Raw genomic sequence first — 60,948 nt, 5'->3', positions numbered from 1 at the left:
TGCTAGACCCAGGCTTGTGAGTTCAATGGGGGTGGGGGGCATTCAAGGCACTGGGGTAAAAATCTGTCTGGGCATTGGTCCTGCTTTGAGCAGGGAGTTGGACTAGATGACCTCCTGAGGTCCCTGCCAACCCTGCTAGTCTATGAATCTGCCTCACATGCTACGCCCCATAGCAGCCGCCCGTTCTCCCAGCCGCCGGTAACACTCTGCCCCGTGCCGGGGAGCGGGCGGCTCGCGGGAAGCCTGCAGCAGGTCCTGGGGGAAATGCTAGTCAGCCTTGACCAAGGCCTCTCGCCGCAAGCAGGTCATGGGCGGAGCACACAGCACCCCCCACCGGAAGTACTTGGAGCGTAAATCTAACCCCCCCCACTAAGCGCCGGAAGTCCACATGCCCGGCTCTGACGTCACCACAGAGCCGTCAGGCCCCGTTGTCATGGTGATGGAATCAACCCGCGACGGCTGCGGGTGGGCGGCGGCGCGCGCGTTGTGAAAAATGTTCCGTCGGCGACTCGCAGGGGGTGGAATGTGACCGTTGGTGGGGGACGGGACGCGGCGCCAACCGCCGTGAGGCCGGGCCGATGCCGGGTGGCAAATCCTCCAAGGAAAAGAAGCGGCGCCGCTCCCGTTCCAGCGGCCTAGACGGGGGCTCGGGCGCGGGAAGCACCGAGGGGAAGCGGCGAAGTACCGAGTCCAGCTACAGCCTCTCGGAGGTAACGTTCCGCAGCGTGGCTGGGGGCTGGGGCCTGGCTGGGCAAGCGGAAGCGGTGGTGCTCCCGAGGGGGGAGGCGGGGCCGGTGGTGCTGAGCCGGGCCGGCTAGGCGGGTGCTTGGTCTGGTTCATGGAGCCGGAGACCAGAAGGGCCCGGTGGGATCAACTAGTCTGACTCCTTGCGTGACACGGGCGGCGGGGCTGGCCGCCTGACTCCTGCGTGGGCTAGAGCAGAGCGCCCACTCGACGGGACATTGCCAAGGAAGGCTCCTCCTGTCCTTCAGCCCAACCCACGCGGCATGAAAACGTCTCCCCTACGGGACTCTGCTAAAGCCCGACCCACGGCAACAAGGGGAAATGGCCCGTCTCAGGAAAGCAACTGAGCAAGAGCTGGGCTTGGACTAACCCCTCCACCCCGCATGGATCTGCTCCCGCTTTCCTCTGCACTGCCCAAGTCAGCCCCATAGCGAGGGTAGCATTGCTCCCACTGCCTTTGGGGTGGCCCTACCTTGCCAGCTCCTCTTGGAGTGCTGAATCTGTGGCAGCTACATTAGTCCGTTCCCTTTAGTGCACCTGCAGGCAGTTCCTTATTAAAGCCACTGTGAAGTGCTGGATTCAAAAAGAACATGACTACTTGGAGTCAGGAAAAATAACACCTGCCTCAAGCTCAGAAGCGTTTTACACACAACACGAAAATAGAAGGAAACAGAGACAAATGTAGGGTAGAGAAAAGGCAAACAGAAACCTGTTGAAGGAATAAAGTGCAGAAACCGTGTGGTGCTAATCTGAGTGTTGGTGAGCTGCATAACTTTTCCCATGGGAAATTGGTGGGGGACAAATTTTAGAGGTGACCAAAATGTGTATAGTAGTATCTACAGTTTTGCATTCTAGGAAAGCAGTTTCATGCTTACTAGCTAATTTTTAATGTTTGATGGTAAGGAGGGCTATATGAAAAGAAATTTCTGAGGGAATCTCTAAGCCTTTCCAGTACCCCATCCCCCTGCCCAATACATGTTCTTGTCATAACATTTACTCCATCCTTTCTTTAAAAAAAAACAAAAAACTTGGCCCTCAAAATCCCATGCACAAGCTGTTGTCTTTCAGCAAGACATTTGTCATTAGCAGTAGCCTTACAAAGGCTAAGGCCATGGCTACACTGGCGCTTTACAGCGCTGCAGCTTTCTCGCTCAGGGGTGTGAAAAAACGCTTGTTACAAGTTACAGCGCTGTAAAGTGCCAGTGTAAACATTGCCCCAGCGTGGCTCCCAGCGCTGTAAGCTAATCCCCACGGGGAGGTGGAGTAAGTGCAGTGCTGGGAGAGCTCTCTCCCAGCGCTGGCGCCACGACCACACTTGCACTTCAGAGCGCTCTCGCGACAGCGCTGTACGGCTGCAAGTGTAGCCATACCCTAATTGTGATTAACTACATCAGACTTGTAAAAGTAGCAAAGAGTCCAGACTAACACAGATCCATACTAACACGACTACCCCTCTGATACTTTACGTCAGACTTATTTTTTGTGCTGCCAAACATATCTCCCTTTGTTTTCCATTAATTTCAGGGAATACAGCCGTCCAGTTATAGCCATGTGGGCAAAGTTTTATTGTTTTTTTTCCCCAAATATATTATTCAGATTATGTGGCAAAGTAGCTCTTTGCTTTATGGTATTTCAGACTGCTAGGATGAGCCAAAATAACCATCTCTTTTAGAGGGATATTGATGTTTGGCCTATACATATGAAGAGCATTCATGTAACTTTCACAATCTTACAATATAAAGCGCTTAAAGATTCGTAACATTCCAGAAATACAAGATGTTCATTTGTAACATTCTTTAACATTTTATAGTAAGAACTATATTATTGAGGCAGACACTGTTGTAAAATCTTTCCTCCTTTCTTTACTTACTAAAGAGACAATTTCCATTAATTTTATTTTTCCAAGCGTTTTAATATCTTTTAATTTTAGGAAATAAAATGTACTGTGCCATCTGCAGAAAAAGAGGAGTTAGCTGAAGAGCACAGCGACATAGAAGAAGGTGGACTAGACCTCAGTGTGTCACTAAAACCAGTTAGTTTCTACATTGCAGACAAAAAAGAAATGCTTCATCAGTGCTTCTGTGTCATAGGGGAGAAGAAATTGCAGAAAATGCTGCCTGATGTTTTGAAGGTATTGAAATATACTTAACTCTTCAGTACATGCAGGGCTGAACAGCTCTGTTTGCCTGAGGTCAGTCCAGTGGATTTCCAACATGTATATTACAGCAACCTGCATACCTTTTGCGCAACAGTTATATGAAATTTTAAATTTAATAATTTTCCACGGGGGTGCAGTCCTCTGTTTTTATTTTTTTGGACTTTTATGCAGAGTCTTCACAAAGTTTAGACATGAAACTTGTCATTTAAAGATCCTGTGCAATATTTTTAAGATGGATGGGCATATTAACTCCAATAAATTAAATTAGTCAAATGCACTAATTTTATTCTGTTCCACTAAATTCCTCCTAGAATTCCAATTTGATGTGGTATTCACTTTGTCTTAAACTATTGCATAGTATTTCTATGCATTGTTAAGACATTGCTGTACTTCAAATTTTTTAAGTATTGATACCATGCTCATCACTGTGGTATATAGAAATGACAGCATTTCATAGTTGGATTGAAGAGCTGCTTTGTGTATAGACTTCTCAAAATTGAGCTGACTGATAATGAGACTTGATTTTTATATTTCTAAAACTATTTAACTATTTTCCTCTTTCTCTGTAATATGATATTAAGCTCTTCTATGGTATGGAAAGAAAACAAACAGTAATAGAGCATAATTTTGTTATACCACAGCTGTTACAGTAAGACCTGACTCTTAATTTATTATTAGAACATTCTATTAGAATGAATGCCTGGTTTATGTCATCTGCTTGAGCTCTAGTCCTCTAGCTCGCAAGTGAAAATGAATTTGGAATGTTCACCTGGAGGAATGTTATTCCTGTTTAAACTAAATAAAATAAAAACATACAATTTAATGAGACTAGCAGCCTCTGCTGAAGAAATCCTTAGAATTGAAATGTCTGTTGTCCTGTAGGGTTAGATTAGTCAAGGGTTTGATAGTACGTTTCCTTTAAAAAACAATATTATTATTCTGGGAGTGTGCATCTTCTAATGTGACCTAAAAAGGTTAAAGGAACAGCTTTCCAATCTGAAGTATTGAGCAAGATTAAGGTAATGAGTTTGAAACAAAAGGATAAGCAGACACACAAACACATACCTCGTGTCATCCTTGCAGGGCTGTTTGTTGCCACAGGGACTGAAGTACAGTAACAAAACTGTATGTAAGCCTGTGCTTCGCCTGCAGTTCTAATAATCTGTGATTGAAAATAATGATTATTCTAAAGGGACTTTTATCCTTATCAGGAAATATGGTAGCTAGCATTCAGAAACACAAAAGAGCTAGAAATTCCATACACTTCAGTAATATGGACTAAATGCTTCATTTATCTACCCAAGAAGAGTGTTAAAAAGAAGAGGATACAGGTAAAATGTACTTAACTCACTTTTCAGATCCTTGTCATCCTATCTTGCTTACATAACTTGATGCCCCTGAGTCACTGGCAACAGGAATTGAACCCAGGACCTCTGAGCATAAGACTTTACTGCCTGAGCTAGAAGGTGCAGCTCTATTGGCAGTAATTTAAACTTCTTTGTGGTTCAGGTACTAGTTAGGGACAGAGCCTGTGGAGTAAGCATCGTTTATGCTCAAGGCTCATATTACCAGCTTCTCCATAATGACTCAGTAGCTTGCACTTTGTTCAGACGTCACAGCCACCATAGAATCTGCAGGAGAATTAAGTAACAGATACTTAATATTGTGTAGTTTTTCAGAAATTGTATCTTTATATTTTGTCAGTTTTTATTTTTTTATTGTTGTTAAATACTTAACTTTGAACACACACGCGCGCGCGCCAAGCTGTCATATTGCTCCTTTGTAGTTATCTGATGGCTGTGACATCTCAGGAAGGTGCATCACAGCAGAAAAGGAGCTGCTGTCTGAGCTGGATGTTGCATGAACTGTAGGAGAGGAACTGAAACTTTGAGTGATGTACATAATCCCTGCTAGTTTGGTTAATGAGAATGTGCAGCAGGTAGAGCTGAAATGGCTGGAACATGAATGTTATATTTGCAGTTCGTCTTCCAAAGGTGGTTGTCTGTATCAGAGAGGACAGAGAAGATCATCTGGTCTCAGCAAGAATTCAAAAGTCCTTCGAGGTGGGACAAAGAGAGAAAGTATTGTTTTTTTCAGATTTGATTCATCTGCATCTCTCAATGATTTCAGATTCTTTCCCTCTAAAGACAACAATTATTTAATTTTTGATAGGAGTGGAGGGTTGATTGTGGTTTGCATATATGCTTCTCGGATATGTGGATTATGAATGTGGATTTTTTGTTTTAATTTATTGCTTTGGTCTTCTTAGAATTGTTCCATGGAGGAAATCAAAAGGCTTTGCCTGGATCAGTTAGAACTTCTATCTGAGAAAAAACTCCTGAAGATTCTTGAAGGTAAGAACTATTTTCTCCTATGGTAAATTCTACAGATTTTGATCTTTAATAGTACAACAGTGCCCAGTTAAAGGAATCTACATTAAAGATAGGTCTTTTCTGTATATCAAACCACTGCAACCTCAGAAATTTCTTAAAATAAATAACTTGAAAGGAATAAACGTCTAGTACTTTAAAAAGTAAAAATTATCTGGCTAAATATATTTTTCTACATACTTAAACCAAAATATATGTAATAAGACAATAGCTCTTAAGTTAATACCTGGTGATAGAAAAATGTGGTTATCCAATGTCATCTGCTGTGATATATCTAGAGTTGCTCAAAAACTATGTTTAAACAATTTTTTGATGGAAAATAGGGTTTTTGACAAAACAAAATTTTCATGCAAAATGTCTTTCTGTGGAAAACTGCTTTTTGTGGGGGGGGGAAAAAATGTCCCCAAAGTGTAATGTTTTGACACTTTCAGATTGACATGTTTTTCTTTTGTGTTGATTTCACATTAAAGTGCCACCTCCTGAGCCCCTGTGATTTTCCTGTATGGACATAGTTTAAAGTTGAACTGATCCAACACAAAGTATTTAATTTTGATTTTTCTCAATAGAAATATTTCACCCTAAAGTTTTCAGTTATCAGACTTTCAAAAAAAGTATAATTTTTCCATGGAAATTTTTTAAAGACAAATGGATTTTTTTTTTTTAATTTTAATCTAAATTTTCTACAGGAAAACATCCCTTTTTCTGGCCAGCTCTACACTGTTGTTCTACTAAAGCAAAATTCATAGGGTTAGAATGAGAACCTTCTCTCAGCCCATAGCAAAGGGCAGTATGTTGCTGTCCCAGGAACAGACCAGGAAGGGAATTGACTATTAATAGCCACACTTCTTTCCTTTGATCCTCATGTGCTACAGAGGGAAATAATTTGCTATTGTCATGTATGAGTAGCAGATTACATATGCTGTTGTACCAGCTCAGCTGTGCTGACTGATGCATTGAGATAGAGTCATAGTTCTACCTAATCCCCCACCCAGTGCATGAAGGTATGTAGCAGTCCCATGTAGGCTATTCTGTCCCCTGCTGTGACACTCGTATGTAGCCTGGGCTGGGAAGTAATGTGGTATCATATTTTCTTGTGCAAGCCACAGTTTAGTGTGTTGTAATTGAGTTTCATATGGGTATGCTGCATGACAGGCCCCAGGGTTGATGTGTAGCTGCTCTGTGGCTGCATTCAAACCCATGAGCTGAAATAGAGTCTGCAGCCTCTTTTGCACTCCCTACTAGGGGACTCTCAGCTACTAGATCCATGTATTCACAGATAATACTTAGCTCAGACAGTGGTACCTTCTCTGGTCTGTCTGCCAAATTCCCTTCAATATTGGCTTGTTTATTGCTAACTTTTCTGTGCCAATGTTGAACTCCCCTTTGATTGCAGGAAATACAGAGGTCCTCTAGGTAGAACACCCACTCATAACCCCTCTTGTGTAGCTCACTGTGGGGCTTACGTGATGCAGAGAACCTTGAATTGATTCTCTGCCTTTCATTGCCCTTTAGACTTAGTACAGTAACAAAGCTGGAATTGCCCCTAACCAACTGGATTTTCATATATGTTAATGGATAATCAAAGGATAGTTCAAACTAGTCTCAGCCTGTGGGCAGCAGCAGTTTCAGAAATTGCTTTTTTTTTTTTTTTTTTGGGTAAATGTAATTTTAGAACACCTTCAACTGAAAAAACTACACTGTTGACTTTGGGTAAAATTAAGTTTTGCAGATAACTCCAAGCAGGTAGGAAGCAACATTTGGCTGTAATCTCATATGCTGAAATTTTATACATCAAGGTGAGACTGGTGCTGACTCTGATACTGATGAAGATGCAGACCGTGGTGGAAATAAGAGCGGAGTTGAATCGATCAGTCAGTGAGTAAAAAACAAACAAACCAAAAAACCTTGAAAGAGGTTTTGCTTTCCTCTACCTCGGTTCACAGTAGCACCAAAGGCCCCAATACCCTCTCAGACCCTTACTCAAATAGCTAATCCAGTTGAAGCCAATATGAGTGATATTGTTAGGGTCCAACTCTGCAAACCCATACTAACACTTTATCTGCACTGAAAACAAAGTTGTATTGTAAATCCTTTGACAGATCCTCACAATTGTTAGCCCCTCACTTTCCATTAAATAATTTCCTTTCCATAAATGAGTCCTACCAAAACCAAACCATTGCATTGTTCATTTAATAAAAAGAAAATTTAGCCTTAGTGTGACACTAAAACAGTATATACCTTACTGAATGATGATCATGGTGTGCCAAAATTCTACCAGTTAACTAAGAAATTAACTACAGAGATCTTGCAGGGGAATTGCATGAGCATTTAGCCCTGATTCTGCAATCTTATTCACACAGATGGACCCTTGAACCCATGCACAGCCTTACTGTGGCACTGTTCAGTCATCAAAGTCCACCTGCACTGGTCTAATTGTGGAATTGGGGCTAAAAAGAATAGATTAGAATAGAAATACGTTTCCTCCTTTTTGCAGAAGTTGTATGAGACTCGTTATCAGACTACTTAGTGTTTGTTATAAGAGCTTAGTGGGGTTTTTTGTATGCTTTGTGCTGCTTTGTATATTTAAGATACTATTATAAAGAATTCTGATTTAGGGGAATATTTTCATCTATGCATGTGTTGCAGTTAAGTATTAATGGGTATTAATGTTATGTGTGCAAAAGTAAAACCAGGAAAATATATCACTTTCATCCTATATGAATTCTGAAGCCCTTTACAAACTGTGAGCCTGATCCTGAGGTGCTGATTACACTTTGTGATGTGCTGAGTGCCTCCTACTTTTATGGGAGTCAGTGAGCTAAGCACTTAGTAGCATCAGGTCCTAGATATGTCAGCTGTCTTTGTCCCTTCATCCATCATTGGAAATCTAGCTAACAGCCAGTGAAATCTTCATTAGGATGAAGAGGGAATCCTGTTGGCCAAGGATAATGAGGGATTATCTTATGCTTATAAAAAGTGCTATAAGATTTTAATGGCTGCGGGGAGATGTGATGGGACCCCTGTTTTTAAGGTTTGAGCTAACAGACTGAGTTCTGTACACCTCACTATCTCAGAAAAATAAGGGCTGAATCAGTTCTGTTAGGATTCAGGATTGTAGTTCTATAGCTTAAAGGTGTTTCAAAACTAGTGTTCGAAGCAGGTGGTCATGACTTCCAGCCAAAATAAATTGAATAAAAATTGTATTTATATGCAAATAAAATAGTGACTTGAGGGGAAAAAACTAAGAGGAAAATTGTGTCATCACTTAGTGAATAAAACAGTAAAAATAAAAATATGAAGGGGGGAAAAAGATTTTTATCATTTTTAACTAGTATAAGTCTGAAGAGATTGCAAAATCCATTTGCTCGTAGAGCATAGGAAGCTTTCTCGGGGGGAATACCCCTGTTAACCGTTGCAGAATCTAAACTCCAAATTTAAAAGAAAGGGATTCTTCAGCCCTTATGGTTGTGAAGATAACCTTCCAGACTTGAGCCAAATATAAATCAGATCACCATAGTGCAGTCTTCTGAAGGCTGAAGACACTGGCCAATTTTTATTATGCAGTAGTTTGACAAAACGATGAGAGAGAGAACGCAAGAATATTTGAGCAGAGTCTTGTCAGTTTTCACTGTGGAGACGCAGAACCCTGTGGGGAGCCGTGAAACTGACAAGAATCTTGCTAGTTTCAACTCTGGTCTGACAGACAAAGCTATGAGTAGCAGCAGCAACACTGTAATAAGTTCCTGAGGAAGAGGGTCAAAAACAGAAGCTGGGTATGCAGTGTCGAGTAGCAGATACCTCTGGCTTCTAGGGATGTAAATACCATTTAAAATGTTTAAACGGTTAACCAATTAAGCCGCGATGGTCTATCCCACTGGTTGGTGAGGCCCAGGGCTTGGCGGTGGGGCTTGCTGCGGTGGGGCATCTGGGCTGGCAGGGGTTAACGATCTGTTCCATAGCTTCAGAGCTGTGTGCAGTGTCTTAATATGCAAATATTAAATCTTTAATATACTATTTACAACACTGTTTGCTTCTTTGCTGCTATTCTACAACACAGCACCATTAAGCCATAGGATTTGGGATGTTCCAAGGTTTTTGCTAAATTAGGTACAGTTAATTGAGGGAGCCAGTCAACTAGTATTTGTCTATAAAGCTGGCTAGCTGTTTCTTCCTTGTACTGAGGTTGTGAAGTGAGTTCTTCAGCTGCTTGTCAGTCCTCCACTTTGCTTTCCTATTTTCCTTCAGCAGGTACGGATTCCCCAGTTTAGTCCTGTAATAGGTTCTGGGGAATTGGGTAAGAATACTTTTTTCCTGGGCATCTGGAGGCTGCAGAGGACCCAGGTGGTGTTCTCACAACATCTTGTAGAAGCCTGGAGGCCTTCCAAACAACGTTCTTCCTGAATTACCTTCTCTGAGTGTGCCCAGAGTAGGTGTGTCAAGCTGTTCCTTGAAGTATCACTATGTGCTGATACATGGGGGAGGTGGACAATGTAGTGGATACCACTAACTAATAATCATATATATTCTATGTGTAATGCAGTCAAGTTATCTTTGCTGTGAGAACTGTAATTGTGTGGTTTTTTCATTGCTGTGTGGAAATATTCAGAGTAACAGGTTTCCCTTTAATCAGTAACTGCTTATAGGCTTTTGGTCACTTTACTCTCATGGATGCAGTTTTCCTTTGGTTTTGTTTTGGAAGCTTAACAGTTTGAAGATTTTTTGTTTTAACATATTTTGCTTCCAGATACAGAACTGCACCCAGACACATTATCCTCAGCTGGTCTTTATCCCCCTAGGTAGGATGCTGAACTATACCATTTGGGACACAAGTACTGCTAGTCACATCAGATCTGAGCAGTACTATTAGCACCTGTTCTCTGTTCGCTGGTATTCTATTCAGGTTCTTATACTGCACCCATCATCATGGCATCAGAGCTCCTTCCTGTAGTGCTGTCATAACTATAAAGGGGAGGGAACAGCCCTCCTGTGTACAATACTGTAAAATCCCTCATGGCTAGAGACACCTAAATCCTTTTACCTATAAAGGGCTAAGAAGCTCAGGGAACCTGGCTGACACCTGACCCAAAGGACCAATAAGGGGACAAGATACTCTCAAATCTTGGTGGGGGGAAGGCTTTTGTTTGTGCTCTTTGTTTTGGAGGTTGTTCGCTCTTGGGACTAAGAGGGACCAGACATCAATCTAGGCTCTCCAAATCTTTCTGAACCAGTCTCTCATATTTCAAACTTGTAAGTAACAGCCAGGCAAGGCGTGTTAGTTTTATCTTTGTTTTCTCAACTTGTAAATGTTCCTTTTTGCTGAGAGGATTTTACCTCTGTTGCTGGTAACTTTGAACCTAAAGCGAGAGGGGTTTCTCTGGGCTCTAGGAATGTGGATTACCCTGTAAAGTTATTTCCATCCTGATTTAGAGATGATTTTTACCTTTCTTTTCTTTAATTAAAAGCCGTCTTTTTAAGAACCTAATGATTTTTCCTTGTTTTAAGATCCAAGGGGATTGGATCTGGACTCACCAGGAATTGGTGGGGGAAAGGAGGGAGGATGGTTAAATTCTCCTTGTTTTAAGATCCAAGGGATTTGGATCAGTGTTCACCAGGGACTTGGTGGAGGAGTCTCTCAAGGCTACCCTGGGTGGGGAAGGTTTTGGGGGGAAAGAGTTTTCCAGGTAACTCAGAAATCTGGATGGTGGCAGCAAGACCAGATCTAAGCTAGCAGTTAAGTTTAGAGGTGTTCATGCAGGTCCCCACATCTGTACCCTAAAGTTCAGAGTGGGGAAGGAACCTTGACAAGTGCGTTAAACATCGTGTCTAAGATTTGTCACGTGGTTCTTCCTTTCATGTGGATTTATATTTCTTTTGGATTTTTATCTTTTTTTTTTTTCTTCTTTTCTAATGGATGTGTTGCCTTATGTTGATGTTTTAGAGATCACCCAGACTAGTAAGAAGTTGTCATCTGCTCTGTAATCTTCAGGTGCCATAACACTGTACTGTTATGGCTCAGATCTCTGACACGAGGTGCCTACCCACGAGAACAAGGTCTCAACTTCCCCTAGCCTACTTACTCCTTGCAGGGTGATATCAACAGAGCTTCCTGTCCTGAGTCTCCCCAAATCCATCCTCCCTGAGTTCTTAACTAACGGACACTTGGACTGTTCCCCCTAGTTTGTCACCCCCAAAGGTGTGAAACCAGCCCCCGGATACCAACTTACTTTGGCTCTCCACACTGGTTGCACAACAGAGACTTACTTGGAGTAAAAATAAACAAGAGGTTTATTTAATAGAAAAAACACAGATTCAAAGATGAAATAGAAAGGGAAAGCAAACATGTACAAGTTATGCAAAAAACAACCACAGGCTCAACCTCAGTCTTTACACTTCTGTATTAGATAAAATCCCTTTTCTGATACAAGTTACTTATTGCCTTTTGAACAGCTTCCTAGCATAGCTCGTAACTGTAGGGGGGAATCCAGCATTTCATAGACAGCTTCCCACTTAATATTCCCCCCTACCTCCTGCCAATGAGGTGCACTGCTACATTTTGTACAAGTTGGAGTTTCCCGTAAACTGATTGCTTCGTCCTTGTCCGGGTAGATTCCATTGCTGTAGGCCAGTGGGCAGGTCAGTGAAGTCAGGTGATAGTCTGTCAGAATGGGATGTAGTTTTCTAGCCAGCCTTCAATGGTAGAATATATTTTTTGCAGATGTTGGAGTGTGACAACATAGAGTTGCAGAGAAGTCCAAGAGCATTTGTAAACTCAGGACTGACTTGACCAATTATGGGTATGTGTCTTCAACCGGAGGAGAATGCACTGTGACATAATCTTGAATTGTTTTCTTCTGTCAGTCAGCATAACCTCCCTCTTGCTTTGGTTTAGGTTCAACCAGCTGTTCATCCCTGAGCTGATCTCTGCCAATACTGACCTAACTTGATAGCAATGGTGGTGATGTGTTGCTAAATTGTATAGTTAGATGACTGCCTACACTTTGGTTCCTTATGAAATTTATTCAAGAGGCCAAATAACCGATATCAGTCTGGTTTATTGCTGTAAGCCAATAATATAGTACAGGAAAAGGGTTCTATACGATACCAGTGTCTGGAAAGCTGTCTCGTGCAACAATGTTACATTCGTATTACGAGAAGATGTGATCCCAAAATTACAGCTTTATTTACATGTCACTAAAATCCAATCCATTACTTTGTCCCAGTTCCTTAACTTGTTGTTCTGTTTTTTCCTTATGTTGGTTTTGGATACTAGCATTCCACGTACTGGTCTGTGAAGTTACTTCTCTGGTTTGTATTAAGACATAGAGTGAATGTATCTTGATTTCAACAAGTTTCCTATCTGCTTATGTCAAATGCTTACCTCAGCAAATGCAAGGAGTTTTGGGAACTTAGAATATTAAACAGAGTTATGGTATTGGTCAGTTTAGGCTATATCATTGTTACAGTATTTGTGTTTAACGTTGTTGGTGCTTAATGCATACTTATCTGTATGTGTATGATACGGATAATACATACATTGATATGCTGGCTAGCCTGCATATGTATATATGTTAGTCAACCATTTTCTTATATTGTGAAGGACGGATAGAGCTGTATGTCATCTGCATGTTGTTGGCATTTGAGCCCATGGTGTCTTGCCAGCAGAATGGATTTAATTTAAATCATGATTTAAATCACTAGTCAGGAAGACTCGATTTAATCATGAATTTCTACATAAAAGTGCATTCTTGTTGTGTGTTATAACCTTAATACATATTCTTCACAACTCAGAGATAGATGTAGGTTTCATTTTTATAAGGTACACACTATACATTTTTAAAGTGATTTATTTTGAAAACTTTTCAGATTAGTTTTCCAGCTGTATCAGAAAATGATTGATTGTTTGGTTATTTCATTTACCAAAGTAATTGAAGCAGATAGTTTACCTCCCAATGACTTAATAAATAGCTCCAATTCAACAGGTTAATCATTAATATTTGGAGGGTTTTCTTGCCATGCTGTATTAGGAGGAGAACATCACCAGACCGACACATAAATTGTTTTATTTAACTAAAACAACAACGTTATGTATTCTGGAATTTTTTCTTCAACAGCAAACGTATAATATTTTAACAAAACAAGCATATGAATTTTTTAATTTAGTTAAACATTCAAGTTTTTTAAAATCAGGTTTGTTTTTGTTAACATTGTTTTTAACTAAAATAGTTAAATGAAATATTTAAAAAACAAAAAATAAATAGACTGTCAGCCAGGTCAACTTGAGAAACTTAAAATATTGGCTTCTGCAGCTAACTCAGTCATCTTCACCTTCATTCTCCTGTTTATGAATAATCTGGAACAGAAAAGCAAGCTTTTCTGCTTTTTCAGGTCTGAAACAATTTCTGAATTTGGAATGAATTAGTCCAAAGGAAGAAAATATTCTTTCTACACCGACAGAAGAAGCTACTGCTGTTAAAAGTGAGATTATCACTTCAACAGTCTCTGAATCCAGGTGCTTAAGTGACTTCCACCAGTTCACTGGTGTGACTTCCTTTAAAATATCACCAGCAAACATATTTCTTGAACAGCTCACTCTTAGCTCTGAAGTTTCTTATAGTTGGCATTATGGAGGGATGATTGCTGGATGTCCATGTCATAGCCAACTCCTCTTTTTCAGCAGTTAAAGTTTGACCCTGGTACTGAGTATTGAGAATATTTGTAAGAAAATGAGCTGGGGATAGTGCTTGTCCCATTCGTTTTTTTAATGCTTGTAATTTAACTCTGTTATTGCATATTTCTCTTTAAGATCTCACTCAGTTCCTTCCAAATTTCAACAGCATAACCAATAAAACAGCTATTTCCCTGCATTTTGTTCAAGGCTACAGAAATAGGCTTCAGGGTACTCAGCATGTGTTCAACATTTCTCCTAAGTCCAATGTTGAGAACTTTGGCTGTGACAGTGCCATCTATTTTCTCATGATTTTGTTCACAAACTGTCATCAGATTAGGCCTGTTCTGCATATAGTGCTCAAAACAGTCCACTACTGAGTTCCATCGCACGTCTTGTCTTCCTCTCACTTTTTTCAGAGCAGCTGCTGCAAAGTGGTGGTTACAGAAGTATTTTGCAATTTCAACATTAGCCTTTATTTCTGGAACACTGAAGTCTTTAGCGAGGAAGTGCATTAAATGAGCTCTGCAATCATACATTATTAGCTTGGGACTCTTCTAAATTTCTTCTCATCTTGGATACATTTGCAGCATTGTCTGTGACCAAGCTGCGTACTAAATGTTTGAATTTTTTTTCAGTTTGTTATAGCCTTTACTGCTACTTCTTGTTAGTATTCTGCTGTGTGCGCATTTCCTGATGTATGTTTTTTCTGTAAGGAAAATATTGCCTTCTTCTGTTGTCATACAGGATCATTGTGGATATTGCTCCACCCATCAACATGCAGGTTAGCAGTTTCACCCTCTAGACCTTTTGCACACTACTCAATTTCTCTTTCATACACTTTATGCAGCAGTTTGCTTGCGACATCTGTTCTGCGGGTTGGACTGTCTCCTGGTCTTAATGACTGAACCATGTTAGTGAAGTGTGGGTTCTCAATCCTACAGAAAGGAGAGTTTGTTGCATAAACAAACGGGGAAACTTTTCATCAATTACCTGTTTTTGTAATCGTCTGGTTCTTATCACAAATGTATCTGTTTTTTTCTGGATTATGGAAGTTTTTTTTCCTTTTTGCTATAGGTGATATACTGTGGCTATGTGACATACATGATGTGACTGAAACACTATCATTGGCAGATAACTCTGAAACTATAGAAAATCGTGGTGATCTTGAGATGGATAGTCTTCAGAATCCTATATGTTGAGAATGGATTCGCCGAAACAAAATAAGTCAATGCAGTTATTTAATTATTATTACCATACTGCTCATTTAGTATTACTCATTGCATTCACTGACAGTACTACTTTAAAGGTGAAATTGTAAAAGGAAGATCTGCCTATTTCAGCTATTTATTTTTTTATCACGGCTGCATCTAAATGATAGTACCATAGAGTAACAACTATATTTTTTGCTCAAACATGAGAGTTCAATAATAGTCCAGAAGGAAGACAGTAAGTCCTTAAGAAGTATGAAATAAAAAAGTTTACCCACCTGAAGATCCTGCATGTTCAGACATGTTTCTTTCATCATCTTCAGTGCAGCTTCCTCCTGAGAAGGAACACTTCTCATGATGTTGTTTCATTTGGGCAACCAGGCCTGGCATTTTTTTGTTGCATTGTTGTTGCTTGCATGCCTGTCTTAACCACAGGTAGAGGAACTTAATTAAAATATTGCCAAACTGGATCTCTTCTACGGCCTGCTGCCATTATAGGTTTTCCCTTCTAGTGAGAGAATGGTATGGTAGGTCTCAAATCAATGAAGGCTACACTCAGACCTCGAGTTCTGGAATATGCACCTCAAACAGTTTCACTTTTGTTTCTACTGCCTGTCCCTCCCTTCTCACATTTATCTTCAGACTTCTCCTTGTCCAGATCTATTCTGCCCCCAACTTTTTGAAACTTTGCACTTTTAGAGAGAGGTAAGGGATTGATTCTGTGTTCACAAATTTGCAGGAGGACAATAGGGTCGAGGTCTGTTATTTCTCACCTCTATATATTTATTTATTTAAAAACATTTTTTTGCTGTTAACAAGCATGTTATCTCTGGAGACACAAATGCAAAGTCTGAGAACTGCAAAACTAAGCATCTCTGATGGTATCTTCTAAGCTGAGCACTGAGTCCCATTGGATAGATGGAAAGATTAACCTAAATAATCTGTACAGAAGCCCCTGGGACTCCATAAGGTTGGGTCCCTAATCCATGAACTATTGGAACTCATATACAAAACTTTTCTTAAACATTACATGAATATTTTGTCTCATACTATAGAATTAGAATTTATAATTCTTATTTCATGGTGAGATATCTTTGAGCTATAATGTATCTTAATTAAAACTATCTTCAGATAGGCTGTTTTCCCTCAAAAAGCATTTTATCAAAAATATTAAATTTAAATAAAAATATCCAATTTTTGTTTATATAAAATTGGATTTTTTTATTTAAATTAAATTTTTTTGATAAAATGCTTTTTGAGGGAAAAAAACATATAGATCATTGATTTCTATCCACCCTGCTTGCCAGTGCTTCTAGTGTTTATATGTAAATATTGAATAAAACAGGAGAAAAAAAAGATCTTTGTGAGACTTGGCAAGTGAGGGTGTCTGGTGGTACAGGTGCAGTTTTCCATCACTGTCCTTTGGGTGTGTCCTTAAAGGAAGGACTCAAACTATTTTAGTATATTTCCCCAGGATTTCTGCCACCTCTGTTATGTGTGACAACTGCATTTCATGATCAGCTGTGTCAAATTCTACCCAAAGGTCCAGAAGAAAGGATGCATGTCTGTCCTCCATCAATTGACAGGAGGATATCTACCATCTGCATCACCAATGCCATTCCTGTTCTCTGTCTTGGTCTGAGTCCAGTTGTATGTAGTCTAGTGTATTGGCTTCACATCTGTATCATGCTTGGCTTTAGATGCTAGAAACAATTATTGCACTGGACACACATCATTACTTACATCTAATTTTTGAAGTGATTGGGGAAGAGGGAAAAGCATATGCAGGTGGCAAGAGGACAAATAAGAAGAATGTGCGGGTGAGGAGGAAGTTGTATATGACAGAGGAAGGGAAAAGAAGATACAAAATAAAAGGATTTAGACCAAGAAAATACTCACCAGATACAGCAGCTCTTGTCAATCAGATAAGTACTACCTCCAGATAAAAACCATATCAGTTCTTGAGTAGGCTTGAGCTTCTGATCTAAGGAAGGGAAAACTGGGGAATAATCCGTTTGGTTTGGTTTGGTTTGGTTTTTGTTTAAATGGACTTCTATTTCTAGTTACTGGTAGGACATTGTGTGAAGTTTTCATTAGAAAGTTAACAGCAATCTCCGATCTTTAGATGGACCCTTTTATTAGTTCATTTCCTTTCTGTTCTCCCAGCATGGATGGTGGAAGTGCCTGATCTGGTTGTCCAGCACAATTCTTTAATGAATTGTGGATAGTAGGCACTATCTCTGATATGCTATACTTTTATAATTTTCTTTGAGACTCAGTACGTTGGTGTCAGACACCCATCCCTGATCCTACGTAGGATATTTAACCAGCTTTCATGCCAATCAGATTCTGTAGAATCTAAAGTGGTCACTTAAAAAAAATTATAGTACTTACGGTTGCAAAGAAAGAAAACTTGCCGAATGGAAATCAAGTGTAACTGATGCAGTGTTGTCTTCCACAGTTCACAGACTTTCTGAAATAACATGGGTTGTTGAGTTTAATGATGGCATTTTAGGGCCGATTATTCAAATAAGGTTGTTGTACAATTGTTCACCTAGCTTGCATAGTTTCTACATTTGTGTGCACAAATCAGGGAGAGTATAGTGCTTACTCCCCCCCCCCCCCCCCAATGTGATGCAGCCTACAACAGTAACTTTACTATCTAAAAATTTGGTTGCTACCTAAGGGCCTTGTTCAACCCTGGACATTGATATAAATCTCCCATTGTTATTTGAGGAGGATCTATTGTAGTCTGGTATAGGACCCTCTATCTTTGTGATCATACTAAGAAAAAAATTGTTCCTCTTCACACAATTTGACCCCTCAAACTTTATGAAATAGATTATTTTTAAAAAGTTTCTCTAGTATAGTGTATTAAATTAACTTATAATTCCAAGACAAGTTGTAAACTAGAAAACATTGTAATTTGTTAAGCAGTTCAAGAATTTTCAGAAACACAGGACTTGAAGCAGATTTGTTTGTGAACATAGGTAACATATTACATTACTTACAGCTTTTATATCCTTTGTTTCTTTTTACTGTGTAGTATATAGAACACAAGAAAACAAGGCTTTTGATATGTTAGTCTGACACTCGTAAGTTGTTTTGCATTTGTCCAAATTTATTGAGGCACATCTTGTCATTCTGTTTCATGTTATGCCCTTTCTAATGTAAAATGTAAAAAAAAGTATCTTGGACTTTCTATTAAAAGAAAATGTCAGCCATAGGGATTTTGATAAATTTATAAAAATTTGCTCCTTAATCAGAAACAGTTGCGTGTTGCTATTTTTAAAAATGAGCGTTGTCTCTTTTATACAAGTAGCTCTCTTGTTTAAACAAATTTGTGAATTTTGGTTGCAGTGTTTAATACTGTAATAATAATTTTTGAAACCTAAAGCACTATCGGTTTTGATTACAACTTTGTAATACTAGTTGGCCCCCATGAATTTTTGATTATCTGAATATAGGACCAGATCGTGCAAATAATCCTGAGCATAGTGCATAATGCTGGTAGGGACTATACCTAGTATTTCCAGCACTGATGTTTAATATGTTGATTTTTATTAGTAATTCACAAACCACTGTGATAATGCAGAAGACTTGTTCACTGCAATTAACTGCAATTAAGTTTTCCATGCAAGAAAATACAGTTCCTCAAAACTTAGGCCCTGCCTTTTTTTTAAGGGCGTCACCCCGTCCTTTGATTTTATATTCACAAACCACATGCACAACTGCACCAAAAATCCACAGATGTCTAATAGCCTGTTTCCAACTGTTAATCACAGAGACTAGTGATTGAAGGGCATTGAATTACAGGCTCAGTTAATTGCAGGTACAAAATCATGCCTGCAAAATGAGTCTGCTTCTCAAAATCAGGCTCTGACTTTTCTCAATATGTACCAAGGAGACTCTATTGCAGTGGTTCTCATTCTTTTTGGGCACTGAGAGCCCATCAGTCAGGTTGCAATGCACGCAACTGAGCCAAGCCAGAGCTGCAGGAGCTCTGAGGGGGTGAGTGCAGGGTAATCTCTGCGCGGGTGCACACAGTCACACACACCCTGGGCTTCCTGAACCCTTCCCCTGTCACACACACCTTGGGCCTCCCATGCGACCCTTTGACATATTTTGTAGGCTGAATTTTGGGCCTTGAAACCTTGGCCTAGTAAGTCAGATCAGTCTGGAGTCCAGTTCTGTAACATAACTAGTGCTTATTATTTATTTCATCTGTCATCATCCTCTGGGGCGGGGGGGGACCACCTTCTCTGATACTTCTTCCAAGAGGAATATCTGGATGACGTGTATGTATTAATTTTTGTTCTGTAAAACTTGATTCTCTTATGTGAAACAGAGAAGAAAATCTGAAATACCTGTTTGAGCCTTGCCAAGGAAAGATGGGTGTGAGAAGTCCTTTACTACCTTAGAAGGAAGCCTGTAAATTGAAACTCAGGGCTCGTTTACACTGGCAATTTATAGTGTTGTAACTTTCTGACTCAGGGATGTGAAAAAAACAGCCCTCTGAGCGCAGCAAGTTTCAGCGCTGTGTAGACAGTGCGCTAGCACTGGGAGCCACGCCCCTCATGGAGGTGGATTTTTTTTTTTTTTTAAGAGCGCTGGGAGAGCTCTCCCCCCAGCGCTCTGCCGCGACCATACAAGCTACGCTAAAGCGCTGCTGTGGCAGCACTTTAGTGTTGCCAGTGTAGACTAGCCCTAATTCTTGTAAATTTACCTTCCTTATCATTGCAGAGGAAGGAGATGAGCAGCCTAAAAGAATTAGGCCAGGGTTTTCAACCTCTTTTCATTGCAGACCCCTAAAAAAATTTAAATTAAGGTGTGGACCAATTTGGAAATTTTAGACAGTCTGCAGACCCTCAGGGATCCATGGACCACAAGTTGAAAACCACTGAATTAGGTAAGCTTCCCTTTGCAGCTACTGTCAACAGCAAGCAGCAAAAGAGAGAAGGTGTTATTATGGTGGTAGAGGGTCCTGGAATAGAACACCATCAAAACAAGAATGGCAAGGAGACCCAAGGGAAAAATGGAAGTAGAGGAGCTAATGTACCCAAATTGAAAGGGTGAGGAAGGAATCAGCTGAAAAAGAAGGGCAGGAGAGCGCTGTGGCTGACTTTGAAGATTAGCACTGACTCTGACTCCCTGATTCTGACTGTTCTCTTTCCTAACAGCCAAGAGGCACGGGGAACTGCAGACTTTAGCAGCTGCTTGTTAGCCATGATTGATATGGAAAATGAGGATATGAGACCTTCAGCCTCCAAGGCATTGCCTTAGTGTTAAATCCAGCACATCTCCTGTTCCCCACACCTGGGGGATATACTGAGGTTTGCCCCACTTTTGTATCTGCTTTTGGCTGCTGGGTGTCTGCTGTTTTACACCGGTGTACGGGAGCGGTGCCAGGCTTTTTGGCACCCTAGGCGGGGGTCCTTCCGCGCTCCTGGTCCATGGCGGCAGTTCTCCAGGGGGGGTCCTTCCGCGGCTCCGGGTCTTCGGGGCACTTTGGTGGTGGGTCCTGGAGTGAGTGAAGGACCCGCCGCAGAATTGCTGCCGAAGACCCAGAGCACGGAAGGACCCTCCGCCATCAAATTGCCGCCGAGGGTGGCAAAATGCCGCCCCCCCCCCATATCCTAGCGCTCTAGGTGACCGCCTAGGTCACCTAAATGGAAGCGCTGGCCCTGCTGGTATAAATGAAGAGTGACTGAATTTGGCCCACAGTCCTTATGCATTTGAATTCTTTTTATTAATATTAAGAAAATAAACCAAGTATAGACTGCTCTGCCACTGTGTGGCCACAAGATGGTGCATGCCACCTACTTATTAAAATCCAGCCGGTGAAGTTTCATCAGCAATCCAGTCAAACCCCACATATTATGATAAAATAAAATGTGGTGTAAAAGATTGCCTTTGGGGACACCCCCCCCCCCCTTTTTTTTTTGTTTGACAGCAGGTGGTCTTTACAGGAGGGATGCTTTCTTTCCTTCCTTCCTACAGCAGTTGATATGGTCTAAATATCAGGGACACATTCTGCAGCAGGTTTTGCTACATAATTTCCAGTTGACAGAAAAGTCTTTATTTTTGGTTAGGTAAAAAGAAATGTAGCTATTTCTACTACTTATACTTAAAGCAAATAAAGGGTTGCTGTGAGGTTGCTGCCAAAGGGGTGATTCTGATTCTTGAATGATATTTTGGCTTTAAGACTCAGGGCAGCTGAAGCTTTATTACTGCAGAGGTGACACTGCTTGGCGTCTTTCCCCTGGAAACTATTTGATTGTGTCAGAGCTGATCCTGCTGCTTGCCAAGGAGCAACATTGCCATCAGCAATGGAAACAGCCAGTTACTCCCTCTCCTTGGCAGCAGGGAAGAGGGCAAGTTTTTGGGCTGTGTTTAAACTTCCCCCTCCTCGCCACCAGAGGCTGGGGCAGGCAGAAAGGAAAGTCTGAGAACCTGCTTCACATGTTTAAAATATCACATTAAAAGCAAATTAATTTTCTCTTAGAATTTCTGGTTTTGGAGAGAGCATCTAAGAGCTAATACAGCCTGAAATGCCTGACCTTCCAGAAACAAGCAAAAGTCATTCTGTGGGGAAACATTTGGGTGGTTCCTAGGACGAGGGAAGCTCACATAAACAAGCTCCCTGTTCAGCATAGCTCTTTCCCCACTTGAGCTCTTTTCTTTCTTATCTCTACCCGCTCTGCCATCCTTCTGCTGGAAATGGAGAGCCCAACAGAACTGAAACCTTGGTATTTGGAATAAGATGTCACCCGCTTCAGCAGGTTGGAGAGAAAGGAAGGAAATGCATGATCCTCACCCAGTCTCTTGCAAAAGATACAGGTTAAGTCAAAGTGGGCGTGTGCTGTCAAGGCAAACATTCACTTTTTTGAGTAACTATTGCTTCTCTGTGTGCAAATGCCCAGTCACCTTCCTAAGCATTTGCTTGCATGGTTGTGATAACTATATGCATGTTTTTGTTTGCAAACTTGTGAGAAATGGAAGGCCAATCAGAATTGATTACAATGTTTTCTACTAGTGAGGAAAGTAGCCATCAAAATAGGTGTACCCTCTTTTGCACCTGTGTAGAAAATTTGGGCTGGTTAGAAACACTGTACAAAATGAAGAGATTCCCTCCCATTTGTTTTATTAGCCTGACATTCTAAACAGAAATGCATCTGTGATTATTTAATAAAAAACAAATCTGCAGCCACCTTATTAAGAAAAAACTTGTATAAGGCCATAGTTGAAAAGTAACTAAGTCTTGAGTATTGAAACTGTGAAATTAGAATATGGTAAGATCTATGATAATACTATCTCTCTTTTTTTTATGGTCCGATTTAATACTTACGAGCAGGTTGGTTGCTTTGATTACATGTTAATATAATACATACTACACAAACTTTAGACAGGAAAACAGCTGAGGTATGAAATTGGGTAGATGAATATAAAATAATTTTACTGCCAAAATGCTCATTAAACTCAACAAATGGATTCTCTTATGATTTCAGGATCTTGCTGTAAGCAGTGTCTGCCCTTTTCAGGCGCATCTAACAATCTCTCATTTATACTTCCCTGCTTTGTATAAATAATGTCATCTGAAAATTGTAGGGAGATAGGCCACAAATGTGTTCCCATGGTTCTTCGGCTATTTTTTGTTTGCTGCTGTGCAACATGAAGTAATTCCAGGCTTGACACCTTAGAGCAGGAGGGTGTAGGAATCTTAGAATTAAAAAAAGGTGACTCTTCTAAGGTAGGGAAAATAGATATTGAACCCAGGTCAGTAGTCTGGCTGAATTTGCTTTTTAAAAGCAATTCTTCAGTGGTAACATTAGTTTCTGGTGAGGGTCAAAATAGCTACTTAATTCTAAAAATAAACAGCAAATATCCCTTGAATGCAACTGAAACTAGATCTTTGAAATTCCTGCCTGTGACAATTTATGCTGCATTTTGCAAATAAGCAACTCATATTGGGAAGATACTGCCAATTATGATTATTCATTTGTAGGACTAATGCAATGAGGTAATTAACTTTGATCTTGTTTGTCACTGAGGAAAGCAGAAAAATACCATAGCATTGTAAAGTGCTTAAAATAGTTATAGAGTATATGTAAACTCTTGTTGGCCCCTTTCATACAGAACCTGCATTATTCAGGCTATCAACAAATACTACATGCTCATGTAAAGGAAATGTTTCTTTGAAACAGTCCTCTTCACTTTATATAATAAAGTTTGCAAATTAAAATGTGTTCTTGTTTGTTTCCAGACAAGACAACAATGTAGATTCTACTTCTTCTCTGAGGGAAGATAGCAAACTGGAAGGTCTGGAGTCAAAACAAGGTATGTATTAGAGAAAGCTGAGGTCTTGCATTCTTGATAGTGATCAGTTTCAATAGTCAGTGACTGTCAGCTTGGATACTTGAACTGGTAGTAATAACAGTGAAGCATCCTCAGTGGAATCAAGTGCTCCCAGAGATCTGTGCCACCTAGACAGTATAGAAATGAAAAAATGATTAATCACTTGTTTTAACAACAAAACAAAAAAACAAAATCCAAAACATGGGCCTAATTTTCAGAAGTGCTGAGCAATCAAAATTCCCATTGATGCTCCAGTAGGAGCAGAATGTTCTTTTGAATAACATGGGGGTATTTGTTGCCTTCATGCTGAAATATTGACATTCAAAAGTCCTCCTCACTCTTCATTTTTGCACTGTACCCATAGTGATCTGAAGTGGCAGAAGAGAGTTTGGTGGGTTTTGTGTATATTTAGACCCTGCTAGTGCTGGATCAGTAGACCAGGATCTTCTTAAGATCCTCCTGCTTCTTCCCTGGGCTCCGTAGGAAAAATTAAATTAAAAGGTTTTGGGGAAGTGTATTTTTATCATGAAGTTGATGCTATCTTTTCACTTTGCCCGTCAAATCCGTTCAGTATGATAACCATTTGCAGCAGCAAGAGATTAGGTAAATCTATTGTATAAGCAACTAGCCATTCATTGCTCTTCCTAATTCCTCCAGAACTTCAAGTCCTAATAACATAATACTAACTGTCCTGAAGTAGACTGTAGGTCCATTGTTAACTAGTGGGGTAAACTGACAAAGCAATTTTCAGCAGAAGCAAATCTTCAGATCCATAAATTAAAACAAGTAGCTATAAGCAAAAAACAAACCTTTTAAAAACTAACCCAAATCCTGCCTCAGCGTGGGGTCCATGCAGTTCTCAGTATCACACTCTGTGTGGAGTCCTGCCTTCCTATAGGCATTCTTCTTGCTCCCAGCAGATATTGTTAAAGCCTCTTCACTGAGCCCAGGTCCAACGGAAGAAGAAAAGATGGCAGTAGAGTTTTACTTTCAAAATAAGCAGCCACCCGATTTCTCCAAGGCTGTGTGGCTGGTTCAGAGGATCTGCAATCCTGGTTCCCATCCCTCTCCTGTCCCTCTGAGTTCTGCAGGACTGGAGCTCTTTGTTGCTAGGGAAGCACTACTGCAGCTCCGCAGAAGCACAGTTAATAACTCAGCTGTGGAAGAAGGGAGTACAGTAGAGGGGAAGCAAGACTGCAGGCCCTCCCACTCTTCTGCTTCTCACTTCTGGCCATCTAGCTGAAGAGGAACTTTGATCATTTCTCTCTCTTGGGATGTAAATCATTCTAAATACTGATCACCTTCCTTTGGATTCTTTCAAATTCCTTTTTCTTAATGCTGGTGTGATCATAGTTGGCATTCCACCACTTGACATAATCCCTTTACAACTTGCTGCCAAAGATCTTTCTTTGCTGAATTCAGTTTATTTCACTTAAAGTCAATGTTGCTGTTGCTGAAAGTGCTACTCACTTTGCAGGTTCAAACATGTATGTAGGAAAGGTCTGTATTGTGCATATCTCTTTAAAGGCAGTGATTATTTGGGGCCTTATCTAAAAGAAAGCTGCTTCTGTACTTCAAGTGCAAACTGAGCAATACTCTTGATATCCCAAATTTTGAGAGTAGAAATACAAACAAGCTAGCATTTGGTGTGATCGCGCCAATATGGCAGCTTTTGGTGATCAGGTGGGGACAGATGAGCCTTCTTTTTTTTGTAGCCTCCAGGAAAGACAGGTACAGAATCAGCTTTTCATTATCACTATGGAATCATTCATTATAGAATCATTCTGGTGATTCTAGGATCTCTGTTTTTTTAGGACAGACAGAAATGCCCTGGGTTAAGCATTCATGTACTGCTGTGATGGGCACTGGATAAAATACTAAGACAGATAGTGATGTACTTTTGATTCCCTATTGTATGTTGGAAGCTGCTTTTAACCTGCATCAGCTTCTCTTTTAGCATGGCTGTTTCATGAACACTGTGTAACAACTGCCAGTATTATTTTATATATGATACTAGAATTAAAGCTGCTTCTATCTCAGCCTGTTTATTTTCATTGGGACGTACTCTACATAGTAATGTCAGAAATAAGTTTAAAATCAGTAAATGCTGCAGATTCTCATGAACTGTGTTCCTCTTACGAGGAGCCAATATTATTTGCTTCCTGCAACTTTTTATTTCACAATTCTGAGTCCTATCTCAACTGCTTTGCAAATGGTTTATTTTTTTGAAGTAGCTAGTGAGGGGATTTAAATAGAGGGAGGAGGCAGGAATGTCATAAAAGCCGCACAATTGTTAGGAGCAGGATGCCATGACTTTGTGAGAAACGCTTTAAATATTGCTTGTTGCACTATATGGAGTGACCTCGGAGTTGACAGATTTCCTGCAGACCTCTTCCACTCTTTCTGTGCTATCTCAGGGAATTGATGACTGCTGCAGGTGATTGCTTCATTGTCCTTTTTTATGACTTTATCAACCACAGTATCATGATGGCTTTGGGCAATGACAGCAGCGCTTCTCAAGATGTTAGCTTTAAAGAGCTTTTGAGAATATGGGCATAAATTGTAAAATATAAGTTAGTAATCATTCTTCTTCCATGCTGGAGCCTATGATGCTACAGGAAAAAAAAGGTAGAAAACAAAGCAGGCTAAGTAGAAGTGAGTAAAATATGGTTAAAAAAGGAATTAAGTGTGCTGAAATGAATTTCACAACTGTAGCTGAAGGAATAAGTACAAGCTATCTAAATGAAAAAGATAATGAGAAAAATGCCATCTGAGACTTTTATTACTGTGTAAAATTACAACAGCAAAAGGGGGAAATGAAGCTCATCGGCTAATTAAACAACATTTGTAGGCCAGTGGTTGTGTGATTACTGTGTATTGTGCTGCCATGGAGACTCCTAATTCTCGATAGAACCCAGGACAGCCTGGACCTTTGAAGGCTGGGCAGCTCCCTATTCTATACAGATAGTGGGACAGGAATGAATGACTCAATTTGTTAGTAGTGTTCAGGTTTTTCCATCCCCTCCATACGATCAGTTCCAAAGTGAAGATTGGCAGTAAGACGGAGCGTGCTCAGAGTTGAACTTTGAACTAGGCTCCTCAGATAGTTTGTTTTCTTGCCCCATGGAAATGCAGTCATGCTACGTAAACATGGACTTGTGCTTCGTAGCAAGACAGAAGAATTTCCATTCCTTAATCTTAATGATTCCCATTCCTTGTGGTCTTTCTGGGAAGTTAGTTTGTAAGATTTTGTTCACAGTCCACTTATCCCTTTCTGTAGGCAGGAAGCGGATGAGTGAAACTTGCATCTTTGCATCTAAGGTAAAAATGCAGTTTTTGAGATTGCTGTGAAGGCATTTTAGAGACAGGGCAAACTACTTCAAACACATTGGGAGGGATAGCTCAGTGGTTGGAGCATTGGTCTGCTAAACCCAGCGTTGTGAGTTCAATCCTTGAGGGGGCCATTTAGGGATCTGGGGCAAAAGTCTGGGCATTGGTCCTGCTTTGAGCAGGGGGTTGGACTAGATGACCTCCTGAAGTCCCTTCCAATTCTATGATCATAACATCACTTCTGTGGTGTTGAAGACTTTAGTAGGGGGACTGATGGGCCTTATATATCAGTGCTTACTGCAAACTCCTCCATGTGATGTTGAGGATTAGAAGAGGATACATTTTCATAGAGTTAAACTGTTTTAAGTAATATAACCAGATTTTACTCCAAAAAAAGTCAGAATTCACCTAATAAGTGCCACAGATCAGAAATCCTATATATCAACGCAGTCAACAATGCTAATCTCTAGAAGCGAGAGTTTATAGGGATTTGACCAATTTTCCCAAACCTGACTAAATTTATGATGATCTTGATCTTGGAAACGTGTGCTGTGTATGCTTTATAGATCGTATGCTGTTTCCTATGTGTTAGTATGTGCTTGCATCCATGTTCAGTAGTTGATGTTACAAATCTGGAATTGTACATGTTGAGTAGCTAAGGCCTCGATTCAGGAAAGCATCCCTATTTTGGACAGCATTTAAGTCCCAAATAGGGACTTGTGTGCTTTCTTAAATCTGGACCAAAATTCCAGAATTGAGGATGTGTATGATTCTTTTGAACTCTTTTTATACCAGCACTCAGATTTAAGTTTTTATTTAGGATAAATAAAACCCAGGCTGTCTTAAATATGCCTCTTGTGTTTATAAAACAATTTAAGGAAACTTATTGTTGACTAGGTATTTGGATGAAACACCATTCCTCCTCCTCTTATTTTTTTTAAGCAAGGAAAGTGCATTTATTATATATTTTTCTTGGTGTTCAATATTGATTTTTCACCCCCTCAGGATAAGTTATGTCATGGAAGCCAAGAAAAATGTTTTTTCTAAAGATTTTCCTTCCATGCTCATCAGAAAACATGCGCACACACCAAAAAGCATTTCTTCTGAGAGTTTCATAGAAGGAATAGAGTTTTCTAATGCGTTCTTTTTCACTTAAAAGGAAAAATTGATCTCTGGCAAAATTTGTTGCTTAAACTTATTTTGGAACCAGACATTTTAATTTCAGTTGTCCATATCCTACCTGTTAATCTTCACATAGAATTTTCATCGAATGAAAGGAATTCTGTGCAAAGTTCAAGGGGAATATGGCCTATTACGGATATGGAGAGTTTTTTTCAGTTCTTCTTCCTGTTTTCCAGAAATGCCTCTCACCCATGTAACTGCATTCTGGTGATATGCTCTACAACCAAAGGCACCAAAATATGAACAAGCATCTCTAAAGACAGACTTCTAAAATTTCAAAGATGCATACTGTGCTGTTGTTTGAAGAGGAAGGGAGAATGGTTCATGTTGGGACTAAAACATGCTCACAAGGGAATTGTCATTAGTATTTAGAATGATTAGCAAAATCCTTTCTGTAAGTTTTGCAACAATAAAATATTAAATGTGAGCATCTTGGGGAAAATCTCAGAGATACAAAGACAATTAGTTAAAGGCATCAAACCCTGGCTCCCTGCTGTATTAGACTTCATTATCAATGTATTCTTTATAACCTGAGCTTTAGTAAAACTCAAATTGCCCGGTGTCCAAGAACAGCAATTCACAGAGGAAGTACTGCATTGGTTTCCAGTATATCAGCGGCTTTGTTGTTGATGAGCAATACTGGCAGATCAATAATGTTTCCCAGCCTTGGAGATTTGAGATTTAGGAGCTAAAAGAACAGATGGAGAAAACTAGTAATTCTTAAGTCATCCACGGAAAGGAAATATCTTTAAAGCAGTTGGCAAAAGGCTAATTTTAAAAAGGGAAGTTTTAAAAAAGGAAAATTACTAAGCATTGTTATCCTATCTAGATGTTTATATCCTAATGCTGATATGCTCTAAAACTATCATTTTGTTTTGTCATTATGCAGTACAGGACCTTACTGTGTATGAATGTACCTTTCGCCTTATATCTTCAGTACACAGTGAAGTCATTTGTATTTTTAAAATGCAATTATTTAAATCTATAATTTCATTTTTTAAGACTCTTTCTGAATTAATAGCCTTAACTATTCTATAATGACCCTACCAGGAGCCACTATTAAACCCTTGGAATCAGCAATTTTGCCATTTTGTTTCAATAAATAAAAATATTTATTTTAAGCAATAAGCAATATTATCAGAGTGTATCCAAAGAAAAACTATGCCCAAGCCCCAAGTAGTTGCAGAGGCAAGGTGTCAAGAGTGAGAGGATCTCTCTTTACAGTGAAGTTGTGAGTATTGGTGATGGAGGTTTTGCTAGTTTTACTTACTTTACTGCTTTTTCTAATTAAACTCTTCCTAATAAACCCCTGCTGTTAATCAAAAATAAAAACCATCAGCAGCATTTGTCTTATAATTGTACTGAGCTGACCCAAATCCATCTGAAATACTTTACTAAAAGACTTAGATAATTGTAATGTATGACTTTTTCCCCCATCTTCATTGGCTTTGGTATTTTTCCTTTATGGTAATTTATACAGTAATCAAAGTATTTTTAAACTGCATTTTGAGAATTAAATTTACTTCTGCAATAATAAACTATTCCCCACATCAACTTTGATTTTGTAATGCAGAAGCTTCATTGTAATATAAAACCTTATGAGATATTTTCCTAATTAAAAACGTCATGTAACTCCATATGATGGAATAAATTTTTCAGGCACTGCTGTTTTGGTATATTGCATGTTTTTTCTAAATTGGAATAAAAATTGCATTAAAACTTGTCTAAATTAGATCAGTCTTAAAAGCTGGGGGAGGGAAAAGAAGAGGAAATACTTGTCTGTAATTTATAGATGGTTTTTGTCATATTCTGAATCTGAAGAGAAACATTTTTATGCAGAGGCAGGTTTTTTTTAAGATGAAAAGGAAATTTTTGTTAGGCTCCCTGCACTGCATGATTATTTGTTACATTTGTGTTACAGGCAAGGGAGAAGATAGTGATGTCCTCAGCATAAATGCAGATGCATATGATAGTGACATAGAAGGCCCATGCAATGAAGAGGAGAGTCCAGATGTGCCAGAAAGTGCTGTCAGAAGTGGAGCTGGTCAGATAGATGACCTTGAGAAGGACATTGAGAAAAGCGTGAATGAGATACTGGGGTTGGCAGAATCCAGCCCAAAGGAGTCTAAAGCAGCAAACTTGGCTGTTGCTCCATCAGAAGATGTTCAGCCATCAGCACAGCAGCTGGAGCTCCTGGAACTTGAGATGAGGGCCAGGGCTATTAAGGCTCTGATGAAGGCTGGTGATGTAAAAAAATAGCCCTAAGCTTGCTTCATTTTAATATTTTTTATTTTTGAAGGGTGTGATGTCTGTTCTCTTCAATGCTAAATTGCATTTGGATTGGGCATGACATTCCTCATTCAAACCCTTTTGCGTATCCTGACCTGTGGCTTAAATTGTTGATAGTTGGTTTTCATTGCCTTTGGCATGCTGCTTCTGTGACTTATACAAATGGATTGGTTTGACACTGCACTAGATCAGTGTCTCTTTTTGCTGGGTTATCACTTGACATGAATCGGGAAGAAGTCACAGATCTATGCCAGGATCCTGGGTGCCTTTAATAAAGGTTAAACTAACACTGTAGGTTCTTCATAATTCCTGTAGTTAGCAATTAAACTGCTAATTTATGTGGTTTTTTTTTCCTCCTGAACTTGTTAGCAATTTAAGTAACTTGATTTCCATGTGCTTCTTAAAAAGGTACTATTCTGAAGAGGTCTTCTGTAGCGTGACAGTGCTCATATCTGCTTGCAACACTCTGATATGATTTGAGATGTTTATTTCTCATTTGGCCCCAGCTTTTAGGAATATAAATGAACTAGTTAAAATTGAATGACAATTTACTTTGGGAGATTAACAGCATGCTTAATTTTTAGAGAGCTAAAATTGCTAAGGAGAATTTTTTTCAGTAAGCAATCTAAGTTAATTATTGTTAGAGAAAATAATTCCAGTGACAAACTATGCTAGTAGGTGTTTTTATACTGCTGGTCATTTTATTTGGCTAGTCTTATCCCACAGTTATTTTATCATGTACATCTCAGCTGAAAACAGGAAAATGAATGCTTTGTTTCTCTTATTGTGAGATTTTGTTAATTCAGCCCATCATCTTGTAAGATTGGATAATGCAGCGAATCAGAAACTTAAAAAATTTCTGATTTTGAGCTCCAGTTTTTGATATTTAACTGATTTAATCTTTTCAGCTCCCCTGTAAATAGCTTTCTAGAAAGACGGTGTAATTTATTTTTATGCATTTTTGTAAGGGTTCAAAAATCATAAACTCATTCTTCATTTTAAGGATATTTCTTTAGAAATAATTGTTTTATACAACTTGTTTTCTTATAATTTGGTAACTGCAACAAATTAATTTTGATTGTTTAGAAGTGGTGCTATTTTTATAATTGAAAGTATATTTAAAAGAAACTTTTGATTTTGTCACATCTCAGGTGTGAGTCTAATTCTTGTTAAATCTTGTTAAATAAAATAAATGGTTCATTACCTGTTGCTATATTGAATTTTCTGTTTGCTTCTTATACAAATAAGCAAATGAGATGTTTATTAAACAGTAAGACAACAAACTAGTAACTCCTATATGCTGTATTTGAAATGTTTTCCATTATTTACATCTGCAGGCCTTGTTTTAGTGATCCACAATGCCCAAAATGCTCTTACAAGACTCGAAAGAGCTTCTCTTAGTTGATAAATATGTGGGCATTGACTTTAGTAGCAGGTTCTTTTTGTGTGGTCTTAAAGATGAAGCAGGATTGATTTTGTTGTTGTTTAAAATAGTACCAACCTACTGCAGCAATAAATTTGCTTGTAAAATAAGGACATTATTAAATGCAGTTGAGCGGATTCTTATGGTGAGTACTCTTCAAAGGGCAGAAGAGGCCTGAGTGAATTGCGTCTGGTTTAGTCACTGTATTGATGATCCTAACTTTTCTCTACTATATGTAGCAGTTGGAAGATGTTCATCAGAATGCATGTGTGAGGAAGAATGGACCTAGCCAATTAGTTACTACCCAGAATCCTGCTTACCAAGTCAGGCTCTAGTGCTGTAATTTTATCTTATTTTGGGGGGAATTTGGGATTTCTTTGCAGATGAGGAAAAGGAATAGGGCAGAAGGACAGCAGGTGAGACCTAGATCTGCCTGGGAGCTTGCTAGACTGTCAAGTCACAGGAGAGTGAGATTGTTTCACTATAAAATCTGTTTGTTTCTCTATTGCTGTAAATGTGTAATTCCCACAATTAAGGCATTTAATACCTCATTTATGCCCCTTTACATGGCAGTTGTGCATCTCACCTGTAGGGATATTCTCTTAAGTTACACTAGTGCAGCCACATATACCTTGCAAGATTACACCAGTATAACTGACAGGAGAACTTGATCCTTAGTGTTTGCTCCTGTTGCTATTCTGTTTCTGGTTTGCATTTGCCAACTCTTCCTGCTATTCTCCATAGTATTGACAAAAGCCCAGAAAATATAAACAATAAAACATCTTATTCTTTAAACTGGAGAAAAATGAACGGTAATATATCAGTGGTTAATCGCTTGTGGTCTGTGTTGATCACATGACCGTTCATTCTTTTGATGAGATTGATAGCTGCACCCCATCAGCTTGTGTGCTGACAAACGTTTATGGATTCACAGCCTCCCTTACCTGCTGGCACTCCTCAACCACATCCTCACCCCAGAAAGAGTGGCTCCTTCCATGCCACAACTCCCATGGCTTCCAGGATACGCTTATTTCACAGAGCAAACTGCTGAGTAAGGCATACCTCAGAGGAGCTCTGCAAAGTCAAAATGTAAATTGACTTAAGCTCAGAAATGCATGCTGAAGGTAGTCAGTTATGATCTGACTGGTTAGAGCATTCAGTCCATGAGGTTCAACTTTCCACACACAATCCATGATATCAGTGATGTATTCTGAGTTATTAAAAAACCAGGAAGTGCTGCCAGGAGTAGTTCCAGGGATGACTCCTTCTTTAATGGTAAATTAAAATACTGCTTTACTCAGTTTTCCCACTGTCTGGTTAATGAAGGCATTAAAGCACTGATTTCTGAGCTCAACTGCATTTTCATATTGGCTTTTCAGGTCACCTTTAAGGCTTCAGTTTATGGTGTATTGATATTTTAATTTCAAAGATGGTTATTTCAAGGTCTATAGCAAGCAATCCCATAGTCTGAACTTTTGTTTAATGTACAACAGAGAAAAAGGTTTACTATGCATGTGATAAAGAAGGTAAATAATTGAACTTGAAATGAAAAAGAAGAGGAAGGGTTCCAGGAAAATTAAAAAAAGATGTTTACAAAGAAATAATTGCCTGATTGTTTTTGTGTATTATAAAAGAGACCACATGTGATTGATTACTCAGGGGCTAATTCATTTTTTGGATACTGAGCTGTTGCTGCTATGGTTTAGGGATATATATCAGCCGCATTACACAGGCTTCTGCATTGATTCATCCTCTCTTTATTCACTGTGCAATTAAACTATTCAGTGTATTTTAAATGCGTACTAGACCATATTTTATTTCACTTTTAAATGTCTCTGTGTTTTTTCTCTTTAAAAATAATTTTAGTATTTCACATTGGAGGCTATGGCAATTGGTTTGGAAAATACAGTTCTGAATTATTTATGGAATAGTCTTAAAATAATTTTACATTGTTCTTTTGATTAGCAAGTTGGAAGCCTTAGCTGATTCAGGATTAAAAAAAAAAAAATCATAGCCTAGTAGGATGGAAGCTTGGACATTGGTCAGTATTAAGGGAAAGACCCTGCTTCAACTTTCTGAGGACCAGAGAAATAGTTTATTAAAATAAATCTTTGCTGTCCTAAGAGTTCCTTTTTTCTCTCTGCTGGCAAGACTGTATTTGTAGTATATAAATAAAAAGGTGCAAGTCCCCAGAGAGTCAAAAGTACCAATTATTCCTGGTGAGAGTCTTTAATGTATTTTTTATGGTGACTTGATAGAGGGAACAATAATTAGACTTCAGAATGTCATTTTTAAGAGAAAAATTATAGGCCTTTCCACTGAACAATTCAGATTTGTTTGTAGCTTTCTTTTTATTATAGTATTTGCTCTTGCAAGGAAATGTTTTGCCTAAAATGCTGCGAAACGATAGTCTTGGATAATTTGTTTGAATACATCTGTGCTAAGATATTTTCTCTTTCACTGTTTAAAATAATAATTATTATTAATCACAATGTGTTAAAGGTTTGATGACTAACATCAGTTTACTTCATTGAATTTAGAAAAGCAGCACACGCACACAAAAAGCAGGTCACCCACATAGATGACTTGGTTAAAATGCTTTCATTGTAATGTGGTGGTGGTGATTAAAGGCCATATTAAGCACTGTGCTCCAAATCATGCCAAACTGGCGAACCAGGACACTCTTTCTATAGGGGGGAGGCCCCTTTGACTGTGGGTGCCCTGCCTGCATTTCAAGAGAGTACAACTCCTATGAACAGCAGCAGCAAGGGAAGCCTACAGTTCTTCACTGCTGTCATCGGGCAGCTCGTCACTCAGGCTACGTCTTCACTACCCGCCATATCGGCGGGTAGCAATCGATTGCTCGGGGATCAATATATCGCGTCTCATCTAGACGCAATAAATCGATCCCCGAACGTGCTTATATCGATTCCGGAACTCCACCAGCCCGAACGGAGTTGCGGAATCAACAGGGGGAGCCGCGGACATCGATCCCATGCTGTGAGGACGGTGAGTAATTCGATCTTAGATACTTCGACTTCAGCTACGTTATTCACGTAGCTAAAGTTAGTTGTGTATCTAAGATCGATTTTCCCCCGTAGTGTAGACCACCCCTCAGCTAATTAGGTCTGAAATTATTCAGGACTATAAAGATCATGTATGCCCATTATTGCTAAGCACAGCTCAAACTACAAAGGTTCTCATCTGAACTAATTTTTATTTCATACTCACACCACAGGGGTAAGAATCTTAAGGTTTTAAAAAACAAAGCTGTTTTTCTTCTTTAAAAAATAGTGGCTTTTGCACACAGAACTTAATAGCAAACATAATATTTTATAAGCACTACTAAGCTTTACAAGCATTGCTTTTGCTTTATAAGATCACTGACATAGGTAAGCATTGTGTCCATTTTATGGATGTAAAATAATTGCAGGTGAGAGTTTTGCAACAGATAATTTGGTAGGGGGAGAGATGAACTGGTTAAGTCATCGATGCAGAAACGTGAAGAAAAGGAACGTGAGTTTAGGAGCACAGATACCAAATTAAACACTGATTATGAAGTCGTGTAGTTTAGTCATGGTAATATAACCTTCATGTTTATTGCTAAGTCAATCTGCAATATGTGGAGAAAAAAAGTTTATTATGGTTACCTTATTTACAGCCAAATTTAAATGTTAAAATACTGCAATTTTTGTGTCAAGTCTCATGTTTTATGGCCCTTTCTTGCTATTAATATTAAAATATGTAAACAGGATACATAAAAGGTGAAGAAAAATCTGAAGCCTGTAAAAAGGTTTTTGTTGCATACCAGTTAATCAAACTGACTCTAGTCAGAGGGGGAAAGAACCAAAGAGCATAACTGTAAATATTGCATGGTTATTAAACTGTAGAGGACAAGTAATCATCTCTGTTAAAAAATGCATGTTCATATGGTAGACCGTCCCTTTTTTAAATGCACGGTAAGAGTCTCTCCCTTTCCATAGGATCTGCCTGGACTATTGTCAAAATTTAAAGTTGAATTTTTGCTTTTTGCATCTGGTGGCCCTGCAAAGTTGCTCTTGGTAACTATTTTAGCTTGTAAAAGTTTCTATTTCTACAAAATTGCAGTTCCCTCTATTTTGTGGCTCCATGCAGCCTAATTTTATTCATGATGTGTGGGTGAATTTGAGCTATGAGAAGAAAGGACTAGTAAAAAAGGCTAAACTCTGCTCTGCTAAAGTGATGTAAATCATCCACTTTTATATAGTTACTCTGAATTTAAACTTAAATTTGCCCCTTTGTGGGTTTAACACTTTAACTACTGGAGTCCAGAGTTCCTTATTTATTTGTATTACAGTTAGATTAGCGCAGGCCCCAGTTGAGATTAACGCCCATTGTGCTATGCACTGTACAAGTATGGTAAAACCTGGCCTACAGTTTTTGTACCAGATTTAACTATTTAGGTTACAGGTATGTTTTTAAACCAAAATAGTTAAATCGGCACAACTCCCAGTGTGGAGGTAGTTACATTACTATAAAGATGCCTTGCACCAACATAATTTATTCTCTTAAATTTACAGGAATAAGGTACACTGGTACAAGCATTTTTATAGCAGGAGAATTGCATCCACACTAGGGGTCTGTATTGCTTTAACTATACCAGTTTCAAACAACTATAGTTAAAGCAATACAAAAACTGTACAGAAGTCCTAGGACTATCTCTGCCCTAAAAAAACTTCTAATCTAGATTGACAGAAAGAGAGACAGGAAATAGCATTATACTCACCTAACAGATAGAGAACTGAGACACAGAGAGGTTAAGTGACTTGCCCAAGATCACACATGAAATGTGTAGCAGATCTGGGAACAGAACCCAGGTCTCTTGAGACCCCATGGCTCTTAGCCCCAGGATGATCCTTGTAGTGTCAGTATAGTTAGATTGCGGTGTTACTAAAATGGGAGCTCCTAAATCTCCCTCTTTGTTAAGGAGATACAGCAGCCAGCCTCACTAAAGTACAGGCAAGTTCATTTGATAAAATATCTGTTAATATATTTTCCATGCCTTGAGGCAATATCTATGCAGAAGTGCATAGAACCTGGACTGGACATAGCAATGAAAAAATTAATTGGAGGACACAACCTGCCAGAGCTGAGGCATGGACTAGATAAGTCCTTTCCAGCTTCAATTTCTGTAAAACCTTTTTACATGTTCCAAGGACCCAACTAGCTCTATTCAAGGATCAACTTTCAGCCTACCACCTTGTATAACAGCATAGCCATTGTTCCTTCTAAAGGAAGTGATTTGTTAAAGGAATTAATCTTCATACCAAATTGAAATATGGTAGAACTGTTTAATACTGTAAATGACTAGTTAAAATGTTCAGCATTAGATTCTTGGGGACTTAAATTTGTGTGGTTTTTTTGCTTCCTTTCAAAGTACAGCAGAACTGCAATAGTTCCTTCTTTGGCTTATCTGCAAGTTTGATAATTCTTTAAAAAAGCAGCAGCATCCCACTACTACTTAGAGATTGAGTAAGTATTACAGAGAGGTCTCATGTCTAAGACTTTGTTGTTTTAAGAATATTTTACTGACATGCTGTCATATTATCCATAATGAAATTGTCAAAATAAATTAACAAAGCACATGTGAGGCCGTGACCGTGGTTTTTCATCTCTTACTTTCTAATTTGTAAACCTGGGGCTGTTCATGCCATATGATCCATGTGGAAAGACACTGTGTGGCTACGCAGTGGTAACAGGGATCCACTTACAAGGATCAGACTGCAGGGCTGGTGCCCTAAATGGATGCATCCTGTCCTTGGGGCTGATTAGCCAGAGTGTTAAAATCACTGTGCATCTGGGAAAACCAACTTGCTAGTTCATTATAGATTTCATTAAATAACGGAGTCCTCAATATTAAATGAATTAGCAGAATACATTTTCAGTACGCCAGTTTGAAAATGCACATCTGCTTTGCTATAGCCATAGATTAGCATTATTTTCTGATGGCAGTCGAACCCAGAAACAAGGAGGAAAGCAGTGAGCTGCTTGGCCGGCAGCTCCACCTCCCTTCCCATTTGCCGCAGAGGAAGATAATATCACTACTGTTCATTAAATAGCAGCAGGCCAAAGAGAATGAACTTAGTGAAGTGAGATCTATGGTGGATGAAAAACTGCAGGCCTCATAAAGCTGTTTGGGGTATAATATATGCATACCATTGAAAGCTGTAATCAGTCCCAAGAATCAGTGGGCAGTGTTTGACACAGTGGAGGTGTAAACCTGATCAGAAATGTAATTTAGAATAGCAAGCCCTTTTATGTTAGGGACGGCACTTGGGGGGAGAGATGAAGGAGAATCACTATTCTCCGAATACCAACTCTTCTATAGGCCTCCAAGATTTGCATTTAGCATGAAGAAGGATTTTCAGGTTAATTGTGCAAGTAAGGCAAACAGTGAATCCCTTCATCGGGAACATAAATTCCAAGGTCTGCTGTTGTCATATTTAAACAAATGTGGCATATGCAAGAATAAATGAACTAATGAAACATACTCATTTGGGTATGTGATATATACACACACAGAGGGAGAAGCTTACCTCTCTCCCTCATTTTAGATGTAACATGCACCCTTGTATAAAAGTGAGGGTTTTTCATTCCCCATGCCATTATACACAAAAGAGGAGATGTTTTACTAGAACAGTTTGGTCTTTGCAGCTTTCTGTATTTGTATTGATAAAGTGTTGCAATCAACACTTTGTCTCGCTTCCTCATTTTAATTTTTTTCTGTCAGTGAATCTCAGTGGGGTACTCTAAACTGTATTTTTATAAATGTCCTCTTTCCTTGCAAACTTTTATCTTCAGCTAGTGAAAAAGATTAATAATCCCCTTACCTTTGCTGCAAAAGGTTTAATAAACAATGCTTAATTAAAACAAGAGAAGCACAATAAACCCAGAGGGTTTTGCATTAGCGGTGCAGATTCATGTCATTTTTCTTGTTTGTTTTGTGTTTTTAAAAATGGGGTTGGGGGAAGGACTTGGAGAGAACTTCAGGTTTTTATATTTAATTGAACTAACAGCATGTGCTGACAAGTAATAAATAACAGTGGCATGGAGTGACTAAATAAATTGGTTTCCTCAAGCAATGATTCATTCTCTGTCTTTCATTGCCATCAGGTTAAGAGACAGCTTCTTTTTGTCACCCTACAGGAGAAATATTTGATAGTGTAACCATCCTATTTCCATTCCAGCCTGGGCAGCCCCTTAAATGCATTGAATTAATATAAATAAAAATAGAGCAGTTAAACTTGTGTTGCTCGTTGACTTATAAGTCCCTAAAGAAAGAGTTGCCAAGAAAGCATCTTGCAGTGATTCAGCTCAGTTTGTAGGAGTGAAATGCAGGATGCTGACTTTTGCAGAAGAAGCCAAAGTAGTATTGAATAATGAAAAATGTCCTTTATCTTTATAGGTTCCTGCTAAGCACACATTTAAGAACACTATCAATAGGTCCTGGTCCTGCAAATACTTTTTGGTAGTAGACCCATATCCACTTCTGGCTCTGCAGAAAAATCTTGCAGTGTCGCAATGTTTTGAGTGCAGTGAGCATTGTCAGATGTAGATTTTTTTGATACTGTGATTCTAGATGGGGCATTATTGCTACTGAGCTTGGCAAATGTTGATTTTTTTTTTTAAATTAAAACATTCCAATAATTACCTCTTCTATATAATCAAATAGCAGGATGACTAAGTCACTTAGGAGGAAGAGAGCTAAGGTGAACTTTTCTATGCTAGTGCGACTTCCAGCTGCACATGAAACCGATCACATCACTGAATGTATATTAGATAGATCTGCTCATCATCATCATTGCTATTCTTCTGGTTTCAAACTTGATTCAGGATCCAGTTCAAGGGTTTGGAGCTAATTTTTAAGCACTTTAAATGGGTCAGAGCCTGGCTAGTTGAGAGACCACTCCATCATCAAGGACAAACTGGGACAGCTGCTTGCCTTCTGTTGTGGAACTCATTATCAGAAGGGACCATAAGGAGCCCGAGCCTGACCATTTGCAGAGCCCAATACAAGGCATCTCTTTGCATAAGCCTTCCCTCCATACTGAGATGACCTGATATCACTTCTCACTGACATCACTTTGATTTATGTAAGTAACTGCAGCTGAACTCAAGGAATCTGAACTTAAAGTCCCTGCTGAACATAGAACAACTTGTTATGTATTTAGTGGCCAATTAACCACTGTGATGGACATTTAAAAAGGGCTAGAAGGCTGTCTCCAACTTTTTCATACCAGGGACTACATTGTATTACAGGTTGAATTGGTGGATCCCTTCCTTTCCCATTTGTCATTGTCAGAACTCCTCCTTAACCATTCACCATCCTAACATCTCTGTGGCAGTGTCTTACATGGGAATGTCATATTAGCCAATCAGTTCTCTTTGGGCTACCATTGGTCCACAGATCACTGTTGTGGAACCACTGGATACACACCAAAGCCTTGCTGCTTTTAAAGGTGAAGGGAAGGTGACTTGTCACTGGTGCCAAGCCTCAGCAGGTTCTGTCTATCCAGATACTTACATGGCTCTGGTCACTGTAGTATCTGAGTGCTGGAATGTTTTGCAAATGTATCTGAGGTTCACTGATATTTTGGGAACACCCAGTCAAACAGCAGCTTTGTTACAAGGTAAGTCATGTGAACAGGGTTATAAAATGGCCTATCCTTTTCAGTAGCCTCTCCTTTGTAAACTTAAATAAAAGAGGGTTTGTCCATCTGACATTACTCTGGCTTTTGTAACAGGACTACTCAATGCAGCAAAAATAAGTTTCTTCACAGGATTGGAGGCTAGGAACTTAAGCTCAGATCCACAAAGGTATTTAGGTTCTTATCTTCCCTGGAAATCAGACATCTAAACATCTTTGTGAATCTGGGCCTGATTGATGTATATAACTGTGTCCCTAAGAGGAGAGGGAACCAAGGGACTCCCATTGATTAAACGAGAAGTAAGGGAGGGGTCGAGAAGGTCTCCATCCCATGATACCCTGCCGAACCCAGTTAACCTTATAAAGCAATGGACTTAAATTGCAGCAAGGGCAGCTTACCCTGGATATCAGGAAAAACTTCCCAGCTGTCAGGGTGGTTAAGCACTGGAATAAATTGCCTAGGGAGGTTGTGTAATCTCCATCACTGGGGATTTTTAAGAGCAGGTTGGACGAACACCTGTCAGGGCTGGTCTAGATAATACTTAGTCCTGCCATGAGGCAGGGGACTGGACTAGATGACCTCTCAGGGTCCTTTTCTGTCATACGATTTTATGATCACTCGACTGCACTGCTCACATGTAAATTTACTCTGCAGTAGAAACAGAGTGTACCCTTCTTCAAGTCTGATTGGGCAAAGGATAGTCCTAGAAAAAGCCAATTATTCTACTAAAGATGATGATAGCCAATGCAGATGAGTGTGGGAGTATTTGAATGATGATAGGCAATGCAGCTACTATAAATGAGACAAGTTAGTGGTTGACTTGATTCTAGCTTATACCTCTGTCTACCAGAACCATATACAATATTCAAACTGCATAGTGCTATTTATTCTTTGTATTAGATGAAAGCCCATATTGTCATATGGGGCTAATTTGTTAAGTGTAAAAAAGTTGAAAATAGCTGAGAACTTTAAAAATTGGACAGTGACAGACCACAAATCCCAGTGATGATTGAACCTGGGGATATTCTAAACAAAAAGCTCCCAAACATGCTTATAGCTCTTTCTTTCCATCACTTTACACTGCCTCAACAGCCATTCTAGGCTTCAGAGTGACAGTCCTGGAATTTTATATAGATGACACACTGCAAAGAATTCCTTTGGGACAGTCCCCACAATCGTTTGTATTGTGTTCCTATAATTATCCTTCCTATGCCCTCTTTGCCTTTGCTGTACTACTTTAACAGTAAATATTGACTCTATCAAGGCTGTTACTGCCATCTCACCCAGAACTTAGTTTTTCCAGCTGGCTGACACTGACTCTTAAAGTGCAGTTCTACTCTGGCAAATGCCTGTTTAAAAAAATGGCACCTCGACCTCATTACTCAATAGAGCAGTTGTCTGTGTGTGTTCACAATTAGATATGCTGACTTGTCTACACACACACACACACCCCATACTTATTTAATGATAGTAGGGCTACATCTACAGGAGTGTTGTACTGGTGTAAGAATACCAGTACAGTATACTGGCAAAATGCTCCTAGTGCGGCTGCAGCTATACTAGCAAAGCTGTGCTTTGTACTGGGATAACAATGTGATAGTTATAAATTGGGGACACATCAGCTGGAAGTGACAGAGGAGAGAATCAGGCTCCATGAGTATATTTACGCTGCCATTAGATACCCACGGCTGACCCTGTGCCAGCTGACTTGGGCTCACAGGGCTTGGGCTGCTTAATTGTGATGTACATGTTTGAGCTGGGGCTGTAGCCCAAGCTCTGGGACCCTCCCCCCTTGAAGGATTCTAGAGCTTGCGGTCCAGGTAGAGTCTGAACCTATACACTGCAGTGAAACAGTTAGCCTGAGCCCTGTGAGTCTGTCAACTAGCAATGACCAGCCGTGCATTTTTAACTGCTGTGAAGACATACCCCACATTATACTGCGGAGTAGGCAGGAACAAGCACAACAGAAAGGCTTGTGTGGTTACAAACATGAGAAATGCTGTACTGGTCACAATTATGGTTGATCAACCTTTATTCAAAAACTATTGTTAATTATTTTTTTAAAAAACAAAAATCTTCATGGAAAATGAGTTCTTTGAGCCAATGTGCTCCTTGGTTTGGTAACCGTTGTAGCTGATTAGTCCCCTGAAGATGGCAATTGTATATCTAGTTGTTTTGCTTTTGAGTGTACAGTATTCTTAACACAACCCTGCCAAGTTAAGCTCAGCCTCAAATGTAAGTTTTAGAAAAACACACCTTTAGAAAATCAGAAATGTTTCAGGGGGAGGGGATTAAATTCCAGTGAAAATGTTTGCATTTAAACTAATAGATGTTCCATGGCTGTGGTCAAAACCTACATAAGGCAACACCCAGAACCTAAAAGTGAAGTGAACGATGAACAAAAAACCTGCATTTAATTGTCCAAGCTGAGAGAAAAGCTGACAGTAAAGAGCATTGTAACAAGGTGGCTTGCCCTGTGGGCTGGAGAGCCTGGGTTTAAGCCAACCTGACTACAGAATGAGCCTCACCTGGGGGAAGAGACTCAGACCATTCACCATAAAGAGCAGAAGGTGCATCTGCAACTTTAGAGAAATGTAGCAGCCTTCTCAATTTATTCACGAGTGCTAACAGAGCAGGACAGTTGGGTCATTGGACTGCAACAAAACCTGGCTGCTGAGACAGGGGGTGGGGAAGTGAAGTTTTGGAGTTTTCATAACATCTGGCCCCCCACCTCAGAAATGCAGCAAAGATGCTGGCTTGCTAGAAAGTTTGTACTTGTCCCTAGAGGCAGCTTCTCTATCACAGGATGACACTGGCTCTTTAACAGGAAGCAGGGCCAGTGCACCTGCCCCCTCATTAGCTGCCTCCCAAGTGGGTTTAAAGAAAGAGAAACCTGATGAATGTGGATTGCCTTAGCTCAGACTAAGTTAGTCAGGAAAAGGGCAGGGGAGAGCTGCCAGAAATTATGGGGACTGTGGAAGGGCCCGAAGGAAGCAGAAGGTATTTCTTGGGGGAAGGCTGAAGTAGAAGAGCAGCAATAAAGGTTTGCTGGCTGTCCTCCCCAAGCCAGAGGGCCAGGGCTAGAGACACTTGAAGGCCAGAGAGATGTCAGCAGGAGACCACCTCTGCTGCTAAGCCAGGGCCAAAGACCAGCCTGAGCTGAAAATAGGTAAGTTCTTCCTTTGCTTCCCTGCCAACAGCTAAGTGCTGAAGGGTTGGGCCCAGAGGAACAGCAAAAGGGCTAGGGGGAGTGCGGGATGCTCCCTGGTGAGGGTGATGTCCCAGAAGAGCGGCTCTGGGGGTTCCTGGTGAAAAGAACAGCTTTGAACTCCCTCTGGAAAGGCTGGGGTGGCTGTCCTGGCCAGGAGCCGCCCATGCTGGCTAAGGTGGAAAATGCTTTCCATGCCCAACTGCCTATAAAAAGGCTGAGCAGCACTGCAATTTGGCACCCTCTGGAAGATGGCGCCCAGGGTGGTCACCTCACTCACCCACCCTTGAAACTGGCCAGTCCTGGTAGAGGGACGGAAGAGGACTGACAGTCTGGGTGTGGCAGAAGATGCCAGAATGTGGTGTGTGTTATGTCAATAGATAAGATTCCTTGGATTTTAAGACTACTTGTATTGAGGTGACTAATAAATGGGCTATTTGCCCAAATAATAAACAAGCCCCAAGAAGGAATATTTTGAGGCAAGAGAGCTTCATATGGAGTTGTTGCGGACTCTGAAAGGGAAAACTGAGGTAGGGGTCTGTCATGCAGTGGCCTGCAGCAGGAGGGTACTCCAGGCAGGAGCCCCATCATCGTACTCCCAGCCTAGTATCTGAAGGTGAATAAAGATATCAACCTAATTCCACTTATGCCCCCAGAGAGGAATGAAAATATCCCACTGCTATGTCCTGTGCTGAGAAGAGGCCACTGCCTATTTCTTCAGCTGGTAGTTATGAAGAAGGGCCTTCTTAGGACTAGGAAACCGCATGTGAGACTGGATAGGTGTGGGGTGGAAACCCTTTGAAAGACTAAACACCAGATGAGTCATAGCAAGCTCTGATAAAATCAGTGACTGTCAACATTTTCCATGGCTAAATGATTTCATTCTGTGCTAACCCGTTGCCCCTGTATGTGCAGACTGAAGTGACTCAGACAACAATAGCTTTAAGCAGTTTATGCTGCCGAAGTGAGAGGATCTTCAGGAATTAATCTTGCAGTTCTGTCTCTTATTGTGCATCACTGTTTTCTGCCCACACAATGACCAAAGTGTAGAGAGTAAGGAAGGGGCTGGTGCCAAGCTGTTCGAACTCCCAATGTGACTTTGTTTATCTGGGCACACAGTTTGTTTTAGGCTTTGAACTGAACACTTCTGTATCTGTTCTGTTGCTAACGGGGGAAGAAAGATATTGCAAGGGACATGCTGACACTTATTCTGTTTGCATTTTGTAGTAATTTCCTTAAAGGGAAATGAGGACTCTAAAATTGGGCAGAAAATGATCTAATGCTGGAATTGAAACTGTGTGGAACAGCAGGAATACAACTGAATATGCTGTTTTTGGTACTTCCCCCCCACCCCCCTCCACAGCTATCAATAGTGTGACCAACCCTTCCCTGCTACAGAATAAGCGATAGGGAGGATGGTACCTTACCACTTATGAAGTCCTTTATGGGAATGTTATAATGTGCATTAGGGATGGATTTCACCCCACTGCAGAGAGCTAATGGGAGGCGCTAAGGACTGTTAACTTCTTCCACACAGGGGTGAATTTCACCCTCTGAACAGGGAACGTGATTGGTATTTGATTACTGATATTTAGAGAGAACTGCAAATTAAAGAGCATGTAAAAATGCATGAGCCCTGGACCAAATAACTTAGCCAAAAGCCTGAGGCAGCTCTCTCTGCAAAATCCCCATTGACTTCAATAGGATTGTTGCACAGGTTGAAAGTGTAAAGAGGGACTGAATCAGGACAAATGTAGTGCACCCAAGTGCGAGGGGTTGGGGAGGTCCAGGTAGAGAAAGGCTTTGCAAAATAAATGGATGTGAAGGGGATGCTGGCGTCTGTCGTTGGGATTCAGAGATGATTGCAGCTTTATTAACCAGTTTTTTTTCTAATTGGCTGATTATTATCTTTTACGAGGTTAAGTCAGCAATAAAAATTAATAATGCAATTTACACAATCTTAATTTGGGGCTGGCTTTAATGAAGATTTTTCTTACCTTTCTTGAGATTATCTCTGTTCCTAATACATACTGTAACAGGTAGAGAAGGAATCAAATTGCTAAGTTACAGGGTTAAATTTCCAAAAGTGACTAAGTCTCATTGAAAGTCATGGGGAGCCTGGCTCCTAAATTACTTAAGCCTTTTGAAAACTACCCAGGGTACACGTTCTAGCCTGGCCAAGGTTTGGGAGTATTTGGATACTGGGTTTTGGTTCAAGCCTGTCCCTCACAGGAACCAGAACTAGATTCATTAGAAGTATAATTTAGCTAAATTTAGGAGAGAGAAATGTGGAGAAAATCTGCCAAATCACTGGTTGCAGAGTCAGCACCTCCAAACAGACTTATGGAGTGTCATGTGAGCTAGTGCCTGAATGCCCTGGGGTTGGCACGTTCTAGCTCAGGCTCTGTTGTTTTAGAGTATTAAACACTGTTATAGATCCTCTGCCTAACAAATATAAGAGCTTCGCCATTGTCACTATGCTGCACACGACAGTCAGAACTTCATGGGGTACCCAGGGCTAGCACTGAGATCCGAAAGTCCAGGCTCCTACCAGTTGCTGTTTACATGTATTGCAGTAGTACCTAGGAGCTCCAGTCATGAACAGGACCCCTTTGTGCTAGGTGCAGTATAAAGACAGTGTCTGCCCCAAAGAGCTTACCAGCTAAATATAAGCCAACAGATGGTTACAAATACTGGAGAGTACAAGGTAACAATGAGACCATGTCTATGTAGACAAGGCAGATGTGGGGGCAGGGGAGGTAGAACACGAGGGGGAGGAGAAAAGAGGGGAAGGAAGTGAGAAAGACATGGAAGGAGTGGAGAAGGGGTAGGTGTGGGGTGAAGCTGAAGTGAAGAAAAGCTTTGACTGGACTGTCTAGAGAGCTAAGTGTCCCAGCTTTGGTTGCTTCTGGTCCTACTAGGTGGAATCTGGCAGCCCACATGGTGGGAGGGAGGAGAGACACAGCCTGGGTGCTAGTGCCCCAGTGTGGGGGAGAGTGTGTGTATGTGTCTCCCCTACACAATTCTAGATCCAGAGGGATGTCCCTGACTTGGGCCATTATACACCCTGCACCAATACATTTGAGCTAAAGCAAGGGGCAGTATATGGCCTATGACACAGTCAAGCAGTTCTGATTCCTTCCTATAGAGGACAGTAGTGCACACATTAATCAATTGCAATACAACCCATTCACAACAGAAAACTTTTAGTAATATTGACAAGGATTGTGTAAAGAGATTCAAGGCCATGACAATGTAGGCTTTCTTATATCGCTTAAATATATTCTTGCATTGCTGCACTGTGTGACTTTGATTTCTATTCACGGAGATACCACTTAAACATTAACAATGAAAACATTAACAATGAAAACAATGTATTTATAGTATACATATTACAAAAATTAGCATATAAATAAACAGACACTAGAGAAAACAACGTGAAGATTTTTTGTTGCTAATGTAATTTCCTCAAATGAAATAGGTAGATTCTCCCAAATTACTGACCAAATGGGTTACTGTGGTGAGTACAGGGGGATGTTTTATTTTCCTCTTTCTGTGAATTCTAGTCAGCTTATAAAACATGTGGTTCTGGGAGATCCCTCAATGTCTGTACTCAGTGGTAGAACTTCAGTGACTCAAGCGGGTGGGGGGAATCTCTTGTGTACTTACACAATGGAGGAAATAATAAATTGTTCAGAGCACATCACAATATTTGGAAAAGCCAATATATTGACAGGACTAAGGGTCTGATACTCCCACTGACTTCAGTGGGCTTTGTATCTGGTGTCCCGGCATCAGTTTCACTTCTCCTTGGAGACTGTTCTCTAGAGCTGGGCAGAATTTTTTTTGGACAAATAGTTTATTCACCAAAAAATGGATTTTTTGGGGCTGTCTGAAACTATAGTCATGAATTTGATACACATTCACTGAACAGCTTCAGCCCCAAAAACTACTTGGACTAGGTGCACAAGAGGGGTTAGATGCCCATCACACAATGGTGAAGGTGTCACTGTGCCCCTGCTCCTATGGCCCCAGGATTAAAGCTCAGATTCCAGGCCCCCCTGGCCTGATTCAGTGCAGGGATTTGAACTGCAGTGGGGGTGGCCAAGGGCCCTAACCACCAGGCTATAGGGTATTCCAGGGTGGGTCTTTCTCAATCTCTGCTGTTGAAGCTGTTTCATTTCGTATCAGAATTCAAATCAAGAGCCACAGGGGGTGGAGAGAGAGGATGACTCAAGACACTCACCCAGGAGAGAGGACACCTGAGTTCTAGTCCCTGCTACAATAACTGACTAATTGTACAAAAAGGAACAGCTTCCACATTGTGCTAGATGCTGTACACACACAACAAAAAGATGCCCTCTTCTCCAAAGAGCTTATGATCTAAGTTTTTTAAAAAAAAAATCAATCCCATAATTTTCACTGTCACTAGCAAGCTGCCCTGTGATTTTAACAAGGGACCTTCGGTACCATAAACACAGACCCAGCATTAACGCCTCCTTGGCTTGTTTTGCTGCCCTTCTGCTGTCCCTGCGAGCTTTAAACTAACCTTGAATAGGTTTGGCTGCTTCCCCTGTTTCCAGTACTTTATTTTCTTAACCTCAAGCTCTCAGAGCATCCCCCTTATGGTTTTTGAATTGCCTTTTTTTGCATTTTTCCCAGAGATGCTCTAGTCTGCTGTGCTTTAATTATAGAGTCTCTTAGGATTTCCCCCAGCTGCCTTCTGCACACACAGCCTTCGCTCCTTCTGTACTTTCTGTTCTTTACATAATCAGCCTCTTGGCGTAATAGTCCATGGCTGCCTATGTGCAGTCACCACAGTCCTATGCTTACAGCACACAGCAGCTGAAGCACTTAGCTAAGAACTTGTGACCTTTGACTACAACTAATGATGAACTAAAAGAGAGAGCTGCTTGCTCAGTTAGTTGAGGGAGCACATATTCAGGTGGAGAGATCACATGTTCTGTTCACTAGCTGGCAGTAATATTGATCGCCTGGCTGCTGAGAATGGGAACTTTTCTAATGCAAGTCTGGATTCACCCCAGCTGGTGCTAGGAAGTGTAGTCTGCCCAACCTGGTGCTAGTCTGGCCCCTTGTGCTCCAGGAGAGAATCATCCAAGGAGGAGGAAGTCAGATGGTGGTTCCACTGTGGTCCACCTTTGGGGCCTAATCTAGGGAAAGCAGCTTTAGTTCCTACCTGGGGTGTCACAGGAACCCTACAGCAGAGGCTGGATAAGGGATACATTGCAACTCCTGGTTGATAGAGTCTTGTGCTCTGCTTTCAGGGTTCTGTTAACCCTCTTAGAGCTCCTCCCTCACAAACATAAGGGTGAGCGTTGCAATCGCTCTGCAATCACCACTATGACCTGGTGTAACCTGGCAGAAGCCAGACTAAAAGGGGTGTGTGTGAAAATGGTCAACGTGAGCATCATTGCAAACTGGATTGGCATTTATCTGACTCTGCCAGGTCAGAGTAGGGGAGATGACCCCAAGAGGGTTAGCAAAGCAGAGGAATTAGACTTTAGTACATCCTCCCAGAGGGATAGATCTTTTCATTGGTTTTAATCAAAACTTCCCATTGAAATCACATGGAGTTCTGCTCACAAACCAATGGCATGCTCTGGCTGAAGTCACGGCTTCCCGTTTTGGTGAATCTCCCTGACTTCTTAACAGCTCACTCTGCCTTTCAGCTTCACCCCAGCGCCAAGGCATATCTTCCCAGGAAACCTTGAATCCTCTTAGCTAAAGCTGAACCTTATTTGTGAGGAGGCAGGATAGTATGTAGAGCGACTGTGTTAAATGTGTGTGTCTGCATTGCATCCTTTTGAAACCTTCTGCTAACTCACACTTGCATATGGTAGGCTGATGATCCTATTTTTTACGCAATCCCATTATTGAGAACATTCCATAGGGTGGTACCTCTGAGAGATACTTAATGAACTTAAAAAAAAAAAGTTTTGAATATAAAGGTTATATTATCAACAACCGGTCGTTTGAAAGAACTAAATAGGATTATGAAGATTATCCTTCTTTAACAATGCCTTAAATTTTTATCTCCTTATCCTTTCCTCATTGCTTTCTCTCTCAAGCCATTATGGTTTATTGTGTCTCCACCAGGTACCTTGCATGTGATTTACACACTGAATGGCTCTACTTTCAGAGCAAGTTAATGATATAATATCCCCATTTATATTCAGAGCAGTCAACACTTTCTAGCTCTCAGAATAATAAAACCACCTGCATTTAATATACATGGAAAAATGAGAAGGCAAATAGCAGATATGGCACAATCAGATAAGTGTAATCAGATAAAATATCACAATATTATAGCAGATCAGCATCTGGTAATGACTTGAATTTTAAAAGACTGACAAACAGCATGGCCTAAAGCAATCAGGCATACCTCATTCGGAGCTACTTATCCCAGATTTGATTGCTCTTCTCATATGTTTCTAGCAGATTAAACATTCAGGGTTTCTTAGTTTAACTCTTCTAGCACTGGCTCTCTTTAGTGGGAAAAACACCAGCTTTTTACCTTTTTCCTCCCGCAGCAGAAAGCAACAACAAATTGGGTAAGGGAGAAATGAACCCAGCTCCCCGCAACTGTTACAGTGAACAGAGCCAAGTTGCTGGCAGTCTCTCCATGTGTAGACAGTCGTAGAACACTTTGCAGGCTCTGTCTTTGCATTCACTGCCATGGGGGGCTAGTCATTGACACAATGTTAGAAACTTGCACATTTATTTCGGATGCATTGAGCTTTGGATCACTGGGGCAGCGACATTTTTATACCAAGTACTACTAAGCACTATGGGGCCCTGATCTGAACTGGAGTCTTCTAGGCATTGAATCAAACAGCAACACTTAAGAGCATGCACTCTAGGTGAATTTGGCACATTGCCTCTAGCTTAGCTATTTCTGTGTTTTTAGCAGCAGCAACGAACCTCAGGTTTTTAATCCACCCACTGAACTAGCACTGTAGAATTCATTTAGAAAAGGCTTTCCACCTCTTATTTGAATGAGATGCTACTTCTACTAGGAATTAAAGCAGCCTTGACTGCTGATTACGTACAATGGAATATTGCTGTAAGGTCCCTCGTGTACAAGTTGGGTAATGCAAGCATCAGTGGTGTGTAGTTGCTCTAATCTCCTTTCCTTTTGGTTTGGCTTCCCAAGTGACACTGCTCCCAGAAAGCACATCCCTTGCCTAACATCTCAGGATGGGGGAGTTCATTCACTCCTAATTACTGTGCCTGAAATCTGACTTTGCATGCTGAAAATTGAAACTGTGTCTCCTGAGTACATCAGGATCTACATGCTTGCTTTTGAACTGAATCTGTTATGCAAGTGTTCTTTTTTCCTTTTAATATCACAGTACCTCTGTGTGCATTCACCCTGTGTGTAGTGGAGCATCAGGCAAGTGCTTCATATAGCTAAAGACACGCAACAATGCAGCATCAAAGAAGGGGAGAGAATGCACATTAGCCACACTGGGTGGCTTTTTTTTTTTTTTTAACTCATTTGATCTCATCTGTAATTCTAAATGTGGATTAAAGGCAACATCTGTTCCAGACCTACCCCCCCCCCAAGATCTTGCTACGGAAAATTGAAACTTACTAGTTTTGGGGGGGAAGTTTCTTTCCCCCTGCAAAGTTGAGAGATAGTCACCTGTCCAGCAGGGCAGGGCTAACAGCCAGAAAAGGAGCAAAGGAAATGGACAGAGAACATTAAAAACTGACGCAGCATTGGTGGTTATCTGAGAATGAAGTCAAGGCTTATCTTATCTAATCAAAGGGGAGAGTAGGCCCCTAAGGCTCATTTCAGTTCAAATTGGTATGTGTCAGATCATAAAATATTAATATTTTGGATACTTTGCATATATAAAGAGCCTACATCTGAGGATCTTGGCATGCTTTATAAATATAAACTCTCCAGAGTAGATGAAGCCTTTAAACACCGCACTGAGTGGAGGGTGGGAGAAGGGCAGCTAACTCCACCAACTCAGGAAGGAATTGTCACTCAGAAGCGTGTGCCCACACTGGGGGTGTGGGGGAGGAAGGTGGGGATGGATGAAGAGATGGAGTGGCTCCTTGCACCCACTTCCCATGCTTGTGTGCTTGCTCAGACCCTTATAGAGTCATGCCCTTAGTCTTTTTTTTTAAGTCTGCCTAGGTTCATGAAAGGTACCAATCTCACAGTGCTGGAGACCAATGCTCTTGATTGGTCCACAGAGCTGGTACACCATAGGGAGCAGCAACACAAGCTTCTGCCCCATACTTGTGTCTCCATCCTGACTTGGAAGCGTGAGGGGATCGTTCACATTTGCTGCCTGCTCAGTCTGTGGTGTGTCTCTGCTGATACAGTCAAGGAAGGTGCCAACAAGCTGTGGTGTGGTGGATGTGGTTTGTGTTTTTTAAATGTGGACATCTGTTTTGTTGTGATGGGACTCAAACCACCATTGGACAACTGGCAGAAATTTCCCGTCAGTGGCAGTCAGGCTGTTTGAATAAGTGACCTAGAGGTAAAAGGCTTGCTATCCTATTACCAATTCCTAGAGCCATATAGCTCTCCGGTGAAGTCTGACTCACTGGCCATACAGGACTCTGGGCCTACCCTTTCCCATCTCTGGAATGCCTCTGCATCCCTTCCTCCTCCAACGCACTGCTTATACCCAAAGACGGAGGCGGCTGGGTTTTACACCAGCCAAACCTTTACCCATGCTGGGGGGACTGCTCAGGTGCCAGTTTGAAGCAGTTGTGTCTCCCTTTTGCACTAGTAGAGCAGCACAACAGTTTTTTTAATACACCATGAAAAACCTGTGCTATAATATTTTGCATGCCGGCAGGGAAGAAGATCTTCAGTCCTATTTAAAAATCCCTTATGTGCCTGTGCATTTCCTGGTTTTCTTACCAACAGTGGACACACAGATATGGCTTTTGTGAGGGTCCCACACCAACTGAAACCAGTAAGCACTGGAAGTCTTGCAAGATCACCAGTCTGGGGCCCAGATGAAAGGAACTTCAAGTAGCAACAATAACCTACAGATAAAACAGCTAAACTTCCAGATGATCTAACAGTATGAGAGTCACCTGTTTATTTTAATCTTTTTTTTAATTTCAAATTCAATCTATTTTTTTAATATTTGTATCACCATTAGGAATATTAGCAACAACACATAACATTTTCAAGATGCTTAACTCTAGCTTAGTTGTAATATTTAGTCTATTTGGATTTTCCATCTATGTTCTTTTAGCCAAACCCCCCCTCCCCCACCAAACAGCCAGTTATTAGTGTCCTGATTTTTTTCACAGGTGCTGAGCACCCACTGCTCCTACTAAATTTAATGGGAGCAGTAGGTGCTCAGCACCTCTGAAAATCACAACATATATCTGAGACTTGCTGGACTACATGGTGTGTGTGTGTGTGTGTGTGTGTTTCTCGAGCTAAGATATGCAACTTCAGCTACGCTATTCACGTAGCTGAAGTCGAAGTGTCTTATTTCGACTTACCTGGCCATCCTCGCGGCGGCGAGTCAACGGCGCGATGCCCCCATTGACTCAGATTACTCCTCCTGCCGAGATGGAGTACGGGCATCGATTCGGGGATCAATTTATCGTGTCTCATCTAGACATGATAAATCGATTTCCGATACGTTGAACACTACCCGCCGATCCAGCAGGTAGTATAGATGTATCCTGAGGGAGTAAGGTGAAACTGATGGGATCTGAGTGCCTATTTCCCTTAGGCTTCTTTGAAAATCCCAGCGTCAGTGCTCACATTTAATACACACTCTGCATTAGTGATGCTTGTTCCCTACTGGGAATGACTCTCAATAGCAAAACTGTCCTCTCTTGAGATTCAGCACCCTTATCATTTCCACTGTTATGTTTTTCACTTTTGGCTTCGGATCTGGAACATTATGCACACTCGTGTTTCTGACTGAAGCTAGTAAATTAGATGTATCTATAGCTCTTGGATAAATTGTTGCTCCCAGAGTGAGGGAGGAGGGTGAGGAAGGGGGACTTCAAGGGGAGAAGACAAAGGAGTAATGGCAATATGATGATTGTCACTCATCCTAGAGGGAGCAAGTGGTGAAAATGATTGAATCTCCTCCCCCCTCCCCCCGTTATCCCCTCTTGCTCACAATTCACCATAAGGGAGACATTTCCTGATTTATTGCTTGAAAGGCTGCCATATCTCTTCATCATTTGGAGGGGAACTTTTTTTAATTTGGGTAGATAAGATCTCAGGCAGCCTGAAATATATTTCAGCCTAAGAATGAAATATCAGAATGGGAAACCTGACATCTGAATGTCACAAAAGCAATCTTTCCACATGCTCAAAAAAAAAAAAAAAAATGGCTAAAATGGAGCCAGGCCTTTCAGTATTCTGCTATGCTTTCGAAGACAGAACTAGGAAAGCAATGCATAAAATAACAGTAGATATTATGCTTCCTTCTATACATCCATATGCTGTATGACACAATCAGATTGCAAAATAAGTACAGTGTCCTCTTGCTGCAAAAGCATGCCTTCCATTACCATTAATGGGAGTTACCCATGCTTGTTGAGGGTGGGTGAAATATACTCCTGTGCTATTTAGTTCTGAGTTACTGTAGATATTTTGTACCAGTGATGTGACGGAATCAGTTACAAGAAATCTGATACCATGGTGACGGGGGGCCGGTGTAGTGAGCTAGCTAGATAATGGGTAGTTTATACCTCTGCTGAACTCAGAAGACTAGTTTTCATTAGGAGTACCTGCCTGAGATACAGCCCGGACAGCGTGATAGAATATACGTTTATCTCTGCTTGCTGAATAACTCTGCAGAAAATCCACATGAAACCTATTTTTCAGTTAGTGGAAAAACCCAGGCATTTCAGAGAAGTTCAGAGTTTGTTGGGGAAAAAAAACTTGTATATAGAAAATATCTGCGGAAAGTAGCTAAGTAGGATGAATAATGAGAACTGCTATTAACATATTTTACAAATACATCAATATTATGGCTCAGCATGTCCTTGTTCCTGTTCAAAATTAGTAATGACAGATACTAAGACCCTATTAATATTTTAATAGGCTGATAGGCACAGCCAAGCATGCAGCAAAGAATTATATAAATCAGTAGCCAGGTTTATAAACCTTAGTGGAGGTGATCCCGGGGAGAATGAGATATATATGAAAAGAATGTATGGGTCCAAGTCAAAGACCTAGACCTTAATTCTCTCCCTAAAACTTCAGAGGTATAAGAATCCAGTTCCAAATCTCACATCTGGCTTCTCTCTATAAAATGTGAAGAATCAAAGCCCTAGATCCAAACACTCCTGAACTCAGTTGCATAGGAAGAGTTTGAAATCCCGGTCCCAATTTTGTGGCATAGGTCCATCTCTCCCATACATCTGTATTCCCCTTCTCCTAAGTTTGTGACCTTGGGAGATACCAGCAGGGGTGCTGGAACAATTTGTATGGTGGGGGTGCTGATAGCCATTGAACCAAACTGTAAACCCTGTTTACAATGGAAACCACTTCAAGCCAGCACCCCTAGTTCCAACATCTATGGATCCTAGTGTATTTCAAAGTTCACTTACTCTTTAGTATCTTTGTGCCCATATTCTAGACCTGTGTTGAAATGGAAAATACTACAAAAATGTCATTCAAATTTTGAACATATTTACTTTAACTGTGATTGTCCCTGTTGCATTCACCTTATGCAAAAGACTCTAGAGAACCAGAAATGTTCATAGAAATGGAGATGTTCAAGTGAATTTTGGAGAATATTTGCAAAGGGCAAATTTTGAGATCATCAGTTGAGTATTGGTCCCAAAAACCTGATTCAGAGTGTTATGCTTATTCAATAAGGGAATAGAAATATGCCATGTGATCTACAAGTCTAATGCACAGCTTGAATTTCCAATATAAAATGTCCATGATTAGCTGCTTGTGACGGATGTAAAGGTTGAAAACTTACTTGCCAAAACATTTTTGCAGAAACTTTGAATAAAAAAGGATTTGAAAAAATCAGAAGGCTAATTCAGGAACAAACGAAGCACAATTCATTATTCACTGTGAATGACTCAGTTCTGTTGAGAAGCTATGGGCTGGGTCATGACTGACCTTACGAATGAAACAATAACTGTATCTATACTGTGTATCTTCTAACCCCACTATATTAGTGGTTTCCCGGGATTGACATTTCCATGTTGGATGAACAAAAATATATATTATCTAACATCTCAGTTTTCTGAGATTCATTATATATAGTGTATTTGATTGGGCTGTTTTATTTTGGGGGTCATGCTTTTAAAGCAATCGTAACATCTCTAATATTGGGTGCCTCAAAACTCAGATGTGCAGATGCAAATAGAGCAGTTAGCCTAGTTGCAAGGAGATATTTTGCTGGTGGGGTATCATTAGAGTTTTGGAGCATTCTAAAATGTTATGGGCATCCTAAAATGTGGTCTCTCAAATTGAGTGCCCAAAAATGAAACTAGAGGTTGATTTTGAAAATTTGGCTTATTAGGTTTTTCACTTAGACAGCTGTTATAGATCATGAGAGTGATGTTAAACTGCAAGTATATAGAATGGTTTGATGTAACCCACATGGGCACTTAACTCCCAACAATATATTGCATTAGTTCATCATTTTAAATTTTGTATCCAAATATTTGGGGAGAATGTGACACAGGACAGAGAAAGCAGCCCCAAAAACCCAGGTCACCAAAACAAACAAACAAACAAAGCAGTAACTGGTGTTGAGGACAGAAGCTTTCCGTTAGTTCCCCTTGTGATATGTGTCAAGTATCAGAGGGGGAGCTGTGTTAGTCTGAATCTGTAAAAGCAGCAGAGAATCCTGTGGCACATTATAGACTAACAGACATTTTGGATCATGAGCTTTCGTGGGTGAATACCCACTTCATCAGATGAATCATCTGATGAAGTGGGTATTCACCCATGAAAACTCATGCTCCAAAACATCTTTTAGTCTATAAGGTGCCACAGGATTCTCTGCTGCTTTTGTGATATGTGGACACCTGTCCAAAAACCACCACCACACCTGATGCTAACTACCACTTATGTTGTCAATCTCAGCAGAGAAGCTAAGGAACGAGGACCACGGAGACTGAATTACCCCTTCTTTCTTAGGCCTGGTCTACACTACGCGTTTAAACCGATATTAGCAGCATTAAACCGATTTAACGCTGTACCTGTCCACACTACGAGGCCCTTTATATCGATATAAAGAGCTCTTTAAATCAGTTTCTGTACTCCTCCTCAATGAGAGGAGTAGCCCTAAAATCGGTATTACCATATCGGATTAGAGTTAGTGTGGCCGCAAATTGATGGTATTGGCCTCCGGGCGGTATCCCACAGTGCACCACTGTGACCTCTCTGGACAACAATCCGAACTCAGATGCACTGGCCAGGTAAACAGAAAAGCCCCATGAACTTTTGAATTTCATTTCCTGTTTGCCCAGCATGGAGCTCTGATTCAGCATGGGTGGCGATGCGGTCCCAAATCCAAAAAGAGCTCCAGTATGGACCATAGGGGAGATACTGGATCTGATCGCTGTATGGGGAGAACAAAATCTGTTCTACACCAGCTCAGAAGCTAACGTTAAACAAGAAACGAAAACATGCAAAAGCGTTGGCAAAAAAAATCTCTCCCAGCAACACCGTGCGTGACAAGCCATAAACTGAAACCAAAGAATCAAAATAGAATGGAACACTTCATCGGGAGGGAAGGAGGGGTAACTGAGACTCCAGCATTCCCATGCATCAAACACATAACCATCAACAGTCCACTACGCGCAATCCTCTACGGGAAAAATATTTGCATTTTGGACTATGAGGCTCCTAGACCAAGCCTGTAGGTTCAAGACACAGCTCGATTGTCCCGGCGTGGTTCAGGGTAAGCTCAACAATTTACTCCCTCTTCCCCCCCCCCCATGTGAAAGAAAAGGGAAAGAAAATAGTTTCTTGCTTCTTTCTAAATGTCACCCTGATGTTAACTGAATGCCTGGCTGGTAGACACAATGCTGCGGCAGTGAAAGAGCAGTATCCCGCTCTGCTCGCCTCTGGTGGCGATGGTTTGCAGTGAGGAACTGCTAGGCCGCCTTGGTCAACACCATGAGCGTCCCACCCCTGAAGGCTTTATGGCTGGCACATCATAAAGAAGAGGTTGGCTGGGGTGCCTGGGTAAAAATAAGAATGATTTTCCTGGTCATTCCCATGATGTACAGAAACGGCTGTACCTAAGCCCATCATATGCAAACTGGAAAGCTTAGTCCATCAGTCGCTCTCGCCGCTTTCCCTGTGTAAAGAAAAGAATTCTGTACAGCCTGGATTATCAATAACAGCGGCATGCTGGGCTTCCTCTTTCCCAGCGCAATCCAGCTTAATGTTCTTGCTGGACCTTCATAAGACGCATGTGGGGAGGTCAAACTCCCTCCTTCAATTTATCTCCTAACAAGTCACTGTTCTTATTCCTGCATCTTTATAACGTTCATGACAACAAATGGGGGGACTACTGCCATGGTAGCCCAGGAAGGTTGGGGAGGTGAGGGAAAGGGGTTGTTTGCAAAGGGGCAAACATCCTGTTGATGAGCATGCAGAGCTAGTCATTTTAATCGCGGGATCTGAACACAGAGCGAGTCATCTCGGCTCTACTGCGTCTGATATACTGGTTCTCTAGTACAACTTGTGCCCCTATTCAGCAGACTGGACTCTATTTTTAGATACCATAAGGAGGGATTGACTCAGGTACAGGAACAGTCATGTCCATTTTGGGCCTTTGTGGTGCCACCCTGGCCGACCTCAGGCCTAAGGGGCCCATGATAGCTCAGGGGCACCCGAATCGTCTAGTCAGTAAAGAATGACAGAAAGAATAAGCTGCTCAGCATCATTGACAAATTTACAAATGGCAGCAGATGGTACCGAACGACTGATAACCGTCCTGCTACCATGCAAAAGCAAGTGAAATGCTGCTGTCGCAACGCGCGAAAGATCGCCTCTGTCAAGTGGCAAAATCAAGTAGAAGCATACGGTTAAAGTAAAAAAAAAAAAAAAAAGAAAAAAAAAAAAAAAAAGCGAATGGGCTTCAAATGGTGCCGCGTGCTAATGTGTGTCTGCCACGCAATCATGGGGAAAAAGGGCGCGAAATGATTGTCTGCCGTTGCTTTCCCTGAGGAAGGAATGAGTGACGACATTTACCCAGAACCATCCGCGACAATCATTTTTGCCCCATCAGGCACTGGGATCTCAATCCAGAATTCCAAGGGGTGGGGGAGACTGTGGGAATTATGGGATAGCTATGGAATAGCTACCCACAGTGCAACGCTCCAGAAATCGACACTAGCCTCGGACCATGGACGCACACCACCACATTAATGTGCTTAGTGTGGCTGCGTGCACTCGACTTTATACAATCTGTTTTACAAAACCAGTTTATGTAAAATCGGAATAATCCCATAGTGTAGACGTACCCTTAGAGTGGTCCAACTAGTTCAGGGTTACTCTGACTGGGGAAGCTGCACTATCATTGCTTGTTCATAAAGAAAGGACTCGGGGAGGTGGGAAGCAGTCCTACAAGGGACTGAACTCCTGCCGAGAGGTTTAGAACACTCTCTGCTCCCATTGACTTTAACAGATGATGAAGGTGCCCAAAACCTGACAGATTCAGGCCCTTAGTGTGCTGAAGCCCAGTCCTGTTCTCAATGCAGTCTGATTTCAGTGGAGTTACTTCTAATTTGCACTTAGAGGAAAATGAAACCAGAGTTTTTTGCCAGTGAATTCAGTGGAGGCAAGAAAGGGGTCCCGATTGTGTCAAACTGGCACCTTCAACCACTGCTAAGAGCAGGATTTACAGAAAAACAGCTCTCCATTAGGTACCAAAATAAATGATCAGATTCTCTAAAGGGCTCAGGATGGTGGCTACTGAGCACTTTCAAAACTTTAGCCATAAGTGTCATAATGGGAGCTACAGGAAGCAGAGAACTCCTGAAAATCTGCCCCTGATTTCTGGATGCTGAGCTATCTAGAAAAATCTGGCCCCATTTTACATTTTTTGAAAGCTCTTCCTTTTAAAACTCCAGCCATTTTAGCTCTCCGATGCAGTGTTTGAAACATAGAGGGGAGGAGAGAAGTTTTTCATGAAAAAGGGGGGAAAAAATGGATAATATGAACAATGAATCAAATATATTCAACAGATGAATCTATTACTTGCATATAACAAGAACAACATGACTAAATCTTAATGATTTTTATTAAGAGATTCCACACAGCTAAAAAAATTAAATATCTTAGGTCCAAAATCATTTTTAATATTAATATGTAATCTCTTAACTGAAAAAAACAGATGAGAGGTGCATTTTTCTTCCTTAAAATTTCAAGATAAATGGAGATGGAGCAAGCATCCAGATAAATCACAGTCCTGAACGGGTTTCCAAATAAGGTCTATTATTAATCAAATGCAAGGAGATGGTGTTTTTTCTGATGGAGTTCGAAGGGGGAGACTGAGGCTAAAGAGGAAACTACCACTTGTTCTATGTTGTTTGAATAGCATAAAATGGCCTGGCTTGTCACTAGTGGTTTGCTGTTCCATAAGGCAAAGCATGTTCATTATTTAGCATCAGCAGCCCATTCTTATTGTGTAGCTGGCTGAAGTGGTGAGTTCTGTCATTTAAAAAAAAATACAAGCTATGAAGTTCAACCCAGGGCCTGGTCCAGAGTCAAGTGAAGTCCTGTGTTTTGAATCAAGCCCTACGAATTGGGTTCCCTCACTTGGAATCAGATTCACTGGTATCATTCTATCTATCTTCCTCCTAATCCATAACAACATACGCTTCCTGGCCAGGTCCTCCACAACAACTACTTGCCTTCTCTACATACGAGTACTCCCATTGACTCCATAAGTACTTAGCCAAGTTGTGGGTTGGAATGAACAACTGGATTGTCTTTCATCTTTAACTGGCTGATTTCTTACTTTCTCACAAAGCACAACCCTGACTGTAACCAGTCTAAGCAGGAGAGAAGCCTGGCATGGGATGCAGCATGAATTTGGTGACATGATATGCCTTGCCTATATTTCCTTTTGTAGACCAATCAATCACTGGTTTTATTTTTAAAAGATTAAATGATTGGTTAGTTCTTATTTGGTGCAAAGATTATCTTCTGAATGTAACCACAGTGCCTTATGGAGCCTTGGTTGACCAGTTGGTATATACTGCCATCCTTGCAAGTCACAGCTGTGTCCTTAGTTACTTTTTGCCAAATCCCTTCCAACATGTAAATAGCAATAGCCCTCACTGAGTCT

The 60,948-nt window shown here is 40.6% G+C and overlaps 1 protein-coding gene across 1 annotated transcript; it reads left to right on the top strand.

Moving 5' to 3' along the window:
* The first annotated feature begins 427 nt into the window (after window positions 1-427).
* CAAP1 (caspase activity and apoptosis inhibitor 1) lies at window positions 428-31,527 on the top strand. Its single transcript, XM_032783899.2, has 6 exons — window positions 428-710; window positions 2,675-2,875; window positions 5,172-5,256; window positions 7,089-7,167; window positions 23,432-23,505; window positions 29,957-31,527. The coding sequence occupies exons 1-6, from the start codon at window positions 579-581 to the stop codon at window positions 30,292-30,294; spliced, it is 909 nt and encodes a 302-aa protein (XP_032639790.1). The 5' UTR covers window positions 428-578; the 3' UTR covers window positions 30,295-31,527.
* The last annotated feature ends 29,421 nt before the right edge of the window (window positions 31,528-60,948 follow it).

This window comes from Chelonoidis abingdonii, chromosome 6, assembly GCF_003597395.2.
Source record: "Chelonoidis abingdonii isolate Lonesome George chromosome 6, CheloAbing_2.0, whole genome shotgun sequence".
Taxonomy (NCBI): Eukaryota; Metazoa; Chordata; order Testudines; family Testudinidae; genus Chelonoidis; species Chelonoidis abingdonii.
Note: the sequence above shows the minus strand (reverse complement) of the source record. Positions and strands in the feature narration are given on the sequence as shown.

Bases quoted from the DNA above. Each gene is read 5' to 3' on its own strand.
- CAAP1 (XM_032783899.2), top strand. From the start codon at position 579: ATGCCGGGTGGCAAATCCTCCAAGGAAAAGAAGCGGCGCCGCTCCCGT. The intron at 711-2,674 runs GTAACGTTCCGC...TTTTAATTTTAG, and splicing joins CCAGCTACAGCCTCTCGGAG to GAAATAAAATGTACTGTGCC. The intron at 5,257-7,088 runs GTAAGAACTATT...TTATACATCAAG, and splicing joins ACTCCTGAAGATTCTTGAAG to GTGAGACTGGTGCTGACTCT.